Source organism: Juglans microcarpa x Juglans regia, chromosome 7D (genome assembly GCF_004785595.1).
Source record: "Juglans microcarpa x Juglans regia isolate MS1-56 chromosome 7D, Jm3101_v1.0, whole genome shotgun sequence".
Lineage (NCBI taxonomy): Eukaryota > Viridiplantae > Streptophyta > Magnoliopsida > Fagales > Juglandaceae > Juglans > Juglans microcarpa x Juglans regia.
The window spans coordinates 11,726,249-11,798,337 of NC_054606.1; the positions used below are offsets into that span (position 1 = coordinate 11,726,249).

The 72,089-nt window shown below is 35.9% G+C and overlaps 3 protein-coding genes, 2 long non-coding RNA genes and 1 pseudogene across 5 annotated transcripts; 1 reads left to right on the forward strand and 5 right to left on the reverse strand.

Annotated features, from left to right (window-relative positions):
- Window positions 1-13,646: 13,646 nt before the first annotated feature.
- On the reverse strand, window positions 13,647-14,882 carry LOC121238340 (fasciclin-like arabinogalactan protein 12). The gene has a single exon (XM_041135178.1). It carries the CDS (start codon window positions 14,739-14,741, stop codon window positions 13,803-13,805), a length of 939 nt encoding a protein of 312 aa, XP_040991112.1. The 5' UTR covers window positions 14,742-14,882; the 3' UTR covers window positions 13,647-13,802.
- Window positions 14,883-21,256: 6,374 nt separating this feature from the next.
- On the reverse strand, window positions 21,257-39,173 carry LOC121238057. The gene is made up of 3 exons (XR_005935077.1): window positions 39,162-39,173; window positions 22,733-22,737; window positions 21,257-21,526 (listed from the first exon to the last, which is right to left on the reverse strand). It is a non-coding gene; the product is annotated as an uncharacterized LOC121238057 (long non-coding RNA).
- On the reverse strand, window positions 25,516-26,783 carry LOC121238056 (fasciclin-like arabinogalactan protein 12). The gene has a single exon (XM_041134916.1). It carries the CDS (start codon window positions 26,644-26,646, stop codon window positions 25,705-25,707), a length of 942 nt encoding a protein of 313 aa, XP_040990850.1. The 5' UTR covers window positions 26,647-26,783; the 3' UTR covers window positions 25,516-25,704.
- Window positions 39,174-45,073: 5,900 nt separating the features above from the next.
- On the forward strand, window positions 45,074-46,612 carry LOC121238058. The gene is made up of 2 exons (XR_005935078.1): window positions 45,074-45,258; window positions 46,500-46,612. It is a non-coding gene; the product is annotated as an uncharacterized LOC121238058 (long non-coding RNA).
- Window positions 46,613-59,776: 13,164 nt separating this feature from the next.
- On the reverse strand, window positions 59,777-61,015 carry LOC121238387 (fasciclin-like arabinogalactan protein 12). The gene has a single exon (XM_041135236.1). The coding sequence runs from the start codon at window positions 60,916-60,918 to the stop codon at window positions 60,040-60,042; it is 879 nt and encodes a 292-aa protein (XP_040991170.1). The 5' UTR covers window positions 60,919-61,015; the 3' UTR covers window positions 59,777-60,039.
- Window positions 61,016-68,960: 7,945 nt separating this feature from the next.
- Window positions 68,961-72,089, reverse strand: part of LOC121238133 — an 8,377-nt pseudogene continuing 5,248 nt past the window's right edge.

Consider the following 72,089-nt stretch of genomic DNA (forward strand, 5'->3'; position numbering starts at 1 on the left):
CATCATTTTGGAACAATTCCCCATCATTCAAAATGCATGTTCGTTAGAATAGGAAAATTTATACAAAAATGAAAGTGACTTTTGGACTTGAACCTTCACATAGTGAAAATAAGTTAAGGCTAACTAGGATGACATAATAGACATACTTTGAACTAGAATCCTATATGATTAGCCGGATATATCTCAGATATAAATTTTCTTCTTTTGGGTAGTTCAAAAAAGCGGACATGTGGTTTGGCTTGTGTCTATATCCTGGTTTCATGAGTACTCTAGAGGCAAAACCTAATTCGCATACGAGGTGGCACCACCCCCGATACTCATATAACACTCATATAGGTAGACTTACCGAAAGTGTCTTATAACTAATTAACACATTAACAGAACTCTGCTATAAGTATATTAGGAGCTTATTGTTCAGCCTCTTCTTTTCATTATAGTACCAAACACTTCAAACATTGGGATGTTAAATAGTGGAAAGGACATAGATTTATCAAAGTTAGGGATGCGTTGTCCCCACCGAAAACCTAGTATAAAAGTTGATTCTCAGGTACGAAGAATTATCTCTGATCCTTCAAAGCTTACGCACAAACTACGAAAGAGATATACTGACTTTGGCATCAGAGACTCCCCAGTTACAACCAAGGCCCCTTATTCTTTGTGTTTGGTTAAGTATGCAGGTGAAAGCTCGAAGACCCGAGTTGCTGGAATCCAGCCCAAAGACGTGCAAAACACGACGTTAACATGGTGGTTTTAATCGCTACCATCATTTTGAAAATATTTCCAACGATAGTAGAGTGTATGATCCTTTAGGATGTGGATGTTAAGGATGTGGAAATCACATAATTCACTATCGAATTTTTCGTTGTGTCCATTATAGATATAAATGTAATCAAAATACTAATACTTTTTACAAATAGTTTATGTGAAAGCCTTTCAATCCTTATAAATGAAAGTCTCGGAAAATAATATTCTATGTGTGATGCCATTTCCCAATTTACTTCAATTTCTTTCATGGTATCTAAGTATAAAGGCTAAAGCATCGTATGATATTCTACAATGGCTTTCTCTTGCAACTAATGTCACTCTGCTTATTCCAATCAAGCTCATTCCAATGAAACTTTTTGCCTCAACTATCACAATTCCTTCCAGTACTTTGTTGCAATGGAATGTTAGAAATTTTTTATCGATGGAAGTTTAATCGATCCCATTTTCTCCGATAATTTTTTCCAGACCAAATATCAAATAACCGTTTAAATTTAACCCAAGATTTTCTTCTTGAATACAGTAGGACCAATTCTTGTTAAACTGGATTGATGATGATGTTTTAAGAAGGCTTATACTTTGTTAATGTAGGGTTTGGAGTTATCTTGTGTCTTGTTTTGCTTCTCAATCAAGATCAAGAGATGATTCTTATTTTAAAATCGGCACACTGACCACAATTGCCTCTTTTCATTAGGTTAAGTGAAGTATTGGTGTGATCAATCGGTTTCCATTTGCAAGCCAATTGATGATGATTCTTGTTGATAGGTGGCTTGATTCCTGCTAAAAAATTGTCTTTCCATATTATTTACTCGAGTAGAGGTCTTGCCGCTTGAGCGAAGCTTCAGATAGATTGTTGGATCGACAGTTGCTCGACAATCAGCTCGAGCAGGACCTTTACAGATTGCTCGCTCGATTCTCGCTCGACACTCTGCTCGAACGAGATCGAAGCATAGAGTTTGCTCGGCAAGCAACTATAGCGAGTGCCATACCTAATGTTCGCTCAAGTGAATGTTCGTAAACTAGGGTCTCCTGCACCATTAAGTATAAATACATGAGTTTTTCTCTGTATTGTACTATTTACAATAGTCAAACTACAGAGAGAGACACAGAGAGAGAGAGAGAGAAGTCCTTTTGTGAGATTCCTAAGAGTGCATTGAGTGTGTTGGGACTTTGAGATTAGGGATTTTGTGATTGATCTTTTGTACTCCACTTTTGTTTGATAGTGTTCATTATGATCCCCACTAGTGGACGTAGGCTTACTTTGAGCCGAACTACTTAAATCTTGTTGTTCTGTATGTGTGATTGCCATTTTTTTCTTTTGTTTGCTTCTTCTATTTTTCTTGAAATTAGCTGCTGATAATTAGTTAATCCCAACAAACGGATATTAGAGCTCTGCGGAAGATCTTGAGGGATGGCTACCACAAAGTTTAAAGTAGAGAAATTTGATGGTCAAAACTGTTTCAGTTTATGGCGCATTAAGATGAAGGCTCTGCTATGACAACAAGGTTTGTCAAAGTTTGGGAAGTCTCAAATGATTCTCCTGTAGTGACAATGGAAGAAGAAGAGAAAGCACTTAGTTCTATTTTGTTGTCAGTATCTGATGGAATTTTGCCAAAGGTTGCTGATGAGGAGACCGCGACCGGTCTTTGGAAGAAACTTGAGTCGCTCGGTTTCCAGTACACCAGTGAAGTCGGAGCTATTGAAGTCAGTAAGGGCTCTATGTCTATGATTGTAATGAGTGGAGATAAGACTGATGGTTTTTATTTCCTTCAAGGCAGTACATTGATAGGGTTAACTGCAGTGTCTGTTTAAGATGATTCAGACTCAGACATTATTTGTTTGTGGCACATGCGTTTGGGTCATATGAGTGAAAAGGGAATGTCTATTATATATGTGGAAGCAGGGTCTGTTGTGTGATCAGAAGATATGGAAACTTGACTTTTGTGAGCATTGTTTCTTTGGGAAACAATGCAAAGTTCAGTTTATTACAGTTCACAGAACTAAAAGTACTGTAGACTATATTCATTGTGATCTTTGGGGTCCATTTTCTGGTCCATCAAAAGGTGGTGCTTAGTATTTACTGACGTTTATTGATGATTACTCAAGAAAGGTTTGGGTTTATTTTCTGAAACAAAAGAGCGATATATTTGCTAACTTTAAAAGTAGAAGGTTTTGATTGAAAATCAGACAGGAAAAATGTTAAAGCGATACGAACTGACAATGGAATGGAATTCTGTGAAGGCAAGTTTGATGAATTCTGCAAAGATGAATGCATTGCCAGACACCATATACTTAGACACACTCCATTTTACCATGATAAAATGGAGTAGCTGAAAAGATGAATAGGACTCTCTTAGAGAGAGCACGTAGTATGCTTTCGAATGTCGACTTGTCTAAAGATTTCGGGTTGAAGTAGTCAAGACAACTTGCTATTTGGTTAATCGCTCTCCAACCACAACTATTGAATTGAAGACTCCAAATGAGGTATGGTCTGGAACTCCGGCTGATTATTCAAATTTGAGAATGGTTTGTTGTCCAACATATTTTCATGTTAATGAAGGAAAACTTGAGCCAATGGCATATTCATTGGATATGCTAGTGGGGTTAAAGCATTCAAGTTGTGGTGTACATATCCTAAATTACCCAAGTTTGTAATTAGCAGGGATGTTGTATTTGATGAAAAATCCATGCTTAAACTGAGAAAAGAGTTTACTGTGTCTACAAGTGAAGAGCAGGGTAATGGTAACAAGGTGGAGGTGCAAGTTCAAGCTTTACAAGGGGTCCCGAGTGGCAGCCAAGATCACGTTACTACTAATGAGCATGATTCTGATTTTGATAGTAGCGCACATGGTGCACAACACTACAGTATACCTACTATTAGACAAACGAGATAGATCAAACTATCTCAGAGATATGCTCATGCAAACATGGTGATGTATGCACTTACTATGGTAGAGGGCATTAATGGTCAGAAGCCTTCCACTTCTTCGAAAGCTATTAAGAGTAAGGATTTTGCACAATGGTGTAGAACAAAGAGTGAAGGATTGAGTCTCTTCATGAGAACTAGACCTGGGATTTGCTTAAGTTTCCTAAGAAGACAAAGACTGTTGGGTGAAAATGGGTCTCCAAGAGAAAGAAGGAATCTAGGGAGTTGCATATACAAGCTACAAGGCACGTTTACTTGCAAAGGGCTACAGTTAGAGAGAAGGTGTGGACTTCAATGAAGTTTTCTCTCTAGTTATAAACACAACTCAATCTGTGTGTTGCTCGCCATGGTTGCTTTGTACGATCTAGAGCTACAACAACCTGATGTTAAAATAGTGTTTCTGCATGGTGAACTTGAAGAGACCATTTATATTTATAAGCCAAAGGGGTTCATTCTTGAAGGTAAAGAAGATCATGTGTGCAAATTGAAGAAATCATTGTATGGTTTGAAGCAGTCTCTGAGGCAATAGTAAAAGTGCTTTGATACTTTTATAATTAATCATGGTTATTTGAGAAATGGCTATGATAGTTGTGTTTACCACATACAGTTGTCTAATGAGTCTTTCATTTATTTGCTACTCTATGTTGATGATATGCTTATTGTTGCCAAAGGCATGTCTGATGTTAGCTTGTTGAAAAATTAACTTAGTAATGAGTTTGAAATGAAAGACTTGGGCACTGCAAAGAAGATTTTGGGGAAGGAAATCCACAGAGACAGGAAAGGTAGAAAGTTGTACTTGTCCTAGGGAAAGTACATTGGGAAAGTTCTTGAAAGATTTGGAATGTTTAATTCGAAACCAATAAGTACACCACTCGCTACATATTTTTAACTTTCAGTGTCCTCTATCTCCTTAGACTGACGAGGAGGAACAGTTCATGTCAAGTGTTCCATATTCCTGTATAGTGGGTAGTATCATGTATGCAATGGTTTGTTCTTGTTCAGACAATTTACAGGCAGTGAGCATTGTTAGCAGGTATATGACTAATCCGGGTAAGGTTCATTAGTAGGTTGTGAAATTGATACTCATGTATTTGAAAGGGACTTTGAGTTTTGGCTTAGTCTTTGATAAAGAAACCGATTTCAGTTCAATGGTCATTGGTTATGTTGATTTTCATTATGCTGGGGAATTAAACAAGAGAAAATCACTAATAGAGTATGTTTTTAGTTTCTGTGGCTCTGCCATTAGTTGGAAAGTAATGCTACAATTCACTGTTACTTTCTTAACTACGGAAGTAGAATACATGGTAGCAACAGAAGCAGTGAAGGAGACCATTTAGTTGAAAGGTTTGATCAGCGATTTGGGATTACAACAAGATGAAATTTCTGTGTATCATGAGAGAACCAAGTACATTGATGTCAGGTATCATTTTCTTCTAGAGGTTGTTATAGAGGGTGTGATAGCAATTCAGAAGATCACTACCACTTAGAATCCATCATATATTATGATGAAGCCAGTTCTTGTATACAAGTTCAACCTTTGTTAGGACTTGATTGGTGTTCGGAGTTTGGGATTCTCATAGGGGATTTGGTGAAGGGGGTTGACTCTTGGTTTAATGGATTTTGTTTAGGCTTGACAGAATTCAAGCCAAGGTGAATATTTGTTGAGAGGTGTCTTGATTCCTGCTGAAAAAGTGCCTTTCAAAATTGTTCATTCGAGTGGTGGTCCTATCGCTCAAGCAAAGCTTCAAATAGATTGTTAGATGGACAGTCACTCGACAGGTAGCTCGAGCATAACCCTTACATATTTTTCACTCAACTCTCCTTCAGAAGAGATCCAGATAAAGAGTTTGCTCGACACTTAGCTCAAGTGAGTGCCAAACCTAATGTTCACTTGAGCTTCACTCGACACTCTGCTTGAGCGAATATTCGTAAACTAGGGTTTCCTGCACCGTTAGGTATAAATACATGTATTTTTCACTGTATTGTACGATTTATAGCAGCCAGAATATAGATAGGGAGAGAAAAGTCCTTTTGTAAGATTCCTGAGAGTTCATTTGGTGTATTAGGACTTTGGGATTGATCTATTGTTCTCCACTTTTGTTTGATAGTGAATTCATTGAGATCAACCCCACCAGTTAGGCTTACTCTGAGCCGAACTACTTAGATCTTGATGTTTTGTGAGTGTGGTTGTCTTTTTTTTTTTCTTTTGTTTGCTTCTGCTATTTTACTTCAAATTAGCTGCTGATAACCAGTTAATCCCAACAATTCTCAACATGATTTGCCACACAATTTTAATCCGATGGACAATAAGAACACATTTACAAAAAATGAAGGGTATTCTTAATTAAACTCTGATTGTATTACGCACAAATTGTTCATACTTCTCTACATAATGGAATAGCTTATACTCTTAGTTGAAACTACCCTAGATTTATTAGGTCAATCTATATTTTAAGAATGCCCAGTTCATGCCATTGATCTGCCTATGATTGCACATTACTCATCTCAGTCTTACTTGAGCTAAGGCACATTGCTCATCTCACTCTTACTCATTAACTGAATCCTAGTTGATGCACAGTTAATCTCACTCGATAAAAATGTGTTCAAAGTGTAAGAAAGAGTTGATTGTTCTAAAAGCAGATTCAAGCTAGATTCATAGCCAAGTAGTTCTAGCAGCAGGATGAATCCGTCTATATGAAAACCTATGAGCCTCTCATACGACCAAGTCCAATCCATGTCATACCTGCTCTTGCAGTCCGTTCCAATTGGCCTCTTAATTAATAAACTATACGTGTCTAATACCTTTCTTCATGGAGCAACCATGAGTTTTGTTTATTCAAAATAACCCAACTATGCATACAAGTTGAGGAAGCTTGACATCGATCTATTGTCTTAACCATGCAGCTCATCCTTGGTTTAAATTACTCACTGTACGCCATTAGGTGATCACTTGGATTAATTTACTGACCCTAGTTGACAAGTTTGTCCTAAGCAATGAAGATGATATACTCTCCCTAGCACAAGTTAGACATTTACAATATATGTAATTCGTGTATTGTACTAATTTGACCGCGCGCACCACCCACGGCTATATAAGAAAAGGAAAAAGTGGAACTCCTAGCATACATTTCATTCCAAGCTTTAACTGTATTCGATTAAATCAAAGGATTCATCATGTCATTGATATTCTTGGTATTCTCATCTTTTTTCCAAGTAAATCATATATATCAATACTGTTAAAAGGAGTTGGATTTCCGGGCAATAACCCTATTACAATAACTACAAAAAAACAAAAACAAAAACAAAGATGGAAAATGGAGGCAATTAATGATTATACGGATCCTGAATTTCCTTAAACAATCATATGAAAGGTTTGAGAAGAGAGAAATGGGAAAAACTAATGTTTAAGAAATGATATTTACAATTTTAGAATGTGTGTAAGTTTCGCTCACTTCTTGTGATTTGAAAGTGGTTAAATTTGGGACCCACATGAAAAAATTACTTTTTAATAGTGGATCTAACTTTTTTCAAAGAGAGTACAAATAGGTGATCACATGCATTTTAATGCGCGGAGTATGTACAACCTATAATTGTATCTAGTATTACTTTTAAAGTTTTTATAACTAAGGGTCCATTTTGATACTTAGAATATCTCAGTATATCTATGAATAGTAGTAAAATAGTTTGAGTTAAGATGTTTTATTTGGTTTTAGTAAATGAAAGAGAAAAATTGGATAAAAATATTATAAAGTTAAAAAATTGTTTTAATATAATTTTTTTTAATTTTAAAAAAGTAGTAGCATTTTGTTTTTTTTTTTTTTAGAAGTTTGGAAAAGTTGTAATGGTTACATAATGATTAGATGAAAAAGTTGAAAGTTTAAATTTGAAAATATTTTGTATTTGAGTGATGTTTGGAAAGAAAAAAATTTGAGAATACTTGAAAGAGTTCTGCTTTGCACCGGTCCATCTATTGTTGAGGCTTTAACAACCTCCAATAGAATTCCACCACGTGAGTAATTCCAACACAAGTCAGACGAAGAGCATCACACTAGATAAAATAGAAAATTTCTGCAGAAACTCAACCTCGCCTTCGCTTTAAGCCAGGCGAACCTCAGCCTCAACCTCGGCATCACAGAAATAATCTCTTGTCTTCGTTGCTCACCGCCGCACGTCACCAATTCTGTCACCCTCTAATAATTTTCCCGTCACCCACCATCTCCCCTGGATTATCATGCTAGCTATTTTTTTTTCTACTCGATCATGCCATTTGCTTCTCTAGAAAAAAATTCTTCTACAAAAAGGATGAGAACAGCTAATTTAGTCCATAAAGATACAAAAGTTCCACCCATTTCTCTATTATCTGTATGTTCACGTTGAGAAAATAAACATGGTATTTTTTTTTTTTGCTCTGCTTCTAGCTAATAGATCTAAATCCCCTCGCAATCCCATGTTCCTAACCCTTTCGTGCTCAGAATAGTTTGAAAAACCAACTTCCGAACAACAACAGAAGATCACTTGATCATAATCATGTGTATTTTATTACTCAATCGATTCAAATGGAAAATCATGTGCAAAAAGGCACAAGCAGCAAAACAAAATCCATCCCCACCCAATTGTTCCCTAATCAATCAAATTTAAAATTTTGAAAGAAAAAAAATCCACTTGACCAAATCTGTAGTGGACGTGTGAGGCTTCCTCACCGGCAAGCAAATCAGCAGTAGTGGACTTGTGAGGTTTCCTTTTTGGGAGAGGATAAGGCTTATGTGGAAGAGGGAAGGAGGGAAGAAGGGTTTTTCACAAAGGACATCCTTTCACAGTTATCAGGTGTGGAACAAGTATATGGGATTTGAAATAGAGGAACTACGTGGCAAAATTTCAATGGATGGCTGTTATTTGAAGAAAAGCAGACTGACCGGCTATAAGATTTCCTCTACTTGAAAATATGTGAGATACTTGAGAATATTTGTGTTGTCAAAGCGACCAAAGCACCTTGTTTGCCTTTCTTCTCTCCAAGCCTTGACAAAGGACTGGTTCTAAATTACATTGGAGTTATACCCTATAAATTGTCCTTAAAAATAAAATAAAATTCTCCCCCCTTTCTTGAAAAAAAAAAACCCCCAAAGGAGAGGGGTTGAGTCAAGGTTTTTAAAGTTCGTTCAGTCGGAATGACCAGAAGTTTCATGCAAGAACAGTAAGTTGCACAGTCTAGATTATTGTTTCATACGGGATCAAATTTCGGCCGTTCCATAAGTTTTGGTCGATTCCGACAACAAAGGCGTTTCGGCCCGAAATAAGCATTAGTGGCAGTTTTGTGAATAGTTTTGAATAGTGAGGACATAATTGTCATTTAGCGATAGTTTTCTCTCATCCCCTTTTCTCCTTCTGTGCAATTTGCGAGCAGTGAAATGATAAAATCCTAAAAGTTAAAACTTCAAAACACTAAAATCGATCTGTCTCCACTCCATGCCCAGCTAGTGTTACTTTGCCGCAGGTCGATTTCGGACGTCACACTAAAATCAACCCACTCCACATGCAAGTAATGATTAGGTAAGATAAAGGGGAGGAGAGATTCTTAGATATATGGTTGTTGCTCGAGTTTAGTGTTAAAGAATCTTGGATTCTGCTGGTGAGGATTATACCCATTTGCGGCTTTGGATGGCCTTTGGCCCCTTGGGGTTTTGGAAGAAGGGCGATTTTTTTTTATGGAGAGCAAAGAGGGGAAGCTAATCTTATCTTGAATGACCATTTTATTCAAACAATAAGAAATCTTCAACTTGATGGGTTGTCGTTCTAGGTTCTACCTTTCACATGTGGTTCAGTTGGGATCAATGGGTCAGGGTTTTTCTTGGGTCTCAAACACCTTTGCCACGTTAAAAGGGAGGGGTTTCAACTTCTTGTTTTCGACTTACACCAAACATCTCATCTCATCTCATAATTACAACTTTCACAAACTCTAACATAAAATATAAGAAACAAATCAACTTTTTCAAATTTTAAAATAAAAATAATATTAAAAATTTATATTATAACAATATTTTATTTAACTTTCAACAAAACATTTCATCTCATCTGATAGGGCTGTGCATCTGGATCCAGATATCCGGGCAGATCCGGATCCGGATCCGGATTTTAAAAAACGGGCGAATATCCGCCCCGGGTAAACCGGATTGAAATCCAGGCGGATATCCGGATTTGGACCCGGATATCCGGTTTCAAACTGAAAATCCAGATTTTATACTTTTTTTTTTTTTGAGTTTTTGTTTTTAAAAAACAATATGTTTTTACCACCTTGAAAATGCTTTAAAAAAAAAAAAAAACACTTTTTAACACTTTTTAAAAGGCTTTTTCATCCAAATTTGGACCAATATCCGGATTTTATACAATGTTTTTTGTTTTGTTTTTAAATAAATATGTTTTTAACAATATTAAAATGTTTTTTTAAAAAAAAAAATTTAACTCTTTTTAAAAGGCTTCTTTATAGGCTTTTATGTTTATTATTTTTATAGGCATTTTTTTATATATTGAATTTTTTTTAACATTTTTTATTGCCTATTCAAATTTTTATAAAACAAAATAAATAGTAATAGACATCAACATACACAATATATTACATTGTTGTTTTCAAGGAACAAATAGTGAAAAATTTAAAAGCAGTAGTAGAGAATTGTGGAAGAACATTTGAAGTTGAGCCCCCTATCCCGTCATTGTGAGCTGTGGGAAACAAAGAACAGGAAATCAAGAAATTAGTAAAAAAATCATATCCCAACTGATATGATATATATTAGAGAAAAAATGAAATAGTGAGAAAGCATAAAATCATATCCCATGGAAGATGCATAACACAATCTTTCTCTTCATCTTTCACATTCCACCATTATCTTCTCTAAAGCTCATCTCTGAGAAATAGAGAGAGAAATAATGGTGTGAAGAAATGAAGTTCATAGTTTGAGTCATGTGGACAGTTTTCTCATGGACTTCACACAAAATAATCATCTCAGCAAGTCATGAAGTTCACTTCTTGAGAACAGATAGGAGAAAAGAGAGATACCTGAATGAGACTAGAGACGAAGTGAGGCCTAATAAACTGGAGTATGCATTGGGATTTCTTATCAGATTTCTCCAAACCCAGATCCAAACCAAAAGGAAGGAAAAAAAAGAAATGAATAGCAAGAAAAAACTGAAAATAAACTATAGATTAGGAAGAAAAAATACAAACCCAGATCGAAACTAAAAAGGGAAAAAAAGATTGATGAACACAGTCCCAACATCCAGAGATCAGAAAAAAAAAAAAAAAGAAAAATACCCCCAACACAGATCCAAACCAAAAGATTATCGAGAAATAGAAAGGACAGAACAAACAACCAAGAACAGATTCAAATCATTCACTATAGGCTATCTGAACGAGTCTGATATGCAAGAGATCTACAGGAACTTCAAAACCAAGACAAACCAAATCTATACTATGAAATTTCAAAAACCCCATAAAACGTTCGAAGCTAGAATGGCAACCAAGATTCACAAACCAAATGGTTATGGAGTCAAAACAAAAACGAAAACCCAAATCTAATCAATCCATATCTACAAAAACGAACTCTCCCAGCAACCAAACACAAAGAACATAGAGAAATTTAAAGTGCATACAGACCTACCAGAGAATAATAGGGCTAGAAGTCTTCGCGAGAAGAGGGTTTTGGGTGCTTTTGGATATTCTTTGTTGCTTGCGATTTGGGTGTTTTCAGCCATTTTCTTGTCAGGTCAAAATCGGTTTTGGATTAGAATGTAGGGTTTGGAGGTGGCGGTGAAAACAGAGGAAAATGAGGGGTTTTGAGTTTTTACATATATAAAAAAATTTGCAACATCAGATCTTGTCTTCTCGTTCTAGGATACAAAATTTGTAAATAAACAACAACAAATATTTTCAGTAGAAAAAACAAAACAAACACAGATACAAATCCAAACCCAAAAGAAGGAAAGAAAAGAAAAGAAAAGAAAAGAAAAACATAGATCAGCCGACAGAAACTTAGGTCTACAAGCACAGGAACTCAGATCTACAGAAACGTTTTTGCTAGAAGATTTTAAAAATAAACAAACCCAAAAAGCAGATCTACAAACACATAATATCAAATCTACAAATACAAACTTAGAGAGAGAGAGAGAGAGGAAACTATTGAGTAGAGAGAAAAAATTGACATTAACAGACGACGGCCACTGCTAGTCACTGGCAGCGATAGATTTGATGAAGGATGCTTGGGTTTCGCTGGGGAGAGAGGGATGGGGAGAGAGAGAGAGAGTGAGAGAGAGAGAGAGAGAGAGAGAGAGAGAGAGGAAGTGGCTGTGCGCATTTAACATACATGTTATGCTTTTCGGTTTTAAATTTTGTTAAAGCCGGTTACAGATAACACCAGTTAAATACCGGATCCATAACCGATCCGGGGGATATAAATAATTTTGTATTTGCCTGGATCCAATCCCGGCGGTTATCCACCCAAATCATCTGGATTTCCAGATTTTTAACCGGACCGGAAAAAATTCTAGTCCAGATGCACACCTTTATCATTTGCATAACCAAACGATACCTTATTTATGGTTAGATACCATCAATGAATGGTTTAGTTTTTAACCGGCAATCGTTTTGGTAGTTATTAGCTATGAGATAGCTGGAAATTGGAATGCCAACATTGCCAAGTTTTCCTATTGTTTACTAAAGTTCCATCTACTTTTGTACAGCTACACTGGCTCTATTTCTCGTTTATAAATGATAACACCGATTTAAAGGAACCAAAAAATACATTTGTATAATTAATATATTCATAGTTATATATATTCCAATTATTTGGAATATAATTTTTCTATATATATATGATTGTTTTTATATGTATACTCAATTTATATATATAAAGACTATCTCAATATAGTAGACCGAAACGTACTGGTACTGAAATATTTCATTCTAGTAACGCAACCAGAATGGTCATCAGAACGAAATTCAAAACTTTGGCGATGACACTCCTCTCCTACTATAATATAAAGTTAATTGCCTTTTCATTTACTTTTTCTCTCCAATTTTCCCTCGAGGTCGAGATCATCAAATGTTAGATCTATCACCTTCCAACCACCCAAGGGATGCGCGCGCACACCTCACTAGAGAATTAACAAGTCGTTGATAAACAACCTGCTCAAGCGGTGTTCCAAATGACCAAAGTAGTGCATGTGCCTCACATGCCGCACAATAGCGTACTAGACGGTATACTATTGTGTGCGACCACGATGCTACTAGCGATTGCATGTATCATTTGGACTCTATATATGCTTATAAATTCATGTTTCTCCTTAATGAAAATATGGAGGTAGTGAAAGTGAGAATCTCTAATACACGTGTCAAAATGCTTGCATCCACTTGTTAGAAAATAGCAAATCACTTGACACATTCCCTCTTTGGTTTCGCCAAGGAACAAGGTTCGGAACCACTAATCTATTGCGCTTTTTATCTTTTTATTTTTATTTTGAGTAAAGCTATAGAGCATCCTACTGTAGCACATCAGCCGTAGCACACCTGAGCTGGTTTTTTTTTTCCCCTCTATACGTTAGTTTTTTTTTTTCTCTACACACCGAGCAGCTCACTGTACCACATCACTGAGCAGGTCCGTAGCACATCAGCCGTTCTACACGTAAGGTGTGTTGCGGCTGCAATCAACAGTAGGCTGATGTAAAGATTTATTTTTTTATTTTACTATTGTAAACTGTTTGTTTAGGACGCCCACTCCTTCCTGTATCTTTGTTTTCAGTTTAACTTTAATTCGATTTGGTTAAAAGTGAAAAATAAACGATCAAGACCACTAAAAACGCTCAGAAAAATTTAAACAAAATTCATATAAATTACAAAGAAAATGGAAAAGGGGAATCAGTAGAAGACTAACAAGAAAACCCATCCTTTAAAATGCACGACTTTAACAAAAAAGAAGATTAAAAAAAAAAAAAGGAAAACAATAGATATCGAGTAAGGAGAATGCAACAATGTTATGAACCCAACTTAGAGAAGCAGTACATTAAATAAAATGATTCCACCAAGGGAAAAACAATGCATTCCGGAATTCAAGCTGGTTATATTACGACGTCAAGTTCCTTTGGCCACAAAGAATGCAACCACAGCAATTCCGATCGGTAACAAAATTTTGTTTGCACTGAGGTTCACTACACCAGACGCGTTTACTTTGCTAGCATCGGTGTCCGTTGTAGAAGAAGAATCAGTAGCACCACCACCACCACCACCAGATGGACTCTCTGCAGTAGTCGTAGTATTTGAGTCTGTCAATGCCGGTTTAGGAGCAGCAGCCTTTTTAGGCTTAGGAGAAAAAATGTCCAATGGAAGAAGTACACTATCCACTCGATATATCGCTAGATGGTTGTCCAAATATATTGTACCACCCATTGTGGTATTCACAAGGCCGGTTGAGATGTTCACTTGATTGCCGGCAGTGGTCACATTTAGGGGGAATTCTCCAGCGCTAGTATCACCGGCCTCTGTTGGCACTGGATTGCTTAGAGTTTGGAAGTTGGACAGACCAATCACGGAGTTCAAGATGTGAAATTGTATTAGTTGGGTCTTTTGTAGGTCAGATAGAGAGTTGATAGTACCCGGTTTGAGGTTTGAAAATGCTGTATCCGTAGGTGCAAAGATGGTGAACCCATTGTTTGAATTGTTGAGTTGTCCGTATAATTGCGCAGCAAGTCCAGTGCTCTTTAAGAGACGGATAAAGACTGAGTAACCACGGGCCTTTGCAAGGATTTTTGTGACATCAATAGAGCCTTTTTGTACAGGTACTTGGACGGATTGGGCAGGCGCCTTGGCGGATTGGATTGGAGGCTTGGCAGGTGAGGCGGGAGGCGTGGCGGCTGAGGTTGGGGGTGTTGCCGGCTTGGCTGGAGCATTGGCTGGTGGGGCTGGAGCAGCGGTGGATTGGACTGGAGCCGCGGTGGGCTGGGCTAAAGTGTTAATAACATAGAAGAGAAAAACAAGTAGAATTGAGAGTGAAAAGACACTGCACTTGGTCATGATCTTCGATACTTTTAGTGCGTTTCAAATTCACAGTGGTGGTTGCTGGTGGCTTGATATGTGTGAAAAAGAGAAGAAAGCCTGTTTGTAATTTACTTTGGAAGCGGGCTTTCGTTTGCTTGTGATTTTTGGAAATGCAAGCGTAGGAGGTGTTGGTGTTTTGAGATGGAGAGGAGGGATTTTATAAAAGCCGGGAGAGAGTGAAGTTAGGGAGGTTGGCGAAAGGGCGCAATTATTAGTTAGAAATACTAAGTTTTATGCAGCTTATCTGTTTTGATAGCTAGAGGAGATGATAGATACTTAGAATGTGAGGTTTTGCAAATGGTTTGCTATTTGGGAAGGTAGCCAGGAAAAAGAGTGGGGATCTGAAATATTGGATCTGCGGCCAAATAATGAATATGATTGGCTCCTTTTCAGACCTTTTTTATTGAAAGAAAAGAAGTTATAGATGGGATGCTAAGCGGTCATGTTACTCATGTACACACTGGAACTATCAGAGAGAGAGAGAGAGAGAGAGAGAGAGAGATGGCAGTTGGCCTATGCCGGAGAGCGCTCTCATAATGGCCACACATGATGAAGATTGGCTAGCTAGCTCTCTCAGTCTCTATCTTTGTCTGTCCTTTTTCTTTTTTTTCTTTTAAAATAAAAAATTATATTATTATCATTCGAAAAATTGCACTAAACACTTCGGAATTATCAACCATTCTGCAATGGGAAACCCATCTTTGAAAAAGTGCACTAAAAATTTTTATCTTCCAAACTTCCTATTCGATCTCATTGCTAGGAGTATCTTGCAAATTTGAAACCCATCTAATGTGGCCGTTGGATTTTAATGAAACTAGTCCCACATCCAATGCACGTGAAAATTATTATTTTTAATTCTATTTACTTATAATCTGTTAGGAAGCTTTTTAAATGCTATTAATGATAAGAAATAAGATATGAAGAATAATGACAACATTGTAGAGGAAATAATACAAAGTGTCATGAACTTTTATGATTTGAGACTCGAGGCTTAAAAGAATGAAATTGGGTTCGGAATCGGTGAAAGACCGTTTCAATCAATCGACTGATTCAACAAATTGAATCGAACAATTCATGATCATTTTAAATCGGTTATTCACATGTTAATAAAAATATGAAGAACCATATATAATGCAATTCAAGCATTTAACATCATGTATAAAAGGGTTTAGAATATGAACTCATTAACTAGTTTCAATAAAAATATGATATGAATTTAAATAGTTTAAATTAAGGCTAGGTGGTGAGCTCCCTCGGTCCGGCCCCAGTCTGGGGCAACGGGGTACGGGGCTAGGCTAGGCCCATGACCGCCTAGGTTTTCGCCCATTCGCCTGGCCCACTATATATTATTGAAAAAAAAAACAGACTTGTAATAAAATGACGTTGTTTCATTGCCGGTCACTCGCCATTGCTACTCGATCTCTCGGACTCTCTCCCTCTCACCATCGCCTCCAACCCCAAGTATCTCTCTCTCTCTCTCTCTCTCTCTCTCTCTCTATGCGATGACCTACTCCTCACAGGAGGAGGGGGCAATACGACCCCAGCATCCGAACGAGGGCACTCGCCCAAAAGGGGCGAGTTGGGGCCCAGGGGGCCAAACACACCCCAACGCCCAAGTTTAACCACGTGCAACTGCGGTGGATCTATAGCTTCTATAACCGAGTGATCAAGTCACATTTGCTATAGCTCCAGATCGATACCCTGATGCACCCCAACCACAAGATCATGACCTATAACCCTCCCCTCCCTTCGTATGGTTCAGTCAATTATGTTCTGCTTAATCCTTATTTCATGGCCACATATCTTTCCAACAAAATCTCGACAAGAATAAAATCAAGAAGTGTTACCAATGACTCGTAGTCTAGCCACTTGGTAACATTACATGCTAGCTTTGTAATCCGCACCACAACCAATCTAAATCTTCTCTCGATTGATGTATGATGCTAAACTGAGACCAAGATAGAGAGAGAGGGCTGCCCCGGCCCTTTGTTGGCTCTTCAAGACAACAACACTCATGGGAATGGTGCTAATTCCCATGTCCCTTCTAGTCTCATTTGGTTTTGAGAGCCTCCTCTTCCCCCGTCCCTAACTCGTCTTTTGAAAGTTGTCATCTTGGTTTTCATTTCATATACATGGAAAAGTGCCTCACCTCTCTACAAAAATGATTAGAAAAATTTCCTCGAGTCTCTATAAAAAGAATGAAAAGCCCAGGTAGAAGCACAAACAAAAGGAGAAAATAAAAAGCCCTCTCCCAGCGCGTCCCTTCCCTTGCTTGATACGTAGGGTAGAGCAGCTTGGTAGCTAGTTGCACGTCACCACTAGTTGACATAAGTATGTAATTTATGTATTTTACTCCAATTGTCTATATTTCCTTGCCTTGAATATTATTATATTTGAAGAATATAAATACCATTAAATTATAAATACATCAAAATTATAGTATTTGGTACACAACCACAAATATAATATAAAAAACTCATTCACCTATTAATTTTTTTATGTTCGTCTAAAGAAAATAAAGAGCACTATGTTTTATCTTTTAATTTCTCTACCATTCTTATTGAATATGATGAGAAAAAAAAAAAGAAGAAAGATAACATATACTTAGTTCTATCATATTTTCATACAAAAAAAAAAAAAAGTTTAATTTATCAAACACAATGTTGAATCGGTTAGAATTGACTTAAATCAATTTGTATTCAGATTGAAACAATTTAAATTATCCGATTGAAGTACTTCGATAAACGACTCAAAAGTTACACTAAATTGATTCCCTTTCTAACCGATTCAATTTGAACTAGTTGCATTGACCTCGTTCAATGACCAATGATAAAATGGTTGGAGAATTCTTCAATTATTTGAATTAATAATGATTAATTAACATAACAGTTGATGCGGCATAATAAAAAAAGAGAATGATACACTTACAACTATTTTACAAGTATTTTACAATTCATTTGAAATCAACCAATGCAATTTTGACACTTTATTAAAAAATAATTTCACTTTTACTTAACTACCGTTCAATTTAAATAGAGTGGTAAATAGTTGTAGACAATTGTAAGTTTATCATTTTCAAAAAGAAAAAACTCCTTTAGATTATATATAAAAATATATATATATATATATAATTTGAAGAGTATTACTGGATATAGTCTTAGGATGTGCAAGTCTTGTACACTTTCGTTAAAGTGGATCCTATCATTAAAAAGTGAGTTTTCATGTGGGTCACATATTTGCCTACTTTTTCAAAAGGAGTACGCGGGGTGAACACATCCTAATATTGGGGGATTTCCTCCTTCAGGTTAAAAATCTTCAAATTAAAACTTAAAAAACAAAAGAACCTTAGCTGATGGGTGGGAGCCACCTCTAGTGCCAAATATGCCGAAAGTAAATTCGGACGCTAAGGAGGTCAGATATGCCGAATTTGGCCCCAGTGAGGAACCAATGTTGGGGAGGTGTCAGATGTGCTTCATATGGCAAATTCTATGCCTTTTAGCATTGGATGGCAGATTCAGCAGCTCCCTACACCGGAACAGTCAGGATTCGACAACCAAATGTCGAACCCACCCTTTCGGGAGCGGTCGAAACCAATATATATGAAAATGTGAGGACGATAGTTAGTGATCAATACTCCAAGTTCTCCATGGCCAGAGATGACATGTGGAACCACCCTTAAGAATGGGAGCCATCAAGATGAGAAAAATATTTAATTGGAGGACGATTAACAAGATCAAAACTAAATAAAGAGTGACAAACACATTCATTGCAATGTCATCGTTGACAACATGATGCCAAACCCCTTTACCATGTGAGGGCATGTATAACATTAAATTTGGAGATACGGAAATAAGAGTGCTTAGTTTTCCAATAAACTTGTCAAAATGCTTGCATCCACTAGTTGGAAAATAGCAAATATGTAATGCTTTGTACCCGAAGGATCAGGGAGTTAGTTCCTGCCACTTAAAAATCATATTTCCTACAACTCAAGCATAGATTCCAAACGAAAAAAGGGAAACATTCTATAACATGTAAACTTCATTTATTTAAAATATACGTTCCTCTACATGAAGTTAACGAACTCCTTCAACATATAAAATAAAACAACCTTTACAAGGTCTCAAATAATGCATTATTGTCTAAAAATACTACTCAAATGTATAATAACTAATATCCTGAATAACCATCCTCCAAATCTCTTGTACCCTTTGACACTTATTTCAATATGTTAGCCTACTTATGCGTCTTAGGCAGTTATTCTTCTACACTCAACTAGACCCGCATGTGCTTCCTAGTCCTTGCCCGCATTTGGAAACTCAACTTCATATGAAAGATAATGGAGATAATTAGGTGAGTTATCAACAACTTAATAAGCAAGGAACCTATACCCGTGTTTAAACATGAGCCAATTACAGAATACAGAAATATATAGTTCTAAAAAATAGCAGTCATATTCTCAACACACTTCTTCGTAATAATAGTATATGCAAAAGACTTTAGGCACAAGTATAATTGAAACAGGATCGGAAACAGGAATAGAACATAAGCCTTGTTTACTCCATGGTAGGGTTATGCATATATGCAATTAGCCAATTAGAACATAAATTAATGTCTTTTCATCAAAGCGATGCACTCAAAACAAAGGTCATGTTTACCTACGTGAAAAAGTTGTTTATTTTTTGGGCTACAAATTAGAGACCACTATTATATCCCATGGTGGGGGTCATAAATTACAGGCCACTATTATATCCAGTGGTGGGGCTAGAAATCAGAGTAAAATAGAATCTTATGTCTAGGGGTTTTAGTTTGCTCTAACATTTCATAACAGCGTATTGAGTAGATAAATATCATATAATTCAATTAAATATTTCAAATTTCATATTCACATTTTATACAGTAGAGAAACATAGTACAAAAACTGCTTATGTATACACGAATCAAGATAAAATGTCAAATTTCATAATTCAAATATAGAGACTTGTGCAGAAAATAACCAAGGATGCTTAATAAACAAATATGCAGGTTTTTCGCAAAATCAACCCCAGTCAGTTTTAGGCAAAGTCTAGCATAGGAGCACAACCTACCCGACTTTTGCAGTATACTATCTAAGCTTTGAACTAGAAAATAACAAGTACCATGTAATGACCCGATCCTACATTTTTATGGATAATTTTATTAAGTTCAATAAGTGAGTTAAAGCCCATAAAAGAGTTTATCGGATAAGTTATATTTATTTGAACCTAGAGTTAAGGGTACGTTAATTTTTAAACTCTAAGCCCGTGAGTGTTAGACTCCAAACACTATTAGCATTCTAGATTCCTCTTCATAATAAAACCCTAACATATTCCCTCTATGAACTCCAAACCATGCATGTCTTCATCATCAAAGTTCACTAGGATTACAACTCTGTGTGAGCCCTCTTCACATTAAAATTTCTTAAACCAATAGTGTATATATACCTACTACTCCTTCGTGAGAATAATTCAAGCCGCGGTTCCCAAACCTTCCTCAAGTTGTTGGTATGTTCTTCCTTCCCCGCTTTGATTTTCTTTTTCCCTACATAACCCGTCACACGGCCAACAAAAGTAACCAGCAACCAATAGAGCAGGCCTCACATTACCCAGCTACTTTATGTCGCTCCTTGCATAGCAATGCCACGAGATAATCACAAGCACCGCCTAGCCAATGGGCAAATCGTGAACCTTCACTCAGTCGTCACCTCCATGAAAAGGCTGAAAGCCACTCTATCGTAGGACCATTGCACTCCACCGGGAACCCACTGCACATAACTAGTCCTAAGGAAACTCCATGTCGCAGTAGAATCCAACCCCTGCTTGCACCCTGTGCCACAGGAAGCTCCTCCACATCTCCTCCCTCAGCCACTGCACCACGTCGAGCCACCACCTCTTTCTTATGCACTGTCCGGCAAGCACCTCAACCAGTGTCTCTATGTTAGGGACCCCGGTCTTGTCCCTTACACTAAGGACCACGAGCTTGCCTTGGTGATGATGATGACCGAGTGACCTTGCCAATTACTTGTTTGGCCTTTAACAATGGGATAGTGTTTGTGTGATGAAATAATGGAGGTGATGATGAGTTCGGGTGTTCTAAGGAATGAATAAGGGTGTCTGATGCTAAGTGGAATGGATTGAAGGTTGCCCTTAATGTTGGAGCCACTTGGAAGATGATTAGGGTTGGTATGGTGAAGTGTAGCTAGGGTTTTGTGTGGTGGCCAAGGATGATTTCGAGATTGGGAAAAGATAGACTAGGATTGGAGTATTGGATGAGATGCTAGGGTTTGGAAAGTGTTTGAATGAGTCTAGAGTTGCTCCTTGACTTTAAGGATTAGGAGATTGAAGATAAGATTTGAATATGGCAAGATAGGATTGAGATCTTTGGTTGACTTAAATGATTGTAATGAATGAGAGATTTGAGAGATTGGATATGGTAGATGAGATGGAATTTGAATGAGTAAAGGGCTGCTCTTTGACTTTAGGGATTGGTTAGGATAAGATAAGGAAGATAGGATTTAGATTTGAATATGGCAAGAGGATGGAGTCATTGGTTGACTAGGTCTATGGAAGGAGTTGAGAGATTTAAGGAATTGGATGAGTGATTGGAGGGATTGAGTGATTCTAGGGAAGTTCCTAGAATCAAGGGATTGGTATGGGATGAGTCAACTTTCCTTGAATTAAGGAAGTTGCCAAAGAGGTCTCTTGATGGACGGCTAGGGTTTGTGTGAGTGGATGGAGGCAAGACTCCTAAAAGGAATGAATTACCTTTTACAGATTTGAGGTGGACGGCTAGGGTTTTATGGATGGAAGTCTTTGGTGTGGCCGAATATGTAAGTGGAGTATATGGACTAGGGTTTTATGGATATGGAAAGATTTATGGGCAAGCCACTTATGATAAATATGACTCACGGCTAGGGCTAGTTGGCTGATGGGAAGTGACAATTTCGGCTAGGTCAATGAATATGATGGATGAAGGGTAATTATGGGATGTGGCCAATTATGGAATGTAGGGCAAACAATGTGATGGTCGAAATTTGTGGGTGACAATGATCAAATGGATGAACATGTATGAACATTCAAGAACACAATGATGAATAACTTCACCACCAAGTCAAAAATGCACAAAGATGAATGGACTAAACAAAGGAATAAGAAGAAGCTTTTTGGTTTATAAGAATATTTAGAAATGCAATAAAGTGTAGATGAACAAGATGGAAAATAAAAATAATGAAGATAATGGATGAACAAGATAGCCTTTCAACTATTGATTCACGGATTGCACAATAGTTGAAATAAACCTCATAGATTGATAAACTTGAAAATAACAAAGATAACACAACTTGGATTCACGAATTGCACCAAGTTGCAAGAACAAGATAAGTTGAATCACACATATTCATGAATTGTAAGGTGATGATTCTCTATTAGAGATTCACGAATTGCACCAAGTAGCCCAAGTGCCTAGCACCGAAAGGGTGATCTCAATAACAAGTCTACGCACTTAGGAAATTTTCCAAAGCGTCAAAAGATGTAAATGCAAAGACTAAGGATCTTATTTATAATGATTATAACTTGGAAACCTCCAATAGGTCCATTGAAAAATAAATAATTAAATTAAAATAAACAATAAGCAATGACATAATTGGCATGGGCTAAGTTGACCCATGGTATGCACGAGCCCATGGGTGGGCTAGGCTGACCCATGGCATGAGCCATGGGCATGGCTAACATTGTTGTGGCTAGTGGCTTCGCAATGGACCACAAAACATGGGGTCCTACCACTCTATCTACTAGCAACCACCACATAGGTTGCCTTTACATGTCCAACAATGTATGAACATTCCCTGTTTTTAGCCCTTCAAAATAGAGCACGTACGTCCCCAACAAACCACCATCACCAAGAGCTCCTCCACGTCGAGACCCCATAGAAACCACCGCTAAGGGCTGTTCGACACCCCCTAGTCCGTCGCGAGCTTCTCATAGCTTCACAGTGGGTCCTCACTCTCCCTCACGTCGTGCTTATTCCCTCCCATAATCTCTCTCTCTCTCTTTCATCACGTTACCTCTCTCTCTCTCTCTCTTAGTTGCATAGTCGCCCAGCTTGCCGAAGTGCCACCGCGCTTGCCACCATCGAGTGCAACCCAGCCTCACACCTAACTCTCGGTAAGCCCTGCTATACTTCTACATAATTGCATGGTTTCAAACGAAAGAAACCATGTATGTAACAATATGACAATTTTGCCCTTTGAATTTAGTTTGTAATGTAATGAGCCTAAGCAGGCATATTAGGACCTTAATTAGAGTTGAGTTATTTTTTAAATTATCGTGAAGATAAACATGTATGCTATTAGGTTGTATTTGGGTTCTAAATTATCATTTTGGGCTTAATAATATTTTTATTAGAGCGACGGTTATATTATTTAAGTGGGATAGGCTTGTTTCTTAAATAGACCTGTATAGAATTAAAATAAGGGTAAGTGAATATCAATTATATGTCTATGAATTTAGGGAAATGATGGTATTGGTACTTAAGTGGGATAGACCTGTTCATTTATTTACGTATGTATTTATGAGTATGCACGTTTTTTAAGAAACCTTATGTTTATTATGTTTACTATATGATATGTTGCTTATTGAGTATTTGACTCATTCGTGTATATTTTTATATTTTTAAACCACCACAGGTGATAACATTTATGAGAACGAGACTGTCGGCTAGGACTTGATCTAGGGAGCCAAGACAGAGGCCTGGATAGTTTATGTCATGTTCAGTTCATGATTAAGAGTTTAAATGAATTAGTTTGATAAGTACATGAGATTTTATTATTTTTTCTAATAAGTAATTCCGCATACTTTATTTTAGATTTTAAGTATTTAATAAAATTTATTTTATTTATGGAATCTTTCGCATTTGATGTGTCATTAAAAAAAATATTTTTAGTTAAGTTTAGTAGTGCACTGGCTCTCCAAAAATTCTACAAATATCTTTATTGGAGAGCGGGATGTTACATATCATGACCTCACTAGGCTTGAAGCAGTGTTTGACTGAACTCGATGACGGAATGGCAAATTGAATGGTGCCTTGTGGTTCGCTTGTGGCGCGGTATCCTCGACTAGTTGCGAGGGCAACAATCTCGTGCGACATCATGAGTGGCGGGCGAACTAGGCGGCGTGGATGGGTCACGCTGGCTTCAATAGCCTTCGCGGGTCACCACGGTTTGCCTAACACTGAGACACAATTTTAGCGATCCAGATGGAGGCAGTGGTGCTGGACGTTCCACTGTTAGCGAAGGTGTAGAGGAGAGAGAGAAGGAGAGTGTTGAGCTTGGGAAATAGAGGCTTGATGCAGAGGAGCTTTATGGTGCATGGCGATACATTGAGGCTTCACGAGCTGAGATGAACGGCTTGGAGCTGGTCACGCTGGTGAGCTGCGATGACATAGAAGAGAGGGCAACGCACACTGAAAGAGAGAAGCATGGTGGTATCTGTGCAGTACAAGAGAAAATAGGGGAAGACATTTAGGCACGGGCTGGGAAAGAGAGAGAGGATTTTAGGGGTTACGCTTAAAACGACACCGTCATAGGCCTTCTTTTCTTTTCCCCTTAGGCGGGTTAGCTTAAACGTTTGGGCTTTGGTGATTACAAAATCACCTAACATGGGTCCGCTATTTGGTTTTGTTAAGGAATAAAGGTCCAAACTAGGGGTGTAAATTCAAACCAGAAAACTAGAAAACCGGTCCGGACCGGTTCTTAGAATGTGAAAATCGGCCGATTCCGGTCCGATTCCGGTTTTAGGATTTTTCAGACCGGGCCGGATCGGTTGATAAAAAATATATATATAAAATAATATTTGTATTATCGTATATATCAGTTTTATACAAAATTTTATATATATATATATATTAATATATATAAGTTTTATATATTATGTATAATTATAAATTTTTATGTGAAATTTTTATATATAATTATATATATTCATATATGAAATAATTTCTTATTGTAATTTATAAATTATTACACAAAATGATAATACTAAATCACTAAAAGTTTATAACTAATACTAATAGTCTAATATAGACTAATGACTATAGTTATACTTATAATTAATACTACAAATTTTTACTAAAAGTTTATAACTAATACTAATATATAACTTATAATCTAATATTAATACTATTATATAGTCTAATATATTAATAAAAGTATAAAACAGTTTTTTTTTAAATTAGTTTTTTTTATTATTATAAACAAATTTTTAATGACAAATTGTGAAACTTACATTTTAAAAAAATCGGAAAACCGGACCGGACCGGACCGGAAACTGGTAAAACCGGAAGTACCAGTTTAGGAGGGTAACCGGTGCGTAATCGGTTTTGAAAAATATAAAACCGGTACATACCGGTTCAGTCCTAGATTTTGTCTAAAACCGGACCGAACCGAACTGGAACGGTTACACCCCTAGTCCGAACCACTAGTCCATTGCCTTTCTTTGTCCTTTTAGTTTTATTCTTCTTTTAACAACTACAAGCACTGTAATAATTTTTGTTTGGGGCAGCCCACTTCTTGTGTATATCTCTGTTTTTAGTTTCATTACAATTTGGTTCTAAAACAATTACATTCAAGTTGAAAAGTGAAAATAAACGATCAAGACCACCAAATGCTCTGAAATATTTAAACAAAATTCATATGAATTATAAAGAAGACAGAAAGGAGGAGTCGGCAGAAACCTAAGAAGAAAACCGATCCTTTAACATGTACGAATATAGCAAACAAAAAAATAAAAAACAACAGAGAACGAGTAAGGAGATTAAAGAAGGCGATAATTTTGAAAGAACACAATGTTATCAACCCAACTGAGCCAAACAATGCATTAAAAAATAAAATGATTCCACCAAGGGAATTCAAGCTGGTAATATTACGCCATCAAGTTCCTTTCGCCACAAAGAATGCAACCACAACAACTCCGATGGGCAACAAAAGTTTGTTTGTACTGAGGCTTACTGCACCAGACGCATTTACTTTGGCAGCATCGGTGTCCGTTGTAGAAGAAGAAGCAGTAGTAGCACCACCACCACCACCTGATGGACTCTCTGCAGCGGTCGTGGTATTTGATTCTGTCAATGCTGGTTTAGGGGCAGCAGCCTTTTTAGGCTTAGGAGAAAAAATGTCCAGTGGAAGAAGCACACTGTCCACTCGATATATCGCTAGGTGGTTATCCATATATATTGTACCACCCATTGTGGTATTCACAAGGCCGGTTGAAATGTTCACTTGGTTGCCGGCTGTGGTCACATTTAGGGGGAATTCTCCGGCGCTAGTATCACCGGCCTCTGTTGGCACTGGATTGCTTAGGGTTTGGAAGTTGGACAGACCAATCACGGAGTTCAAGATGTGAAATTGTATTAGCTGGGTCTTTTGTAGGTCAGATAGAGAGTTTATAGTGCCTGGTTTGAGATTCGAAAATGCTGTATCCGTAGGTGCAAAGATGGTAAAGCCATTGTTCGAATTGTTGAGTTGCCCGTATAGTTGCGCAGCCAATCCAGTGCTTTTTAAGAGGCGGATAAGGACTGAGTAGCCGTGTGCCTTTGCAAGGATTTTTGTGACGTCAATAGAGCCTTTTTGTACAGGTACTTGGACAGACTGGGAAGGCGCCTTGGCAGATTGGATTGGAGGCTTGGCAAGTGAGGTGGGAGGCGTGGCAGGTGTGCTCGGGGGCGTGGCCGGCTTGGCTGGAGCATTGGCAGGTGGAGTTGGAGCCGTGGTGGATTGGACTGGAGCCGCGGTGGGTTGGGCTAAAGTGTTAATAACATGGAAGAGAAAAAGAAGTAGAATTGAGAGGTAAAAGACACCGGGTTTGGTCATCATCTTCGATACTTTTAGTGCGTGTCAAGGCCTGTTTGGAGAGCTTTGTAATATAGTTTGCAAGGAGGGCTTTCTTTTGCTTGGGATATTTGGAAATGCAAGATGGTATTTGCAGAAGTTGTTGATGTTTTGAGACGGACTAGAGGAGGGATTTTATAAGGGCCGAGAGAGAGTGAAGTTAGAAATCCCAACTTGTATGCAGCTTATCTGTCTTGATCAAGAGTTAGAAGAGAGAGTAGATATATAGAGTGTGAGGTTTTACAAATAGTTTGCTAATTATTGGGAAGGTAGTGAGGAAAAAGAGAGGGGATCTCAAATATTGGATCTGCGGCCAAATAATGAATACGATTGCCTCCTTCCGAGACCTTTTTGGTTGAAAAAAAGTTAAAAGAGATGGGATGCTAAGTGGTCATGTTACTCACGTACACAACGGAACTATCAGAGAGAGAGAGAGAGAGAGAGAGTTAGCAATTGGCCTATGCAGTCAGATAGAGCTCTCATAATGCCCACGCATGATGAAGATTAGCTACCTCTCTCTATCCCTGTCTGTCTTTTTTTTTTTTTTTTTTTTTGAAGTAAAAGAATTTCATTTATTTTCATTCTTAAAATTGCACTAAACACTTGGGAATTATCAACTATTCTGCAGCGGGAATACCAAACTACCTATTCTCATAGCTAGGTATCTTGCAAATTTGAAACCCACCTTATGGGGCCGTTGGATTTTAATGAAACTAGATAGTGCCACATTCAATGCACGTGAGAATTGTTGATTTTAATTCTATTTATAGTCTGTTACGAAGTTTTTTTAAATGTTATTAATTATAATAAATAAGATATGAAGAAAAAAGACAACATTAATATAGAGGAAACAATACAACGTGTCATGAACTAATTTTATCATTCGAGATTGTCTAAAATTTTATTTACACGATTCTTCAAATTATTTTAACTTCATTTAAAAAGTTTGGTGATTTAATGACCAATGATAAAATGGTTGGAAAACTTCAATTATGTAAATTGATAAATGATCAAATTAATTAACGTGACCGTTTGTGTGATACAACAAAAAAAGACCACTTCGAAGATTATATTTGATACAGTTATAAGGTATGCAAGTCCCGTGCACTCCCGTAAAAGGAAGTGAGGCTCAACATTAAAATGTGAGTATTTTGATGTGTGCCATAGATTTACCAACATTTTTTTAAAGAGAAATGATAGTTACAGTCGTGAATGTTCAATCACCGCGCAATCACTTTGATAAAATAAATAAATATGAGATCAACATGAAAAAAAATTAATTTTTTTAATAGTGGACCCCACTCTTTTTCAAAGCAACTGCATGGCGCTTACGCACTCCACGACAGTATATAGCATTACTCTTTTTTAAAAGGGTGCGAAGGATGCATACATTCTAAGATAGCATCTAGCAATATTCTAATAAAAAATACTAAATCAGTCTACACAGTGATCTTACAAGAATTGTGGCACCCTCAACCCTTAGTAACTTACCCAACGAGGGAACACGATGCCCGAAATGCTAGCTGGTCGGCACCATTGGTGTCCCATTCCTCGTAAAGAGCTTGGTAAGGATTCGTGGTGCTAGGGATGGGCAGCAGTCCGCTGTTTCTAATTGATCTATGTGTGTAATTACTAATCAAGGATTGAATATGTGGTAAGTGGAATAAGTTGCAATTGAATAAGTAATGGTTTAGTTAGAGACCAAATATTAATTGAACCGAAGGTCTAAACCGATAAAAGGATCTGTGGCGCCCCCAATCCCCCTTATATAAATACACAGGGATCGAGACGCCAGGATGGTGACAACACGGTCACACATCCCAACGAAGTGCCAGTGTGTGTACATGCAACAGTGTACAAATAAAATAACGCAGCGGATAGTCAAATAAGTACCAGAATTTAAATACAAATATTTAACACAATTTATCTTTAAAAAAAATAAAGATACAGTCATCCCAAATATAATACAAAAGGTAAATACATAAACTGATAAAAACACATAACTCACTAAACAGGAGCAATCCCAGATCACTCCTCCAACGGAGCCAAGCTAAGGCTCGTCATCATCATCTGCATCAAAATCTGCGATACCATAAAATGGTACCACAGGTAAGTATAAACCAAACAACTCTCGGGATAAAAATACATTAATGCAACCAACAATATAGCAAAATACATTTAGCCATAAAATATCATTTTTTCCCAGAAAAATGATTATTTCCAACACACGCCAAAAAATCCCATTTTGGCCCAAAATAACCGTAAAACATTTTCTCATAAAATGATTCACACAAACAATCCATTTATCGGACACTGTAGGCGGGAATCGCAGGCGGGACTCTACCACCGTCCCTGCTTACCACCATCCCTACCGCGTGCACCGTAGGCGGGAATCACAGGCGGGACACAACCACCATCCCTGCTTTAAAATGATTCACACAAACAATCCATTTATCGGACACTGTAGGCGGGAATCGCAGGCGGGACTCTACCACCGTCCCTGCTTACCACCATCCCTACCGCGTGCACCATAGGCGGGAATCATAGGCGGGACACAACCACCATCCCTGCTTACCACCATCCCTATCGCGTGCACCGTAGGCGGGAATCACAGGCGGGACACAACCACCATCCCTGCTTACCACCATCCCTACAGTCTCTTTTCCTTTTACTCACATGAAAATCCAAATCCAATAAATACATGAACATGTATGCAATACACGAAAACCCAGTTTTCTTTACAAACATGATCATGCATGCAATATGCGATGTACGTGAACAAGTCATAACCAACAACCACAATTCACAATGCAAACAAACACAACTCCGTCCACAATCCATCCGACCCCCGAAACTCCTCGGACTCAGTCCGGCAAAACAAACCAATTCACAGATAATATGTGTTAGTGCAAAAATATATTTAAATCACGAAAGTTCTTTAAGGAAAATACTTACAGTGCAATATAATAATTTCCGGAGGATCTCGAAGTTGCAAGTGGTGATTTCTGAGCAACACCACAGTGTAAAATACACTATGGCCGTGGGTCACAGATACCCACTTTTCAACGAGGACAAACGAAGACCCAAGATTGATAGGGTAGGGCCTAGGGAGGTCGGTGAAGCCAATGGTGGTGGTGGTTTGCCGTGGGTGGCGGCGAAATGGGCGGTAGAAGACCAAAATGCCCAAATTGGAAATGTAGTTGGTGGAGCTTCACCGGTGACGGATCGGAGGTGGGGTTGGGTCCAATGGGTTGCCAAGAGGTCGGAGATGAAGTGGTAGGAAGATGGTGGCCAATGGTGGTGCGACGGCGGCGCAACGGCGGAAGGAGTGCCGCGGCTTCGAAGAGCTACTGGTGGTTAACGGCGGCACGGATGGAGGTGAGATTGGTGGGGTGAGGTCGCCGGCGGCTGGGGAAGCTAATGGGCTGGGCGGTGAGGGCCACCGCCGGCTCACGGCGGCGCTGGCGTGAAGGTGGCCCGCGGCTTCGTGGGGGGCGTGTGGGCTACCGGCGGCGAGGTAGGGGCTGAGATTTGGGAGGTGAGGTCGCCGGAGGGAGGGAGAGCTGGTCGGCTAGGCGGTGTCGCGCACGGCGGCGCGACGGCGGCGCTGGGAGGAGACGATGGAAACGGGCGGAGGAGAGGAGAGAGAGAGATCGCGCGGGAAGGAGAGGAAATAAGGAAGAAAAAGAAAATAAAGAAAAGAAAAAGGAAGGAAAGAAAAAAGGAGGGAAAAGAAATGAGGTCCAATCCTCATAACTTGGGTCACAAAAAAGATCCAACGGAGACGATTTTAAAACCACAAGTTAAATAAAATAATTTAAACGTAATGGTAAAGTCAAATTGAAATAATTAAATCCCACGGTAATTAATTTAAATATTAAAAGCAATTTAAATGCATAACAATAAATAAATATTTGGAAAGCACATAAAAATAATTTTCACCAAATTAAAATCATAGAAATAAACTTACTAAAAATCCGACCAATTTTAAAATAAGAGGATAAATTTTTGAACAATCAAAAATAATCCTTCAGTAAAAATACACTGAAATACGGGGTGTTACAGGATCCATTAGCAATGATATACACATGCCACTGTTATTTCCTAAATAATAAAGTACAACACAATCTCTTCATCACTTACATCCTGGAATGATAAGCTAAACATGGTTTGTCGCCTGACTAAGTAGGACATCTTATCAAAATGTAGACAACAACTAATAGACAGGCCTTTATTTCTATGACTCAGGCAAGATCGATCATTCTTCCTTAGGAAACTCCTCTTGGGCTACGTCTACATCAAGATCTATGGTTCAGATAAATGAAATCAGAGGTAGGTTAAATATATTTGACAATACTACTAATGACAGACACTAAAAATGAATTACATGCACTACTTCATGTAAATTATCTATGAGCACATATTTATGCATGGTGACGAATCACTCTCTGAACAGAAACACATGTATTCATAGTTATGGTGAAGAACCATCCTTTGAATAAAACAGAAGTATTTAAGCATGGCGAGGAATCACTCTCTGAGCAAATATTGAGTATACGTAAATATCACTGAGGCGAGGAACTACCATCTTATCAAGCACATAAAATTTATTATATCTCATCAACCCTAGGAATCACTCTAGGGTCAACCGACTCAAAGACACCACACATGATCAACTTGAAAAATCTCTATACCCGTTTATCAAGTGAGGCTAATACAAAAATGTTCTACCTTGATCATCACGTGGACTCTCTCTACCCTGTGAAACTCATGGCAACTTGTCGTAGGAATGATGGGGGACTCTTCAACCAATCCATGACGATCACCACACGATAACACTCACGCACCCACAAATCACAATCACCACCTCATCTCAAAATCATAGTATAAAGATAATTCATAAACATAATGGAGAAGAATAGATTTTTTTCATGTAGAAAAAAGGGGGAAGTTAAAGAAAATGCAAAGCCAAATCTCACAACCATACTCAAATTTTTTTTTTCCCACATTCCCAGTATAATCTGAGGATTTAACCATCTTAATAGCATTAAAACACAATGGTGGCACTGGTGCAGCTCTCTCTCTGCTGCACTTTTGAATCACTTGCTTTATTTAAAGACTCCAACTCCAAAGAAGATCCTACACTTTATGATCTCAAAAGTGGGATTTTGTCCCTTTTCTAGAACCTTTTATAGGGCGGAACCTTCATGTGTCCTCCTGATATTCTTCGAACTATTAATATGCTTGAATAGAAGCCCTTTGATCTCGGCCGTCCATATGCTTTTTGGACCTAAAGAATTGTAGAGTTTGAATGACTGATGTGACAAGGCATGCGCATTCCTATGACTTGCCTTGGGTCCAATCCCTCAATCCCTCCCCTAATTTCCCTCAAACGATAAGGCTTCCAGAGACTCACTCCATATGTGACGGCTTAGATGGAGTATAGGCCTCTGCATTTGACAACTACTGCCTCTAAGCATCTCACACAATCCTAGAGAGCCCTCACATTCTTATCGGTCCTATCATTGATAGGTATTCGTCCTTTGACCATTACTTACCTTCACATGGAGCTCACCCTTCATTGATATTCGTACTAGTTCATTTATTATAACATAATAGCTGATGCAACACAAGAACAAAAAAAACACTTCGAATAGTATTATTGGATACAATCACAAGGTGCACAAGTCCCATACACTCCCGTAAAGTAGAAGTGGGGCCTCAACCCTCTATAGCCTACAAGACGAGGGATAGTGTTGCTCAGGATGCTAAACGGTCGACGACTATGGAGCCTCATCCCTCAATAAAGAGTCTGGCGTGAATCCGTGGTACCAAGGACGCCAGCCGATTAGCAACACCCTGATATTTATATTTAATCTAGGTGCATAATCATGGATTGAATACGCGATAACTGGAATACGTCGCAATGAAATAAGGAAAGGTTTAGTCAAAGATCATATATTAGTGGTACTAGAGGTCTAAAATGATAAAGCTTCACCCATTAATAATAATAATAATATCCATATGTCATTGTTATTTTCCAAATAATATTATACACCATCATATGTTCATCGCTTACATCCTGGTACAATAAACCAAACATGGTTTGCTGTCTGACTAAATAGTATATCTTATCAAAATGTAGAGAACAACTAATAGATTGGGAGGAATCACCCTTTGAGAAAATCACATATATGCATATTTATTCTCATAGCAAGGAATCACCCTTATCAAAACACATAAAATCACAAGATCTCATCGTATATGTACCAACAAGGAATCACTCCACCCATTCGACACAGTGAATCTCTCCACTCGGTCAACACGTGAACTCATTCACCAAAATAAATGGGGAACCACTCCACCCATCCAACACAGGGAATCACAGATTTATCTAGTCAATACATGACAAATGACACCACGCATGATCAACACGGGGAATCTCTCTACTTGTGATATCAAGTGAGGCCATTACGAAAATGTTCAACCCCAATTATCACAAGGAATCCCTCTACCCATATGAAGCTCACGATAACGTGCCATTGAAATGGTATGAGGACTCCTCAACCCATTCCATGATTTTTAGAATACTCGTAAGACACAACACTTGGACTCACACCATCTCAAGATCTCATCATCTCTAAATCATAATGTACAAATAGCCAATAAATATAATCAAGAAAATATACACTATTTACGTTAGGAGGTGAGATACAGAATATGCAAACCCAAAACTTACTCTGAAACATTTACCCCACATTCTCAGTATAGTCGTAGGAGCTAACCTACTAGAACAATATTTCTAATACTAAAGCCACACTGGTGCCAATTCCTCAGTGGTGATGCTCCTAAGCTCATTGAATGTTTCAAATAGAAGAAAGTGAAACACTTTATGATCTCAAAAGTGAGATGTTGACTCTTGTCTAATACCTTTTAAACATCGGGACTATTAGTCATAGTCCTGACATTTTTCTAACTCCAAATATGGTTGAAATGAGAAACATTCGATCTCAACCATCCATTTTTCCTTTAGACTTGAAGAATCGTATAGATTGAATGACTAATGGGATGTTAGATTGTAAAATGACTTTAGATCCCACAAAAATAAACTTACAAACTGACATTACTTGATATGGTATGTTAGATTGTAAAATTATTTTTATTGTAAAGTAGATCTAATATATCATAGGAAGTCATGTTAATTTGTCAGTTTACTTTTGTCGAATCTTTTTATAGATGTAACACTTCTCTTCTACAAGTTCTTCATCACCAAAGATGACATGTGGAAGCACCCTTAGGACTGGGAGCTATCAAGGCCAGAAAAGTATTTAATTGGAGTATGATTACCAATGTCAAAATTAAATAAAGAGCGGAAATTGCACATTCAATGCGATTTCATCATTGACAATATGATTCTGAACCATTTTAAATGGTGAGGGCATATCCAACAGAGATACGGATATGGCAAGTGCATCATTTCCGTCACCTGACTCTCTATCATTTCTTTTTCTATTAAGCATCGGAGCTATCGCTTGTTGATGACCTAGGCCTAGTTCTTATTTTCTCCCTTCTACAAGATACATGGGATCAAGGTGGTGGCCTAAGAGGACAGGAAACTATATCAACAACTTGGCACCATTTGTGGGATACATTTTCAAAAAGACTCCTAGAAAGATAAAACATATATGCCAATGGCCAGTGGTTCAACAAAGATGTGAACTCAAGAAGTTAAAGGTGATCATGAATGGTGAGAATGTGGATTTGATAAGGGTGAGCGATGACTGCAAACAAAGATTGGTGGATATGGACGAAAGGATGGTGCAGATGACAGGATCGCTAGCAATGATGATACCTATAAATCTTGTAGGAGGAAATGTTGAGAAGCCACGAATGTGGGCTACGAGATGACAAAACATTCCAGGAAGAATGGAGTTAGCTCTATTGGGAGCCCAAAGAGCACAAGCAGATGCACAAATAAGTAAGTTGAGGGAGCAATATGAAGAAATAGAGATGAAGGTTGGAACCTCGTCCAACATGGAAAATATATTCCATGTGACTGACTTGCCTTTCTCCAGAGAAAAATATATAAAGACAATCCCATTGCCATCCAAGCTCAAAGTCTTTAGGAGCAAGTACTTTCTGTTACATTAGGGTGGAGCACATGATATAGAAGGGTGTGAAGTCTTAAGTGGCCAGCTGGAGGACATGACTCAAAAAAGTAGGTTTATGTAGGTCTTGGCTAAGCATCACCAAATGGCCAAAGAGAGCAATCACATGAATGAGTAACTAGTATGAAGTATTAGAAAAGAATAAGATGCCTAAGGTGATTGTACTGGTGAAAAAGTTGTGAAAAAAGCCTGCAAAGAGATTATCAGAGAATGAGAATAAATAAGACCTCGTATAGGAGGAGAAACCATGCTTCCAAGCAATAAGGTCTGCTTGGCGAGATATGTATAATCACAGGAGGTTTTTTTCAGGGGTGGGAGCAACACGAATTCAACCCAAAAGGCCTATGGTAAAGAAGCCTACTACAAGAAAGTCCATCAATTGGTCACCTTTGAAGAATTTCCAGGGTAGATGGATCTGTTAGCAGATTCATCCAGAAGCATTGCGAGCTAGTCCAATATAGTTAGGGAAATGTTTTTATCTTCTAAAGACTTATTGTGAATTATACAACTCGATGAAAATTGGTGGATACCAGGAGTTTGCCGACATATTGTACTATTGAACCTTCAAAGGATGAGGATAGAGGATTAGTTAAGAGCATCACCATCGCCACTTTAGGGCTTCACTGGCGAGACTATCCACCTTGTGGGCATAGAAATGCTCTTAGTAAGAGTTGGAATTGGAGTGAACACACAATCAACAATGACATATTCCACAGTGGTGAAAGGACCATCAACTTACATGTTAATCTGGCGATCAACATTGGAAAAAATTAAGACAATAATATCGGCCAATGACTTGAAGGTGAAATTTCCCACCGAGGTAGGAATAGGCATAACCAAACTAGAACATGTGCTCTTTTGAGAATGTTATATGGAGGTCTTCAAGGCCCCACGACTGAGTTGAAGGTGTTGGAGATAAAGAATTAGAAAATAACCTACCTCGTCTCTCTAAAAATTATTAGCCAAATAATCAAGGATAAGTGAGAAGAAGCTACAACAAGGGAAGCATGTAAAGGATACTGAGCATTGGGATGGCGATCCTAAGAGAATAAAGAGAAAAGTTAATCCAAGTGTTGGTAGAACATTGAGATGTGTTTGCCTATAGCAATGAATTATGTTGGGGTAGAAATACGAATAATTGAGCATTGGCTTTGTGTCAAGCCAATCACAAAACGGGTAATGTAGAAGATGTTGGGGTTATGGAGCTTTATTCATGACTTAAGCGAATGCAAGCTGAAAGTTCACTCAACTTTCGCTCAAACAAATTTCAGACAGAGAGTTCACTCAACACTCATTTCTTATTTGGCTTGAGCGAGCCTCATGTAGAGAGAATTCACTCGATGCTCACTCGACAATCGCTCGAGTGAATAACCCGATATCTGAATCAGCTAGGGCTTCTGCCGTATAACACATATATATATTGTGAATAGTACGGCCACCAGAACATTATTTTTTGCCTGACATTATATTTTGACATTTTTCAAGAAAATAAAATCCTTTACAACTCCGTAAATGTATGCACGTTGCTAAACCATGTAAAATTTGTGTCGTGGGTGATCGATTTCTGTTTTACTTTACTTTTCTCTTATCATTTTCAAAAATACTGGTATCAACAACCAAGGTTCAAGTCTAAGGGAGAACAATGGCCGAAAAAGAAGCGAAGATGTTTATAATTGAGAAGTTTGATAGCAGAAATTTTAGGCATTGGATGATGCAAATAGAGGATTATCTCTATGGTAAAAGATTCTATCTTCCTCTATTGGGGAACAACGTAGATAACATAAACGATGTTGATTGGAACCGATTAGATCGACTGGTCCTAGGGATAATTGGGTTGTCCCTATCAAGACCAGTTGCACACAACGTTAACAAAGAAAAGACCACAACAGATCTTATGGCAACTTTGTTTGGCATGTATGAAATGTCGTCAGTGAATAAGAAGGTGCATCTAATGATGAAACTATTCAACATGAAGATGACATAAGGTACATCGGTTTGCCCAATATATAAATAAATTTAATACTATTAGAAATCAATTATTGTTAGTCAAAATTGGGTTTGATGATGAGATTCGTGTTTTAATCTTGTTGGAGTTATTGTCGAATAATTGGGAGGCCATGAGAATTGTTGAGTAATTCTATCGAGAAGATGAACTTAAAATATGATAATATTTGAGATTTGATTCTTTTTGAAGAAGTGCGCAGAGAGATTTTGGTGAGGCCTTGGGTTTAGGTTCCACATTAAATATTGATTCTCGAGGCAGAGGACATGATAGGAACTCAAACAAGGACAAATCAGGATCGAAGAATAGGGTTAAGAGCAAGTCGAGGTCGAGCAGCAAAGCACCGACTAGAACTATGGCAAAACTGGCCACTTTATAAGAAACTACAAAAATCCAAAGAAGAGAGAGAATGACGCTACAAATGTGGTGACTAAGGAAGTACATGATGCTCTACTTCTTGCAGCTCACAGCCTGGTTTGATGATTGGGTCTTGGATTCAAGAGCTTCATTTCATACAATTTCACATTGAGAAATCATGTAAAACTATGTTCTTGGTGACTTCGATAAAATGTACTTGGCTAATGGATAAGCACTGGATATAGTGGGAGTGGGAGATGTAGACATTGTACTCCAAAACAGGAATGTGTATACTTCGCAGAAAGTCAAACACATTCCTGAGCTGAAGAAAAACTTAATTTGTGCGCCCCCAGACCCTGTTTGGGATTGGACGGAGACTGAAGTATCGGGACATGTAAGTCAAGGTCACACACCCCTCGTTCATGACAGTTAACATGTAATGCACCTAGTATGTTTCTAGCAATATGCAATAATCGTAACGGAAAAAATTCATAACTAATCAAGGTTTTTAATATGATACCAAAATAAAGCATCTATAAATCCCAAAGTAATTGTTTCAGAAATCTTCCATACAAGATAAGGGTTTTAAACCACAGTTCTTTCCAAAATATCCAAAACAAATCATTCTTAACATATATCCGTAAAAACATTCTAACAGTCCTTGTTCTTCTCCAAGATCTTCTGGAGGTCCTCAAGAAACTTTAATACTTCGCTAATGAAACTTTCAATGTACTCAAGCCACTCCACTAATGATGGTTTCATAAAGCACTCGGTTGGGGCCTCTTTAAATTATGGGGGATCCTCGCGCTTGCATTTCTCCATCGCTACCTTCTAACCTTGTCACAACTTCTACCATTCCCAGGGGAATGGTAGTGGAAACTACCACAGTCAAATTTGAAGAAATCTCAGCAAGTTAAACCAACAACATACATAGAGATAACATAAGTATGTATAATGTAAATCATGAGTATGAATGCATGAACATGTATTTTGATCAAAAACACATCTTTGTCCCATCCGTATTATTTCATTTTCAAAAGCACTAATCTTGTAACTATAGGACAAACTTGATGTGTGTATGCCGATCTCAGTACGCAGTATGTCGGCCATCTCCTCGCGAGTAGATGTGTGTGATGCCTTGGCCTGTGTAAATGTCTCACCAACCGATACTCCAGTATCTCCTGACTGTGCATCTCTTTGAATATTAGCCCTGTTAGGAACAGCTCCACGAAAATGAAATCTCGAGTATCCTGTGCTCTGTGATAGGATGGTGCTATTGATCGGTTCGATTAGCTCCCGGGAACGCTCGGCAGCTTCTGGCACGACCCCGGCATGTAGGCAAAATCGAGTGATGAGGATCCCAAACGACAGTATATCTGTCGTAATGAACCGAGCCTCTGATCGGATCCTCTCAAATATATACCCCATGAGGTAGATCGGAATGCCATGAGCGACCTGTATCATAAATCTCACTCGATCCATGCCAACCTCGGTCTTGTACTGCCGAGGGTCAATATTGTTGGCGATAATCAAATTCATGATCTTGAAGAAAGAAGATAAATCTGTCTGCCTAATACTCTTCGTCCCATCATACACTGGAGCATCTGGACCAACAATCAAGTCTCTGATCTTATGATCAGTAAGTGTATCAATCTCATTTGTGTAAACTGGTCCCTCATCCTGAGACATCTCTGCATCACCAAAGGATCAGACTCTCTAGGCGGTAGGTTTAGATAGGAATCGAGAAGCCTAGGAATACCGAGAAATGTAGCGAATCTGTCCGCTAAAAATATAATAGAAGCTCCTCGGACACAGATACTATATGCCCCTTCATCGTCTAGTCTGGCACCATCAAGCTCTTTATAGAACTCAATAACGATCTCAATGTAGGAAATGAGCTCCATTCCTTCTTCTCGCTGATCTAAAATTGGTGCCCCAACCACGATCATTGAATACTGATGGGAGGGAATGACTTTCCCATATAAGAGCCACAAAATCAGACAGTTTTACCTACTGCTCAAGTAAAACAGTCTGCTCCAGAACTGTTTGGATGGAAGGTTCCCCTGATCTACCACGTTTACTGCCCCTATAAGATATTATTATGAATATGAAATTTTAAAAATAAAATATATATTCAACATTAGTGATAAATTCTAATTACGACGAAAAGATTTACAAAATTATATACTAATAGCAATTTAAAAAAGTAATTGATAGAACAATTCAATGAAACGATGAAAACAATTTAATAAGCTAATACAAAATAAATCGTTCAATTGTAATATTGAGTGGTCGAACGACAAATTTACGTTTGAACAATAAAATATATGGTCGAACAAAAAACTGCACACCGTTTGAACGTTATAAAACTATTCGAACGTCAAGGTTAAACTCGTTTGAACGCGTGCGAACGGAAACCAAATCGAGCTCGGCCATGGCTGAGTCAACTCAGCAGCCATGAAAACACTTAAAAATGCATCGATTCCGTGGATTTCCTTGACAAAACACATACTACTCATCATTTCTAAACTTCCTACGGTAGATTTGTGGTGATCTACGGTGACTATTGATGGAAAAATATAATTTTTCTGTAGAAACTGAATAAAACCATAAAACCATAAAATAAACAGTAAAATAACTTTTAAAATGCATACCTTCATTTGGGAGGAAGAGTATTTGATGTAGCTACTGATTACGGTGGTAGACGACAACTATTAATGGGCGTTCAAACGTTTTCTCTTATTTTCAAACGAAGGGGACAACGACGTAAGAGAAAGTTCTGCCCGCGATAACATATATGTGCATAACTATTCGAACGTTATATTTGACCATTCGAACGGTTTTAAATTACTGTTCAAACGTTAATATCTACCGTTCGAACGATATTTGTTTCAAATTTAGTAAAAATTTATATTAAATGTATATTATATTTATAATCCTATAATTTAATATAATATATATACTATTATATTAGATTATATATACTGTAATATATATATATATATATAATATTATAGTATGTAACGTCATCCTCAACATCTTACAATTTTTCAGAAATAATAGGAAGATTTAAAACTGACAAACAGAAAATTACGATACAAGATATACAATAAGAAATCAATGAGATAAAACAAGAAATTATAAATTTAAAAACATCCAATCTTAAATTAGAAGTTTCAAATGATCAATTATTACAAGAAATTATATTATTAAAAATAGAGAAAAAGGAAAATAATTTTCATGAGAAAGAACATAATAAAGAACAAGGAGAATGTTCAATACTAGTTATAAAAGATGAAACAGACAATTTCATTAATATCGTTGATAAGATAAATTTTCAAAAATGGTATGCTGAAGTAACAGTTTCAATTAATCAGGAATTTTCTTTCACTACAATTGTCCTGTTCGATACAGGAGTAGATTTGAATTGTATACAAGAGGGATTAATACCTTCTTAATATTTTGAGAAAACAAAAAAACATTATCCCAAGCCAATGGAATAAAATTAAATATAAATTATAAATTATCCAATGCACATATTTGTAATAATGGAATTTATTGTAAAACAACATTTATTTTAGTAAAATATATTAATACTAAAGTAATATTAAGAAATCTCTTCATTGCCCTACTCTATCCTTTTTCTGTAACAGAAGAAGGAATTTTTACTAAAATACTTAGACAGGAAATTCAATTTAAATTCTTATTTCTACCAGTATCAAAAGAAATTAACTCTATAAAGGAAGTCTCATTAACCAGAGAAATTAACTTTTTAACAAAAAAGAGAATTAGAAGAAAAAAAACCAGATAAGTTTTTTAAAACAAGAATTAAAATATAAAAGAATTCAAGAACAATTAAAAGACCCATTATTAACCCAAAAAATTGATAATTTTAAAACTACAATTGAAAATGAAGTATGCTCAAACTTACCCAATGCTTTATGGAATAGGAAACAACATATAGTTGAATTACCCTATGAAAAAAGATTTTTTGAAAGAAATATTCCAACTAAGGCTAGACTTATTCAAATGAATAATGAATTATTAGAATATTGTAAAAAATAAATTAATGATCTAAGAACAAAATGATTAATAAGGAAAAGTAAATCACCATGGAGTTGTGTCGCCTTTTATGTTAAAAAATAGGCAGAATTAGAAAGAGGAGTTCCTCGTCTAGTCATCAATTATAAACCTCTAAATAAGGTATTACAATGGATTAGATACCCAATTCCTAATAAAAAAAATTTATTGTCCCAATTATATAATGCTACAGTATTTTCAAAATTTGACATGAAAAGTGACTTTTGGCAAATCCAAATTACTGAAAAGATCGCTATAACATAGCATTCACAGTTCCCTTTGGACATTTTGAATGGAAGGTCATGTCTTTTGGATTAAAAAATACTCCTAGTAAATTTCAAAATATTATGAATGAGATATTTACCCATTTCAATCATTTTTTATAGTTTATATAGATGATGTATTAATGTTTTCTTCATCTATTGAACAACATTGGAAACATTTAAATACTTTTGTTCAAATTATCAAACAAAATGAATTAGTCGTTTCATTACCAAAAATAAAATTATTTCAAGAAAAAATTAGATTTCTTGGACATGAAATATATCAGGGAACTATTACACCAATTAGTAGAGCAACAGAATTTACTGATAAAATTTCAGATGAAATAAATGACAAGAATCAACTACAGAGATTTTTAGGGAGTCCCATCTATGTTACAGATTTTTATCAATCTCTCAAGCCATTATGTAAACCATTATTTAAAAGATTAAAAAAGAATCCACCTCCTTGGACAGAAAAACATACTAATATTATAAAACAAATTAATGCTCATGTCAAGAAATTACCATGTTTAGGACTCTCATCTCCTCATACTTTTAAAATTGTTGAAACAGATGCATTTAATCTTGGATTTGGAGGAATTATGAAGCAAAAATTATCAGTTTATTTGGAACAAATTGTTCAATTCCATTCAGGATATTGGAATCATGCCCAAAAGAATTATAGTACTATTAAAAAAGAAATTTTAGCTATTGTATTATATATTTCTAAATTTCAAGATGATTTATTAAATCAAAAGCTTTTACTTAGAATAGATTGTAAATCAGCCAAGGAAGTTTTGATTATAGATGTGAAAAACCTGGCTGCTAAACAAATATTTGCTAGATGGTAAGCTATATTAAATATTTTTTATTTTGATATTGAACATATTAAAGGAGAATCTAATTCTCTTCCTGATTTTCTATCCCGAGAATTCTTACAGGGAAAATCATGTCATCTTCAAAGTCAAAAGTGAAGTCCAAATCTTCATACGCATGGCCACCATCTCCTCCTTATCCCTCACCTTATCCTTCTGCAACTCCAAGACCATATATGGTATTGGGGTCATTAGCACAAAACATTAAACCATTTTACAATTCCTTTTCACCATTAGCTTCTCCAAAATTACCAACCTACTCCAAAACTGTTTCCCCTTCTTTATCTTCTCCTTCCCAAATTATTAATCCTTCATTATTATCTCAGCTTTCTTCATCTCCTATTATTATCAAATCTCATTGCCACACAGTCTTCCCCATCGAATTTGAAATTCAACACCTGTCTGACCCCCAAAAATTACATGATGTCTTTCTTTTACCAAACTGGCATTACGTTCCACAAAATATTAAGAAAACCTACCATTTTTATGAATTCATATTAGTAGACACCGACTCAATTATTCTATCTGAAATTCCTTGTTCTCTTCAAACTCAACCTTCTCCACCTGCATCTCCAATTATTGATTTTCATAAAGTCACCATTAAATAGGTTCTCACTTTGGAACAATGTGAAAAAATCCCTATTTAACAAGAAAGTTCTCTCATTCTTATGTTCCGCCTTATTATGATTATCATGATTACCAGCAAGCATGGACAAAAATGTTTCTAAAACAAAATAAAAATTTGCGTCATTCGTGGTTTCTTCATTTTGATAAATTACAAGAAATCAACACACTCCCGAAATGGTTCTCACTATGGTGGGAATATTATGGACCCGAACCTCTTCTCCTTCCTCTTCCCCTTCATGAGAGTCTCCGAATTTTTACCTCACAAAATGACAGTCCGCCAGCATTAAATCATTATTCACCACTTTTACTCTTCTTTTTCGAAACAAAATTAAATTGGATTATGAAATGAAAATACGTCGTTAAACCTCATCCCTCTCTCAAAGTCATTATGTTTCTAGCCCGCTAAGTTTCTGTCAAATGGTGGGAAAAATACAATTATGATCATGTCTTAAAGATGTTTTCAAAAGTTACCAAAACTCCAGAAGTTCTAGTCCAACGAAGCAGATTTCAAGCACAATTAGCATCCATTACCAACAAAAAGGATTTGAAAAAATTAGCCGAATCAATGTCACAAGTTTCAGACAGTCACGATGAAGAAGAAGCACAACATCTCGCCAGATTATCTCCATTACAGCAACCTGCATTATCACCAGCCCATCAGGCATTTTCTTCTAAACAGGCCTCTCATTCGCAGGGCAACCAAGCTGCCTCTCCTTCTCAAGATTACTCACCCTACCATCCAGTACATCTGATGGATTTCCAAGACCCATTTGAACTGGAATTAGCAAATTATGATGCTCAAATTATGTGATTCCAGAATATTACTTCTTTCTCAACTAGCCAGCATGGCAAATGGAAGTTTTCAGGAATATTATCTCCCCAGAAGATTATTATTCATATCAGATTATTGTCCAGAAAAACAACATATGACTTTGTACATATTAGTTTACGTGTCCTGTACTGTGTTAGTTTGTTTTTTGTGACGGCTGATACTATTCTTATTTTTAGTGTCGGCTAGTACTGTTCATGTATTATTAGAATTACTATTTCATACTGTTCTAGTGTCTATATAAAGGACTTCGCGAAGGAAGAAGGGCATTCAGAATCCTTGATCTGAAATCTCTTCCTCTCTTACCCAAACCTCTCCATTTCAGTCCTCCTCACTTTGTAAATCTTCCTTTCCTCATGTCCTCAGCTTCCAACTCCTTTGAAAATTAGTCTCCTTGTAAGTATTATGTTTTTAATGAATAAGTTTATTTCCTATCTCTTTTCTATATTATTTACTTCCTCATACATATGATCAGTTATACCGCCTGCTTAATCTGCTATCATGCAAATGGCCGGTTTTACTGCCTATTATTCTTATTAATATTATACTATTATTATTTGTTTATTACCTCAGATTACACCTTTGATATCAGAGCCATTGGTGATTATAGTGTTATATTTTATTATTCTGCATTTATATTGCTATTTTCTTTACTGTTTAATTTTGAATTATATACACTACAAGAAAAAGCCGTTTATGCGGCCAAAACATATTACGGTGAGCAGCAATTGGACGGCATAAGCCATTTATTACTATAGCCGTGCTTTTGTTCTAGAGAGGGAGAAAATCACCGCTAAAAAGACTATTTTTGGCAGCAATATGTCGCCACAAATATAATCATAACTACAACCACGGCATATAGCACGTATGGGTCTTTGACGGCGACGTTTTCGCTGTATTTTCGGCAATTTGTAACCTGCGTAAAATGTTAGATTAAAATCCTTCCAAGTCCCCTTATTTCTTTTTCCCCCTTGTTTCTTTTCCTTCTCCTGCTTTATTCTTTTCCCCCAAATCGATACTCCCTCTCTATCGTTTATGAGTTTGTTGCCGCCCTTCCCAAGCCGTGCCTGCTTCCGCGCCATCGCCACCTCGCCGAGGAGGTGAATCTCTCAATCCTCCATCTGTTTCTTTCTCTATCTTCGTCTCTGTGTGTGCACGTCTCTCTCTCTTTCTCTCTCCCTCTCCTTTATCTCTCTCTGTCCGTTTCTCCCACTCCACGCTCTCTCCCCTTCTCTCCCGTAGAACGAACATCAGGAGACAAGTTTTATTTCAATGTCAGAGGTAAAAAGGGGCAGAAAGATGGAGGATCAGGAAGAAGCGAAGCCAGTAGTTAGAGTGGCAGCCATATCTGGGTCTCTTCATAAACATTCCAACCACCGAGGCCTCATTCGTGCCGGTACTTCAGTTCTCTCTCAACTCTCCTATAATTTATGTCCCAATCCTGCTATAACAGATCATGATACATAGGGGTGAAAAACTGACCTATCGGTTCGGTTTAGAGTCGAAACCGAGACCGCACCGATACACTGAAAAAAAGAATATCTCGACCGAAATCGGCCAGTGAAGGGGAAGAAAACCGTCGACTTCAGTCTCGGTTTTCTAACAGTCAGTTCGTCGGCATCGTCGATGGTGTGAAGAGAGAGAGAGGAATGAGAAACACAGAAACAGATTTCACAAAGTTACACGTAAACTCGAACTCCATCATCACAGATTCACAAAATTACAAGATATACAACAAATATCAAATGATTCACAACAAATATCACACTATCACAACACTATCGGTACCCTCTCTGAGAAAAATAAAAGAACCCTCGTCTCCATCAACAAACCTCAACGAATCGGAGATGGGAGCTTGAAACGATGCAAATAGATGAAACGACGCAAATGGATGGAGGGAGAGAGGGACGACATCAGAGAGAGAGGGAGCTGAGAGGGAGATGAGAGAATCTGAGAGAGCTGAGACCAAACTGGAAAATGAGAGAATCTGAGAGAGAGAGAGATGAGATAGAGAACGGCACAGACTGCAGAGAAATGAGAATGAGAAAGGGGAAGGGGGATCTAAACCTAATAATGAAACGGTGCCGTTTGGTTGAGACCAAACGACGCCGTTTGCTTTTTTTTTTTTTTTCAACTAGGGGGATTAAAACTATGTCGTTTAACTCATTTAAGTGAAACGGTGTCATTTTTTATATAGGTATAAAATGAAAAAAGAATAGCAGCACCGGTCGGCCGGTTCATCGGTTTTTCACTGGGTCGAACCGAGACCGAACCGGAAAACTTCGGTTTTAGCAAATATCTACCACACACCGGCCGGTTCTTCACCGGTTCCGGCCGGTTCCTGACTCCGGCGGTCAGTTCTAGTCGGTTGCGGCTAGTTTGGTCGGTTCCTGTACACCCCTAATGATACATACATGAAAATTTTCAATTTTTTTTTCTAAAAAAAAAAAAAAAAAAGAAGAAAAAAGAAAATACTTTAGTTTTTTTTTTGGTTAATGAATGATATATTTATTGACTGTGTTTACATGGGTTCTACCCTAATCAAGATAGAAGGACATTTAATTTCTGGTTGGATAAGATTTCTCTCTGATTCTTTTGTACAAAAATGGATTATTGGTATGGTGGGTTTTATTGTAGCAATCCAACTATGCGAGGACTCGATCGACAGCATGCAAATTGAGCACATAGAGATCGAGCAGCTACCGATGCTAAATACAGATCTTGAAGACAAGGGAACTTACCCACCAGTGCTTGAAGCTTTTCGTCAAAAAATAAAAGAAGCTGTTTGTGTTCTGTTTGCTTCGCTCGAGTACAATTTCTCCCTCTCTGGTACTATCCTTTCTCTCATTCTCCAATTAATGTACTTTCAGGTTTGTTCAAGTTTGGTAAAGGCCTTGGGCCTGGGGTTTTGCTCCCTTCGGCCTAACAAGTATTCTTGCTAAATTCGATAAAAATATAAGGTTGTGTTCTACCTAGTATAGAGAAGACTACCCAAATACAAAGTGAAAAAAAAATGTTAATAAAAATAGAATCTTGAAGTGTTGCCTGCAAAATTTCTGTACGAAAATGAAGATTATGCATAAATATCTTGGGCATACCTCTTATCCATATCTCAACTTCACGTTATATGTGTTACATTTGTGGGAACCTATAAGAGTTTTACAATGAGTGAACTATTTGCCTTATCATAATACAGGTGAAGGCTCTGTATTTATAGATAAGAACTCTGTATAGAGATAACAATACACATATGAAATACAAATTTGAAATTGAAAAAGGCCTTATCACATTGTTATCTCAACTTGGTGTTATCATCATCTTGAATTTGAGTTGTTTTGTTTTCCTTTGGTAGCACCTCTGAAGAATGTTGTTGATTGGGCATCTAGACCCCCAAATGCCTGGGCTGAAAAGCCTGCTGCAATCATTAGTACGGGAGGAAATGCTGGTGGGGAACGAGCACAGTATCATCTTCGTCAAGTTGGAGTTTTTCTTAATCTCCACTTCATTAATAAACCATTGTTTTGCATTAATGCATTCCAGCCTTCTACAAAGTTTGATAAAGATGACAACCTGATCAACGAGGGGGTCAAAGAGAAGTTGAAGCAACTTCTTCTAGCCAAGAACCAGAACTATTGCACCATGAAAGAGTTGGTTTCTCAATCAAAGCTTTTGAGTGAAATAGGCGACAAATTTCTGCTCTGCATGTTCATATTCAATTTGAGTGATATATGCGATGGAATGGGCAAATGCCTTATTTTGAAAATAGAATGTGTAGTTTCTAAAATTGAATCTGTCATAAAAAGTGGATCTTCATTTTGAATTTTGTTTTTTTCCTGAATTCATGGTGCACATTCTACCCTGCAATGGTTCAAGAAGGTGCTTTCTTTCTGCTCTGGTGCTCCTGCTTTTGAGGATGTCGAGAGCTTGATGAAGCTTGCAGAGCAACTTCCCCAAAATGTGCCTCTGGTCCCTTGTGTAGTTCATTGATTGATGGGGTTAAATGGTTGGTCAACTTCAAAATTCTATTCAGAAACACAAGTTGTGGCCAGAACAGGTGCTTCAGTTTTTCAATCATAAGTCTGAGGATCGATCTTGGTATTTAATATTAGAGCTCAAGGTGATCATCTGCAGGAGCTTGGAAATTCTGTTACTTTCAGTTACACCAAACTTGATTTGGCCTCCAATTTGATTTTGGTTAATTTTTATTCTGCTTGGATTTTTATAGATTTTCCTTGAAATATTAAATTAGTGTATGGCTTGGATTTTGATGAATACGGTTTTATGCTTTTATATTTTTTTTGGGGATAAATGTTCTTTGCGGCGAATTAGGATTCACAGCAGATATTTTTCTTAAATGTTTAACTTTATTTATGGCGATTAATTATCGCCGAAAATAACTATTTTCGGCGCTTAGTAATCGCCGCAAATAATTCTTTCCAGAAAAGCAATCAAGCGCCTCTACACCTCAGTTGAAACTATTATTTGCGACAGAATCTATTCGCGACAAAAGATATGCCATGCGACGAAAGTCAAAGTTCACCGCAATTGATCAACCCAGACTTGTTTTTCTCGATTGGTTTGCTGCGAACAAATTGAGGCGGAGTGAAATAAATTGTGGCGATTTACATGCTTTTTGCGGTCAACTTGCCTCTCCGCAAAGGACAGATTTCTTGCCGTGATATTTTATGATGGATTTTTTTTTTTATGTTCATAATACTGGTTTTTGTGATTTATATGAGTTAAAATGTATAGGTTATAATTTAAGACTTGAATTACAAATTTTGTGAAGAACATAAAGGATATTAAGAGACAAGATTATACATTAATGATGACTAAATATCATGTATATCAAAGTAGACAAGCGGCAATAGAATATTATGCAGCTGATTGAACCTTCTTAAGAAATGAAATTAATAGTGTAAGAAATCATTTGAGGATCCTTGATTTATTAAAAAAAAAAAAAAAGGTTAGAAATCACTAATATAGATTCTTATAAAGATAACCCATAACTAAAGAGAATGAAGTATATTGGAAAGCTTGTGTTGATAAGCCATGAAAAACTGATGGTCAGCCCATTTATGCCAAAAGGTTTTAAGGGTGGTCCAGGTGGTGTTCCCTCAAGTTCTTAATCTACTTATTTCTCTTTGAATATAGGAAATCTTTGGTTAAAAACCTGCCTCAATGAATTCTTTATTCAACCCTAATGAATCCACTATTAGAATCCCTATAGAACCTGATAATATCAATCAAGAAGATTACAGTATAATAGATATAGAAAGAAATCTACAAGACTGGATAATTCCTAATGTTCCAAAAAACCAAATATATAAACATTCTATTTTTTCTTCTAAATTATCATTTCTTACAAATTATACAATTAAAACAGTAGAAAAAACTATTAGTTTAAATAATAATTATGAATCGTTATAACTATTAACAAAAGAAGAAATTAAACATCACAAAGAACAAAAATATTTTTTCATACATATTGAATTAGTACAAGTAGCTATAAAACCACTCATTAGAAGTGGATTAAACACCTCTGTATTACTCTGTTTAAGAGACGGAAAACATTATAATTTTCATGATTCATTACTTGGAATGGTAGAATCAAGCCTATTTGAAGGACCAATTTATTTTAATTGTTATCTCAATTATTCTCTTTCATTATTCAATGCTAGTATTTTACACGCTTTAACATTAAATATTAAAACAAATGGTTATCAAATGATGAAAGGATCACATCCTTTAACAGTAGTTTATAGAATCCACTATAAATTAATGAAAACAATATTAGAACCACAAGCTCTTATTACCAGTCTAAAAGGATATACGTTATTATTACAATCTAGTATACAAAACTTTAGTATACGAATTCCTAAACAAAACAATTGGAATCAAATTACTCTTCCAAATGAGTGGCAATTAGAGAATATTACTCCATTACCTAAGATAGAAAATAATTGTAAGGATGATCTTGAATATATAAATCAAAAAGCGGACGGGACAGTCCAAATAGCTTTTCAACCTTTCAGAAGATCCTTTTTACATTATTCTTCTCCAACACCCTCTAGTTATCATATACCCAAATCTGTTATTACATCAATCTCTTGAAATAAATCTCAAAATTTTGACATTAGATCTTTTGATACTAGATCCCAGAATCTTGACACACAGATTCGGAGAATTATTCCTAGAAATATTATTGATACACCAGTATATACTGTTAGCGATCCTGATAGAGCATTCACCGCTCATAATCCTAAAAAAGAACCTTCTTCTCCAACATATTCACAAGTAGTTGGAGACAATGCCCAAATATATATCCTGAATAAAGAAGAATTTAAAATTAACAAAGAATATCTCAAACAAGATTACATGAAAGAAGAAAATAGTCACAAAAGATTAGTATTTTTCACAAATTTTACAAAAATAGAAAGATATTATATTCAAGAAAAATATTACGAGGATTTAAAAAAAATACAGATTAATATACATTTCTTTATATGGTTTGAGATATATAAATCAAATCAATTATCTACCATAAACATGACTACTAACTAATAGGTTAAAGGAGAGAATAATCAAATTATTTATGAAGAATATCCCCCTTTTGAAGCCATCAAGTTCAATCAGAGAAATACTCAAGTTTTGGCTTCACCAATAAGAAAAAAATAATATTACAAACACTGATAAAAATCTTGATAATATAATCCAACAAAACAATTATACCAATTTATATCTAAAAACCATGGGTAAACAATTAGAAAGAATTGAAGCCCAAATATCTCCTATAAGACTCACTATTAAAGAAGTAAAAGAAACCCCTTTATTTGTTCCTCATGAGATTCCATCTCATTTAAAAACTATTTTTTTCAAAAAAAAAATGATTTATTGGAACAAATCTCCAGTAAATTAGAAAAATTAACTATTAATAATACTGCAACTACCTCAAAACAACCTCATATTAATGTGTTAAGCAAGATAGACTCACCTGTAATATCTGACTCTGAAATTAGTAATATTGAAAACCAATTTAAAAATCTAGATTTACAAATAAATAAGATTAGGGGAGATCATGCTAATAGTTTTTCAGCTAGAGATTCTAAAAATCATGTTTCTATTACTCGTAATTGGTATCTTAGGCCTACTCCACTGGATATGCAATTCGAGGAAAGAGAACATATAGTAAGATCTGCTTTCGCACCAGATGTATTATATAAATGGAATATAGACAGATTATCTGAGTATGAAATATTAAATCATTTCCAAGAAATGATTATGGTTGCTAACGTCTATAAAAGTAATAAAAAAACTGATCACCAAGTAGCACATATTATTGCCATAGGGTTTACTGGCCAAGTAAAAGGATGATGGGATCACTATCTTTCATATGAAGAAAAGTCACGAATACTAACTGCATATAAATATGATGAAAACTTGCAAGTGATTAAAACAGAAAGCGATTTACCTTTAGAAGATGCTGTAAATACATTAATATATGCATTAACTAAATACTTTGTTGGTGATCCTGTTTAATTCAAAGAAAGAACTAGTGATTTATTGATTAATTTAAAATGCCCTCAATTATCTGATTTCTGGTGGTATAAAGATATATTTCTAGCTAAAGTTATGATCAGAAATGATTGCCAACAGCCATACTGGAAGGAAAAGTTCATAACCGGACTTCCATATTACTTCGCCCAAAAGGTACGAGAATCATTATCAAAATCAGATGGTACTAGTGACTTTCATAATCTCACATATGGTGATATAATAAGTAATATTAATAGAACTGCATTAACTATGTACAACGATTTAAGATTAAAAAAGCAAATGGAGAAATGAAAGAAATTTGCTAGAAAAGAATTAGGTACCTTTTGTGAACAATTTGGTTATATCCCATTATTAGCCCATTCAAGAAGACACAAAAAAAGAAAAAGAGTTTATAAGACTTATTCTAACAAAAAACGAAGATACAAAAAATCCTATAAGAAGATAAAAGATAAACAAACATATAATAAACCACTAAAAAGTCCTAAAAAGACTAATAAAAAGAAAAAACAAATTGTTTGTTATAAATGCGAAAAAGTTGGACATTATAAATCAAATTGTAAAGTCAAACAACAGATTAATGAACTAGATATATGAATTAGATATATCTGAAGCATTAAAAGACAAATTATTAGATATTTTTATAATACATTCAAGTGAAGAGCAAGATAGTTCTTCTTCAGAAGAAGAAATCTATCAATTAAAATAATCAAGTTTTTCAGAGTAATCTTCTGATAATGAATCCGAAGAAGATGAAGTATAGATTTGTAATTGTCTAAATAAGGATAATTATATCTGTAACAAAACTATTAATGTACTTTCAAAGCAAGAAGATATTATATTAGAATTAATAGACAAAATTAGTAACCCTCAAGAAAGAAATACTATGAGTTTATACTTAACTAATATACATCATACTATATATTCCATTATACTTTACTATATATGTTATAGATGATACTATACATCATATATATATATAAAGAGAGTATAGATTACTAATATACTATCATTCTTATAAATTTCTCTATACTTTGCTATATGATCTTAGTATATTTGAGACTATATATATGTGAGTATATATTACTAATACATATGATTTTATATTTTCCACTAGACTTTAGTATAGTATAGTATATATGATACTATATATATGATATATAGTATAGATTACTATATATCATATAGTATATATTATTAATATATATATGATATTATATATTACTAATATATATGATAGTATATATTACTATTATATATGCTTGGTGGGATTTACTAATACACATGATCTTATATTTTCCTTTATACTAATTTAGTATAGTATAATATATATATATATATATATATGATACTACATATATGATATATAGTATATATTACTAATATATGTGATGGTATATATTACTAATAGATATCACCTTACATTTTTATAGTATACTTTAGTATAGTATAATATATGCTATACTATACATATGATATTTAGTATAGATTACTATATATATGATAGTATATCGTACTATATATATGATAGTGTATATTACTGTATATATGACAGTATATATTACTAATACAGATGATCTTATAGTACTTTTCATTTAATGATGAAAATAAATATATTTAAACATTAAGGTGATATGTTCGAAAGGTATTCGTGAACTGTTCGAAGGCTTCATTTAAGTTTGAACATTTGAAAAAAACATTCGAACGGTTTATTACAGTGGTGGGAAAATATCCCGCCAATTAATGATTGTGCATTACCGTTCGAATGTTCTTTGTCATCATTCAAAAGGATTATTGCAATGGTGGGAAATTACCCCGCCAATTAATGACTCTAGATTACCGTTTGAATGTCCTTTGCCAAAATTTGAACGGTTTATTATAGTGGTGGAAAAATATCCCGCCAATTAAAGACTCCTGGATTACCGTTCAAACGACATTTTTCGCCGATCGAACGACATTGAAGAAATTTATGCGGGGGGGAAAATTGGCACGCTGAAATTATTTCACATTCGATCACACTTTATTTACGTTTGAACGGTTAGTGAAAATTTAAAATCTTCCCGCACGCCGTCAGTTTCTCATTTTTCTCTCCTTTTTTTCTCTCTTCTCCGTTTTCTCTCCAAAATCTTACATTTTCTTCACACAATCCTTCATTCTATCATCTTACAAAGAGGATTGCACACTTATTTTGCTTAAAGGTGTGACTTTTTTTTATCATTTTACTTCTAAATCTATTATTAATTCTATTTTTTTTAATATATTGCATAAGTGTTTATTGAAAAAATTTATACTGTAATATAGTTGTTTATTGATTTAGTAGTTTATATATATATATATATATATATATATATATATATTGTGTATGTGTTTATTAGATTAAACACAAAATATGTTTGTTAGAAGGTTGACTTTCGAAATATATATATTATATGTTGTTTGCTAGAGGGTTGATATTTGAAGTATATATGAGTTTGTGAGATTGTGTCTCGTCTGAACTGGATGATGTTTGAAATTTGGGTTGAGACCGTCCAAACGTGGTAATATACCGTTCGAACGGATAAACATGTTCGAACAGTATATTACCGTGTTCGTACGGTTGTAAAAACTATCTTAACTTTCATATAAATATGTAATATTATAGTAGATTATATATAGTATATATGTAAGAATTAATAATACTTACACTCCTATTAATATTTAAAATATAATAGTCATAAAAACTAACTTAAAATAGACTAAAATTATATTATAAAAACATAAGAATTAATAATACTTAAACTCGTATTAATATTTAAAAGATAATAGTTTTAAAAACTATTCTACAATTAACTTAAAATGGGCTAAAATTATATTATAAAAATATAAGAATTAATAATACTTAAACTAATATTAATACTTAAAAGATAATAGCTGTAGAAACTATCTTACAAAAAACTTAAAAGGGGCTAAAATTATACTATAAAACATAAGGATTATTAATACTTAAATTCCTATTAATATTTAAGTATTAATTAAACTATGAGGACTAACTTAACAAATAATAAAATTAAATTTTAATTAATACTTAAAATTAACTATAATGTATAATTAAGTTCATAAGTAATACCCATTATATATTTAGGATACTTAAAATACCTATGATATATATAAATACTTAAAATAGTGTGATAATTAAAATACATAATTAAGATTTGGGGATTCTCTTATCTTCTATTCTCGTATCATCTTGTATTCTCGTATTAAACACAAAATATGTTTGTTATACAGTATCTCGCAATTATGCCACCAAAGAGGAAGGATGTTCACATCCCATCTCTACTTGTTCCTAGCTCTCCGTCTGACTCACCATTAGAGACTGACTCTACGGATCAAGGGTAAATAGTTAATACTCATTTTTTTCAATTAATATTTATGATAATTGATATAAGGTAAATAACTAATATTATTTTCTAAAGATAATAGTACAATCTCATCACAGACGAGACACTACTAGAGGCGTGACGTTAGAGAAATATCGTAAAGTAGGTAAGATTAAGGTTAATATTCCTGACGAACATACTAGAGGTGAGGGACAACAAGCAGCTTGGTTTGCATCGCATGTGGATGCTCTTTCACAGACTTATACACCTTTGGCTACGAGTTCATGATATAAAGTCTCGCAAGATGTGAAAGAGCTTATAAAGAAGCGTTGTTTGGTACGTAATATTTAAATAAAAAATTTATATTGATATTATTTAATAATCTAAATGATAATATCTTTGTGTATATACTTTTTCAATGATGATTTCGAACTAAATTTTGGTCAGAGAGAAGAGTGTAGGACTATCGAAGAGCTAATGTGTAATGCATTCTGTAAGTATAAGGCAATGTGTAATGAGCATTACAAGAAGTACGAGAACAAGAAAGATACACGCTATCATCCTTTTCAATATGTCCGACCTAAATAATGGGGAAAACTTTACGATATGTTTGAGGATCCATCATATAAGGTAAATTAAATGAATTCTTTATGTGTCATATTTGTAATTTTCTCTTACTAACTTTTACAACTTCTATGCAGGAACAAAGTTCTATAAATAAAACGAATAGATCGAAATTAAAGATTCATCATCATGCAGGCTCAAGATTTTTCCATCCCCTCTCTCAAAAATTGGTAATGTACTGTTGTTTTATTTATTTTTTATATAGTTTGTTTTGAATATAGACTTTATATCTTAACAATGTCTCTTGTAGAAAGAGTCAGACACCAAGTATGTTTTGACAAAATTATATACTATATCAAATACTAATAGTAATAGAGAGTGGACTCATCTCGATATTCGTGAGAATTATGTAAGTATTATAATTTTTTTAATTAACCATATTTAAATTATTGTGTCAATATTGATTTTATATATTGTGTGTAGGATAAAATGGTTGTCCTCCGTACTGAAACTGCATCAAATCATAATTCATTAACAAGTGATGTTGAAATTTTTACACAAGTTTTAAGTCAACGTTCTGGCTACTTGAGGGGTCCGGGTCGTTGTGTAAAGCCTTTAGGCTCTTCATCAACACCAAGCACTACTGCCATTGCGTTAAAGAATGCAAATTCTAGGATCGAAGAATTGATGGCAAAACAACAAGAGTTAGAGGCTCAATTGACGAAACAAGTAGACATGGAGATGCGCATAAAACAGCAAGAAAATCAACAAAGAGAGATGCAACTCCAAATGCAAGAACAACAAAGACAAATGCAGTTTCAAATGCAGATGCTTATGCAACAATTCATGCCTCCAAATAATTGATTTTCATTATAAGTGTTTTTGCATATTGAACAATTATATATCATGTACTAATAAATTTATTAGTATTATTAGTATTTTATTTATTTAATTCTGACTTATTATATTAGTTTTATTTATATTGAACAATTTGTAATGTATTTTTGAAATATAATATCTATTTGGTTTTAAATTAATATTGTCTAAGAAAATAATAACCGTTCGAACTCTTATCAAATGTTCGAACAAATATAAATCGAACACAACCGTTTGAACATCGCAAGTTAGAGTTCGAACGGTAAAAAACTACGCATCGTTCGAACATGTTCTAACAGGCAATTCACTATTTGCATTTGATCATCAATTTTTTTGTTCGAACGTTTCTTCACGTGTATTTAGTTGAACGGACTGGTATCGATCGCCCGGCCATGAAATACCCGTTTAAACAGTTCCTCATTGTTTGAATGTTACTACGTTCGAACGAATTTTCAAGACGAATTTAAATTGTCCCAAAAAAAAAAACCCGTTCGAACGTGATCGAACAGTCCAGCTTAATTTCATCCCAAAAGATATTTTTTGGGATGAATTTGTGATTTTCATCTCAAAATACTTTTTGGGATAGTTTTAATGAGACGAACTTGTGACAGTTTTTTTTTTTTTTTTTTTGTCTCAAAATATACTTTAAGACGAAATGCCAGTCTTTTGAGACGAAAATTTTCATTCCAAAAGATCTTATTTGTTGTAGTGCTAAAAATCTCAAAGAAAAAGGTTTTACATCTCACAAGAATAAAATAGAATCAGAAGAAGCTTTCTTACCTTGCTCTACTCCTAGAATCTTAAAATCTTCAAACAACTAAGTGATGATGATCGGTTTGCATGAAGGAAGAACTAGAGTTCTTCTTCCTTTCCTTGGAGATGGGAGAGAGAGAGAGTCGAGAACTCTGTTGAAAACACAATATGACTTTTTGGTTTTCCTCTTGGTGTAGTGGCCAAGTGCCTTAAATGCTCTCCGACAAATACTTCTCTGGTCCACATACCTAGGGAACATTAAGTGCCTCTTCATACATGCATGACAAGTGTCCACCATTCACTATGATTTTCAAAAACCCTACCACTAATTTCAAAAGTCCCATTTGTCTCCTGCTTTTCCTTCTCCATTCTCTATTTCCGAAAACTCTAACCCTTGCAAGAATGCCATGTGACATGTCACTCTCCATTACTAAAATCTACCCCTTCCTCTTCTTCATCATGATCGTATTTCTAGGAACTCACAAGCTTGCCACATGTCATGGTTGAAATACCCCTTCCCGTTCTTCCTCATTTGATCCTCTTGGTATTCTAAAGGTCAATCTTGCTCATGGGTGCCAAGTGTCTCTTGCCCCATTGAATTCCAAAACCTCTATCTCCTTCTTCATCATTGGTTTCTATTGGAAATGCTACGAATTCTTAAGAATCTAATGCATGCGTGTCAAGTGGCAGTATGGATAATGACTAAAGTGAGGCAAGTTCATACACCATGTACCATTATCCTGAAAAATTCAGAATATAATTGAAAGCTCATACACCATGTACCATTATCACTTATCAGAATGGGATATCACAATAAGGGCATTTGAAATGAGCACGATTCTTGGCATGAGTTGGACTGGCCGTATTCCAGGCAAGTTCTCTCGCTACAAACACGTCTAAAAATTCTTAGTACTACTTGCACATCCTTCGATCGGCAAGCTCCAAAATAATGTGAAAGTTGCTCATGCTATAACCTATTAAATTAGCTTTCTGGCCCTACCATTTATTTCCAATATTCAATTCCCATGCCTATTGAGATTTTAGCTTCTAGTAGTCATGGGAACGTCGTTAGTTCATGTTCAATTTCCATGGTTTGGTCTAGTGCATGTCCATAAAGATTACCATATGTGCAGTTATGAAAAACTGTGTGGCTACAGAATCATACAGTACTACAACATATCCAAAATCTAGTGATAGGGTACATTTTTGTTAGTCCTTCAGAATTATGGGGAGTTAACGCGTACACCATGAGCCAGTGCCGTGTTTCCTTGATTAATGTTTCCTTGTTATGGTGATGGTGGTAAGGTAGGAAATTTGCCTTGATTCATGTTTCCTGTACGTGGGTGGATTTTGCAATGAATCTTACTGGAATTCTTGAAGCTAGATACTGCACTCACAACTACAGAAGATTGATATTGTTGGTGGATTTTGCATTGGATTTTTTTGGAATTCTCGAAATATTACCCACACACCTAAAGAAGACTGATATATTCACCATTTTAGCAATTTCGAAAATGGGCCTTCATTTCCCATTTAGGAAAACTTGGACTTCGAATTTCTAACCCCTAAGGAAACAAGTTCCTCCATTACAAGGGGTACTTAATTTTGTTCCTCAACTCCAAGATCATACTCACCGTAATTATAAAATATATATAGCATCTCTACTGTCTGAAAAAGTAATTAATTACAATCAAATTAATGGAACTAAGAGCTTAAAAATATATATAATTGTTTACTATATTAGTATTTAGACGAGACATTCAATTGCCACAGGAGGGGAAAAAGTTGACCGAGTTTGGTTTAAGGTTGCGTTTGGATACTGAGGTGATATTTGATATTTTGTAAATAATAGTAAAAAAATAATGATAAAATAATGAATTGTAATAAATAGTAATAGTAGTGCTACCCATGAAACGGAGCCTAAATATCTAAGTAGGTACTTTACTACAAACCATATCTTAAACATGAGTATGATAAGTATTCACAACAATTATATATATTCAAATTAGGAGGCTATAAATCCATATAATAGTTTACTCTAAAAAATAACGGGTGTAATTCTTTGGCCTCATATCTTTAAATTGCATCCAACTCCACTTCATTCCTGCTGGTGGGTGGGACCTTGGCATCGGTACAATGGCTAGTGCTCTTCACGTACGTGATAACGACAATCAAGACTTTCTATCTCTAGCTAGCTATCCATGCATATACAATGTTGCTTTTGCCGAATGAGAATATTGAGGAAGTGGAAGTGTAATTCTCCAACAAAATGCATCAAAATCGTTTGAATGCAATGTCTTTTTACCAGTTGTGATTTACCACCACAACCAATTAATGATCCACTTGTTGGATCATCCCCTCATATCGTATCTCAATTTTAATTTAATGCATCTTTTATTACCAAAAAAAAAAAAAAACCACTCTTCATGATCCTAAACTTTATCATCCCTAAAACCACTTGGCAATTTAGCACATTTCAAGTGACATCTCATAGCATCCACTTAAATGACAACCTCTTAAGATGTGCTACATTATCAAATATAATTAGGGATGATAACATCCGGCCAATAGAGTAGGCCGGTACTCTTTCCAATTCAGTACCCCATGCATGATCTACTGATCAAACTATACACGCGCGCACGCACTCATACATACATACATATATATATATATATATATATATATTAGTTAGCCTCGTCACAGATGTATTTTTCTTATCAGTTGCATTAGAAACGATTTTTTAAGCTACATTGTAGTTCAAAAGTGAAAAATGAATTATCGGGCCCAGTATGACAACATTCCTGCAGGAAATGGGAAAGCCAGAGGAAATTTGAGAGTTACTTAAAAGTAGAATAAAATAACACAAAACCCTCAAAATTGGACCTTGACATGGGCAATCTTAGAAGAAAAAAGGGAGAAAAACAAAAAGATACACATGGGACAAGGAAAGAAGGCAATTCTATTAAAAGCACACGTTGCTGATCATCACGACTCTTCAAGACAACTCGGCAAAATCATGCAGCAATAAAGAAATTGGACCCCACCAAAGTAATAGTAGCTGGTACTTGCTGTCAAGTCCCTTTCGTTGCAAAGAATGCAAACACAGCAACTCCAATGGATAACGACATTTCATACTTGCTGAGGCTCACTGCACTAGACGCGTCTACTTTAGCAGCAGAAGTAGTTCCCCCAGATGGACTGTCTGCGGCTGTCCCCGTGGCATTCGACTTGGATAATGTTGGTGCAGGGGCTGCTGCTACTTTAGGCTTAGGAACAAAAATGTCTAGGGGAAGAAGTACATTGTCCACTTGATATATGGCAAGCTGATTATCCAAATATATTGTACCACCCAAAGTGGTATTTACGAGGCCAGTTGAGATGTTCACTTGATTGCCAGCAGTAGTTACGTTTAGTGGGAATTCCCCGGCACTGGTATCTCCGGCTTCTGTTGGTACCGGATTGCTCAGAGTCTGGAAGTTTGACAGAGACACCAAGTTGTTCAAAATGTGAAATTGTATTAGTTGAGTCTTTTGTAAGTCGGACAAAGAGTTTATAGTGCCCGGTTTGAGACTGGAAAATGCGGCATCCGTAGGAGCAAAGATGGTAAACGCATTGTTTGAATTGTTGAGCTGATCGAATAGTTGTGCGGCCACTCCAGTGTTCTTTAAGAGACGGACAAAGACCGAGTAGCCATGGGCTTTGGTTAAGATTTTGACGATGTCGGTAGGACCCTTTTGTACTGGGACCAGAGAGAATTGGACTGGAGCTGGGGCTAAGCCCTTGGCAGGCTGGACTGGGGGTGTTGCAGCCGGGGATGGGGGCTTGGCTGGCTGGGCTGGTGCAATGGCGGGTGGGGCTGGAGCGGTGGCAGGCTGGGCTAAAGTTGTGATACCTTGGAAGAGAAAAACAAGTAGAATAATTGAGTAAGAAAAGAGAGCCTGTTTGGCCATCTTTGTAGTTCCTGTTGTGTGGAAAGCTGCGTTTAATTTCCTTGAGAAATATTCAAATGCAAGAGTGGTGCTTGCTGTAGTGGTTGAAGAGTGGTAGGGAGGATATGGCTTTTATTGAGGCCGGAAGAGAGTGAATTAGGTGAACGGCTAAAACTCTAGTTGCAAGTCCTTAGCTGTTTGCAGCTTTTCTGTCCTGGAAAGGTGGAGGAATGTGTGCACAGATCAGTGAAAGATTTTGTTGTTTTAGCAACTAGTTTGCTTGGGAAAGTAGGAAAAGGAGAGGGGATCTCAAATGTGTATGCAGGAAAATAAAAGGTCTATATCATTACTTTTAGTACTACTATTTAGCCGGTTTGAATAGTAAGATAAGATGGGATAATTTTAAATAAAAATTGAATAAAATATTATTTTTTAGTATTATTATTATTATTTTAAAATTTAAAAAGTTGAATTATTTATTATATTTTATATAAAAATTTAAAAAAATTATAATAATGAGATGGGATGAAACCGGAATCTTATTCTTAGGGGAGAAGTACTAGAAAATAAAACGTACGGACTTCGATCTAAATTAATCCAAGTTCTTATGATCGCAGCATGTTGCTGGTTCATGTAATTAACAAGAGTAGAAGTCACATCTCATGAATGTGCACTTACTTGAAATGGATTCCTTCGAGTGATTTTTTTGTTCCAGTAGTACTGGGATTCTGAAAGGACGGAGAAAACGACTTACTAATGATCATTATAATTAGGTTCACCTCATAATTGAACTGCGAATCCAAGTTTTAAACTTGATTTTATTAATGTGACAGCTCTTACGTTTTTAGAAAAGCCTAAAAATTTTAAAAACTAAGAAAAAAAAGCATTCAGAAAAAAATAAAAATATAAACATTATGAAAAAAAAAATATTATTAAAGTAATTCGACTAAAAAATTGTTAAATTTTTTATATATGAAGCTTTCCTCTGTTTTGATTTTTTAAATGTTTTATTGAATAAGTTAATGACTTTGTTTAATTAATTTATATTTTTTGTGTTTAAATATCTTATTGCATTTTAGTAAGGTATAAGTTGGCATGGAGCCATGTATTGGATTCTTATCGGTTTAGACATGGCAATAATAATTCTTAAAAGTTCTCAAAGATTCTTAAAACTTCTCTCAATGATCATCTTGTTTTCGGAGAGATGGTGAGCTCAAACTCTCTTAATCCCAATCCGGACACCTCAACCCTAGTATATATCTACCTTCATTCAAAACAATCCAAAGTAATGGGATAGATGTAAACTTTTCTCCTCCTTTGAACCAGCTTGCATTGTGAACATAATTCTCAAGATTCATCTTCCCCAACATGACAACAATGATGAACTCATTTGGGCCCCATCCTTCTCTGCTAAGTTTTCTATCAAATCCACCTTCAACCTCATCACCAACCATATAGTCCCTCTTCAAACCTTAGATAATCACACAACTCACTGGTAAAAATTTTGAAAATTCAAACTTTAAGCTTCCCTCAAACTCTTAGTTTGGAAATCATTTGGAACTCCCTTCCTACAAAAAGCAACATAGCCAATCTCGCCTTCAACTCCCACCTACTTCTGGCATCTTGTTTCCCTTATGTCATACCTCCCTAGACACCTTGGAACACACTTTTCTAAATTGCCATTACTCTCATGTTATTTGGCGCTAATCTCCATGGTCACTCAATATTGAACCTTTATATACACAGTCTATCCAAAATTGGATCAATAGTATTATCTCTCCCAATCTCACTCTAAATCTCCCCCTGATTTAATCCATCAGTTCCAAATCTTTGTATCCGTAGCCATGCACCAAATTTGGATGTCCCGTAATAAGGCCAACCAAGGATAAACTATCCCCTCTGTTGTTGATATTTCAAATCAAGTCAACTGCCTTACCAAAGAACATACCCTAGCCTGGTTTCAAAGATCCAAAATTCTCCAATCAACACAATGGACAAACCGGCCCTCTCATGGTTTTATGAAGATTAACTAAGATGCTGCTATTCAAGAAAGTTTCACCGTCATTGCAGGTATTTGCAGATCTAGAGGATATTCTCTCAAGTCTTGGGCCAAAAGCATTCAAGCATCCTCCCCCCTTTATGGAGAAGCACAAGTGTAACGCCCCGTTCCCGGAGGTATGGAGAATTAGCGCCTATCACTTAAGAACATCTTCAATAATCAATCATAAATAAACAGAAACTCCACAAAATACTTATTAATTCGATCCAAAAATGGGTGTCCCTCCACAAAAATACTAAACAAAAACCTCAATAAAATAAAATAACATCTCCACAAAGACTCAAATTGTTCATAACTTGACGTACCAAAATAATCGCTACAGATAAAACTACTAAATATGATCCTCCAATATACTTGTACTCTTAGCACTCATTCAACTCTTGATCCTCCAATATACTTGTACCCTCCAATATACTAAATATGATCATCAGACTTTTCCAATATTTCATACTCTTGATCACCAGCTGAACCATAAAAATATCTAAAAAATGTTATGGAGATAAGGGGTGAGTTATCAACAACTCAGTAATCAGAGAACATATACTAGTATGTAAACATGAGCATTTTCACAGAGTTCAAAATGCAGAAACAAAATATTTTAGTTTCAATATGCAAAACTCAAAAATACATATTATTAGAAATTCAGAGCAACACTTCCAACATTTCATATTCATGATCTAAAACCAACTTTTCATATTCAAAGACCCCTCAGGCACAACATGACTGAACATTTTCATCTTATCATATCAAAGCATCATATCATAACAGATGCCATGTTTAACTCCCGTGGTAGGGTTGTGCATTCTACGGAAAGCCAAACAGAATATAAATCACCATGTTATCAAAGCGATTGCACTCAGAGTAGAGACCATTATTATATCCCGTGGTAGGGCCAGAAACCACTATTATATCTCATGGTAAGGCCAGATGTCACTATTGTATCCCGTGACAGGGCAAGAGGTCACTATTGTATCCCATGACAGGGTCAGATGTCACTATTGTATCCCATGATAGGGCCAAACGTCATTATTGTATCCCGTGACAAAGCAAGATCTCACTATTGTATCCTGTAATAGGGTCAGAGCTCACTATTATATCCCACGATAGGGCCACATATTAGAGCAAAACAGAATCAGAATGACATATCAGAACCAAAGTCAGAGTCAGAATAGAACCAGAACGTTATGCCAAAGGTTTTTCAGATGCCAAACCATTCCAAAACAAAGTACTGAACAATTCATATCATTTCACATTTTCCAAAACAGATTTAGAACATTTTCACGTCACATGTAAAAATTATTAATTTTCATATTCGCTCATATTTTTCTGAATTCAATAACAGAATATCAAAAGTAAGCTCATGTCTACACCAGTCATGCCAGAAAATATTTTATTCTTATATAGAATTTCATGAGTAATGCAAAAATAATAATTGAGGTCGTTTCAAATTTCTTTTCATAAAAAAACATACATATTTGCCAAAATTAACCTCAATTCATTTTATTTTTATGCAAAGTCTAGCATAGAAACTTCACTTACCAGAACTTCTTAATTTATCATAATTTCTCCACAGCAATACTGAACAAAAATCAATCGTCACCTATAGAAAATTCATGCAACTTGAATAAATCTCCAATTGAACAGTTACTTCGTAATTACACCTGAAATAGCTATTTTAATACCTCAAAAACCTAAAATTTCTCTTAACTCTAAAATACCATCACTCTCTAAATTCATCAGTGTCCATTTAATAACTCTGACTAAAACATTAAATCCTAACTTATTTAATGGTGTAATCAAACTACAAAATTTAATACTAGAAAATATAATTATTCCAAAATATTTTAAATTAAACAACAACTTTTATTTAATAAACTAGATCATATCTAAAGTGTTTAAAAATAAAATTACATCATTATCGTTTACCTTTAAAGAAATCTTTACTTGAGAAAAATTTAAATTACTTAAATGATTTCTGTAAACATAAATAAAATAGAGTCCACTAATACATATTAAAAGTTTAAAACACACTAACACAGCTTGTAACTCCAAGGGTAATAATGTAACTTCATATCAATTAATATATGCTTCACCAACTATACGGTAAGCTTCAGTAGAATATTTGTTATTTGAAAAGATGTTCATAATATGTGAAATAAGGTTCACGCGGTAGAGGTTCACCGTGAGGGAATGGAACGTGCGACAGTGCAGGAAGCTGGCTGAGGTCAACTGTTGTGCATGCGACGGTAGGGCACTGAGTGAGAGAGAGAGATACACAATGTGAGAGAGCAAAACGTGAGGGAGAGAGATGAAACTCATTGTGAGACACGATGAACTGAGAGTGGCACAGACGAAAGTTTTTGTGGCCCATCTAGGTGGTTTCCGGTGAGAATGGTGGCTATCCTACCTAAGCAAGAAACCAGAACCAAAGGCTCTGTGCGGCTGAGCACTTAGTCGAAGTTAACATTGGGCATGGAGAAGATAGACGCAGTGGAAGCTGGCTGATGGTGCGTGCGACGGTCAATCACGAGGAGAAGGATACACGCAACAATGGTTTGGATAGGGGTTGACTGTGGCGTCGTTCGATTGGGCTGCGTCGAATAGCAGCAAGCAGAAAAGAAAACTGCTCTGTTTTCAAGGACTAAAACAAAGGTATCATCAGTGTTTGTTTGACCGTGTAGGAGGCAGAGTGGCTAGGCAGTGGGAGTTGTTCCATGGTGGCTGAGAATGGGTGCAACTGTGGTGGCGCAGGGATGGTGCTGTGGGGGTGGTAACGCAGAGGCAGCGGGGGGGCTACGTGGGGTTCACGGTTTGCCAACTGGCTGGGCGGTGGGGTGATCACACAGTGGTTTTTGAGTGGAAGAAAAATGCAGTTACGTGAATGAGGTGATTCACTGGAAACCAAGTTAGGCTGCGGCAACTTCTTTTGCAAGAGAGAAAAATGTTTATTTATAGAGTTGATTGGGAAAAACCTAGATCAGAACAAAAAGAGGGTAACCGTGCCTGAGGGACATGCATTGCATGAAACATGGAACCTGCCTAACGTGGAAACTGGTCCTCGCTTCATGGGCTTGGGTTTGAGCGTCGATTGGGCTTTTCCTTTGTGTTTTGGGCTCCCGATTCAACCTCTAATATAATCTAACTTGTCCCACCAATTTTTTTTCTTGGCCCAAAAGAAAATATTTCACCTAATCCAAAAAAATATTTAATGATTCTAACCTAATTTGCAATCCCAATAAAAATATATTCGACATCCATCAAAAATAAAATTTGGGCTCGTAGTCCATTCCAAAAAAAAATGCTCGTTAATCTCAAGTGGACTTTTCATCCATAAAACCCATAATTTTTTAGAGAACAGCTTGGTGCTAGACCTGGGTGTTACAACAAGTAGTACTGTTAACTATCAAAGAGCCACTGGCAGTCAAAGCCCATTTCATTATTCTAGAAGGAGACTCCCTATTGGTTCATAAAGCTCTCAGCGCTTGCTCTAAGTCGATCCATCCTAACCATCATTGAGGATTGTAGATAACATCTCAAGGATTTGAGATCTGTACATGTCTCTCGAAGTGCCAACCATAAGGCACATGAGCTTGCTCAAAGGGTGCTAACTCACTCCGGTGTAATAGCGTTACCCAAAACCCAATCACACATGACTCTTGGTACTATTGGATTCATACTGGATTTGGTCCCCATTAGCTCTTTTTTTGTACTCTATATTAGCTACTCTACTTTATTTCTATATATTGTTTGTTCGAGGAAAAATAAAAAAGTAAGTTCAGAGTCAAGTTGTTTAAAACTAATTATAGTCACTACTTTTCTAATAAATATTAAGTTGTGGAGCACTGAGCCTTTAAAAACTGGGTTTTTTTTTTTTTTTTTTTTTTTTTGTACGAGTTCTCAAAATTAAGCTCTTTCATTTTTACCCAAATTAAGCTAAAAATTAAGTTCTCAAAAGTAGCTACTTCCTTAGCTTTTGATTTATATATATATATATATGTCTGTGTGTGGGTGTGATAATTGGATATATTGATCTATTACATTTGGAATCAATTGATTCATTTTATATCATTTGCAATGAATGGGTACAATGTTGTTGTGTATGCATGTGCAGTACAAAGAAACATGAATTTCGTGGCATCTTTTATGTGCACAAGTTCAATCAATTTGATTAAAACCAAACAAGTTCATCAAACTTTTGATTCTACGATCTAGATGCTTCCATTAGTCCAATGATGTAGCAATGCAACTAGCTAGCATACTATATATGTGTATAAATATTTCAGATAGCATTCATGAATGAGTAACTATATCACTACAAAAAAAAAGGCGATTTTCCAGCGTTTATAAAGATGTCATTAAAAATCATTTACCGACATATTGTTTTTGCGTGGATGATAATCAATGCAGATGCCTTTACATCAGTAATTAAATATACATTCCTGGCGTTTGCATAAATGTTGGTAAAGTAGAGAGGATTTAGCAACTTTTCTATTACCGTCATTTATAGATATGCCGGAAAAATAATCATTTATCGACATTTCGTTTTTATGCCAATAATTAAATATACATTTGTCGATATCTGCATAAATTTCGATAAAGTAGAGAGGATTTAGCAGTGTTTCTGTTACTGACATTTATAGATATGCCGGAAAAATAGTCATTTATTGATGTTTCATTTTTATGCTAATAATTAAATATACATTTGCCAGTTTGTATAAACGTTGGTAAAGTATAGAGGAATATTTACTGCGTTCATAGATATGCCAGAAAAATAATAATTTATCAATGCTTCATTTTTACACTTATAATTAAATATACATTTTTCGGTAATTCCCGGCATGTATGCTTTATGCCGGCAATTGATTATAAGTTTTGTTTTAGCTACTCCAACATGAATATAGTGCAGCAACGATTAAGTTTTGTTTACATCTTTGAATGCATATTTCTACTTAATTACCATGATTGTATTTTAAAATTATTTCATACAAATAAGTTAAAGTCAATTAAGCCAAATACTCTTTTAACAAACAAAAAAAATTACATTTTTTGTAAGCACCGATAATACAATCTCCAAACACCAAAACCAAAGAAATTTACTGGTCCATGTAGACTAGTAAAATAAAACTACATCTGTTTGTAGGTGCTAAAAAGATAACTAATAGCACTAGCATTGGTTTCTCTAAATCAAAATCACATCTTTTGAAGATTGATTTTTCATATGAAGAAAAATCTCACATTGAATTATGCATCTTTGAGTCAAATAATAATAATATTTTTATTTTTATTATTTATTCTTTCCTAAAATTATTACTTTTTTATATATTTTGCAATTAGCATCCACTCCATATTCCTTGAAATGAGCATGATCCACCGAACAACTATATCCATTTGTTTCAGAAGGCACAACCAAAAATAAAACACAATTGGGAATCAAAAGGGAAACCAATGACCAAAGAAATCAGCTGATTATTATGGCAATATATCAATCCAACACCGTCGAAGGTAATAAATGACTTGACATCAGTTTACAACAAGAACACAAAACATAACCAAATTTCTCAAAATAGCTTGCATAGGATGTGAAGAGTGATAACACGGCATAGATAGCTAGAAGCACGTATGACTGCAACTTGAACTCGTCACAAAATAGAACTTGGTCACAGATCTCAAATGTTCTCTCTAAGTACAACATATCTTGGAGCTCTATTACCATTGGCACAAAACAAGGACAGGTGTAACTTAACAATCTAAACTAATCTTAGATAGGGAATGCACAAAGCACCGTGTAAAATAATTAATTCATGTTGATTGTTGAGCCAGCAAACAATAAATCATTCAAACTAATGCTCTAAAATGTATCCAAGTAAGTACAAAGCCCATTAAGCAATCTAGATGATTATAATCTATTGCCAGAGCTGAAAATTCAGACATTTTTGTTAGACCTTAAAGCAACAACCAAATCCCCTTCATTTGAAATACATATTCCACAAAAGTGATCCAAAAGTCAAACAGCAAGCTCCAGCAGCTCCCACCACCACCAAATAGCAGCAACCAGCAGCTCCACAGCAAGCACCAGCAGCTCCCAATAGTTTCCAAATAGTTGATAGTAACCAACACTACAAAAGAATGATGGAATTGGTGTGCAACCAGCAGTACAACAATGGAAGTCGAAAACTGTGAATTACAAAATCTATCATGAAATCTAAAATCTGTCATGTTGAAGAGTATTTACCTTAGGTTTCCAAACAGTGAAAGTCGGAATCTCTGAACACAAGAGGAGAAAGGGTGAAATCGAAAACTCTCAGGAAATCAAAATCAGAAACTATCAAAGAGAAAGGCCCATAAACGAAATTGGGAAATCTTTGGTATCGTTGATGAGCAACCAACAAAGAGAAAGGCCCAGAAATTTTTTCGTTGGTGTTGGGATGTGGGGTTCTTTTGGATTCCTTTTGTTGGTGTCGAGAGAGAGAGAGAGAGAGTAGTAAAATAATGTTTGGGAAGTGAACAGTGTATCTTCAAATTTGTAGAAATATTATTCACAACTATGTAAATTTTTGAAGATGCATAATCTAATGCAGACCAATTTAAAATAATATTATGCAAATATGTAGATGCATATGCATATGAATAATCCAATAGGAGTGCACCGACTAATTGCTTCGTTTTTGGCATTTGGAGGCTTCGGTAAAACAGTCAAGAACGTCGACAGCAAAAAACTTTATTAGCACTTGTAGACGTTGGCATAATAAAATTATCTCTATTGGTGGCCAGGTGCCTATTTTGGTGCAGACGAAATAGCTACATGTCTCAATTTTTGAATCTTGTGGATGGCAAGTTGCAAATTTGAAACACTCAATTACTAACTTTTGTAAGCATCAATAACACAATCTCCAAAATGTCAGTACCAAAAACAATTTATCAGCGCTTCTAGACGTCAGTAAAATAAAAATTGTTTACCGGCATTTGTAACCACCGGTAACATAGTCCCCAAAATGCCAGGAGCAAAAAAATGTTACCTGCGCCTGTAGACACCAGTAAAAAGATTGTCAACTTATTAGGACGAACTGGTCTATCACCAACATTTAGAAATGTCGGCAACATAGTGCACAAAACGCTGGTAACAAAAAATTGGATGGTGGAGTTTATATAAGACGAAAAATAATATTCTCAACCCTTACATGTTGGCGCTTGAGTTGTATCCGTTAACAAATGCTGGCAAAATCTTTACCTGCATTTATTGCCAAGTTGCCTGCGTTTATGGGACGTTGGCAAAATGCCCTTTGTTTGTAGTGTATATAAATGTTATAGATTTCAATTTATGTGTCCATCTTCTCACACTAGAGGCCTTCAATTCCAAAATGAATTGGAGGAAGCCTTGATTCGTTTTAAGGAGTCCACTTTGATACCTAATGCTTTGGCAGCCGTACTGATCTTACACTAACTTTGAGATTTACTGTCCAATACAAATGACGAGTGCTCTTCAACGGTGGTGAATCCCCAACATCACCATTGAAAGATTACGTCGATGGTCATGCCCCCATTAATGATTGTTAGTAGCCTCGTTTATTTTAACAACTTATCTCATCTCATCTCATATAGTCATTACAAATTTTCTAAATTCTCATACAAAATAAAATAAATAATTAAACTTTTTCAAATTTTAAAACAAAAATAATATTAAAAAATGTATTCTAACAATATTTTATTAAATTTTTAACTTTAATCTCAACTCATCTCAACACATCCTCATCTCATCTCATCTCATCTCATTTGCAAGAACAGACGAAGCGTATACTACAATAGTAATAACAAAAGAATAATAATTTTGGGTAAAATTGTTAGCTAGCTTCACCGCATACATAATTAATAGCCTAACTCTGTTTGCCAATCTTTTTCTATTTCTACAGAAGCTTTGCATGAAAACCATATGTTCCAAATTACAATGATGATCAAGACATAAAGCGAAATATGAATTTATTGAAAGCACAAATGAAAAAGCCAGAAACATCAAAAAAAAATTTAAAAAGATCCTCAAAATTAGGCCTTATCATGGACTTACAAAGCAAAAGAGGGACAAAAAATATTTATACGTATGGATTTAGGCTGAGATATTGGCAATTATTTTGAAAGCACAACGGTTCAACCGAACTTAGCAGATCAATGCCATCAAGTTCCTTTCCTCATAAACAATACAACCATAACTCCAATGTATAACATCATTCCATACCAGCTGTCCCTAAGGCACATTTCACCAGACGCGTCCACTTTGGCTGCAACAGCGACATCACCAGATGGACTATCTGCAGTTGTTGTCGTAGCATTTGGCTTGGAGAGTTTGGCGGCTACTGCTACTTTAGGCTTGGGAGAAAAAATGTCAAGAGGAAGAAGCACTTTATCCACTTGATATATATTACGGAAATGAACATTGCAGCAGATCACGGCAGTAGCAGCAGATCACGACAAATAAGCAAATCAAGTGTAACTGCACCTTGATTCCAAGAGTCCCCAACGGCTCCAAAATTATTTGCTTTCCATGCATATCTCATTAATACATTTCCTTGTTTATAGTTTCCTGTAAACCCGATTCTTTAGACATTAAATAGCTGTAAACAAATCCTCAACAAATTGTACAATTACTAATATAAATACACATCATCTCTCGCTGCATTGGCAAGGGAGTTTCCTGCATTCTTGTGTTATCTTTTATGGTATACAGAGCCTAGCATAACCTCTGTTTTTTTTTTTTTTTCAATCCACCAAAATGGCCTCATCTCCTTCCAACTCGGTTACTCCCATAAACATCCATAGCCTCGTCACAGTTAAACTCACCAAGGACAATTACCTTCTCTGGAAAACTCAAATTGTCCCTTACCTATGTGGTCAGCGCCTATTTGGGTTCGTTGATGGAACCATCTCTAGTCCTAGCCCCACCATTCCTAATCCTGAAGCAGCAACCTCCCAAACCGCTCCCACTGAAATACCAAATTCCAAATACATTACCTGGTATGATCAAGATCAGGTTGTTCTAAGTGCACTGGTTTCCTCCTTATCCGAGAATATACTGGCACAAATGGTTGGCCTTGCAACTTCAAGAGAAGTTTGGGTCGCCCTCGAGAGAATGTTTGCCTCTCAC

What these genes read in the sequence shown, in the direction of transcription:
- LOC121238340 (XM_041135178.1), bottom strand. Translation starts at nt 14,741, where the DNA reads ATGACCAAGTGCAGTGTCTTTTCACTCTCAATTCTACTTGTTTTTCTC.
- LOC121238056 (XM_041134916.1), bottom strand. Translation starts at nt 26,646, where the DNA reads ATGATGACCAAACCCGGTGTCTTTTACCTCTCAATTCTACTTCTTTTT.
- LOC121238387 (XM_041135236.1), bottom strand. Translation starts at nt 60,918, where the DNA reads ATGGCCAAACAGGCTCTCTTTTCTTACTCAATTATTCTACTTGTTTTT.